Raw genomic sequence first — 72,089 nt, forward strand, 5'->3', positions numbered from 1 at the left:
CACAAGAAAACGCTAACCCAACTTATTCTAAATACTACGTTGATCTTTCTTTCATGCGGGGGCTTCGCCCCCGAGCCCCCTTTTCTTTACTCTTAAGGATCACAAGAAAACCTTAACCCAACTTATTTTAAATACAACGTTGATCTTTCTTTTATGCGGGGGCTTCGCCCCCGAGCCCCCTTTGTTTGCTCTGAAAGGTCACAAGAAAACGCTAACCCAACTTATTTTAAATACTACGTTGATCTTTCTTTCATGCTTCCCCCTCGAGCCCCCCTTTTTCTGTTCTTATCTTCCGGCACCATCATCAGGCCTTGAAACCTAATCGTAGTCATAGTTCATTACAAGACTTTTCTAAGAAGCCCAAAAACAGCTATGATACGATGTTCCATCATGTAGTTCCAGTTCATATCTTCCGGCTCCATCATCAGACCTTGAAACCTAATCGTAGTCAAAGTTCATTACAAGACTTTTCTAAGAAGCCCAATAACAGCTATGATACGATGTTCCATCATGTAGTTCCAGTTCATATCTTCCGGCTCCATCATCAGACCTTGAAACCTAATTGTAGTCAAAGTTCATTACAAGACTTTCCTAAGAAGCCCAAAAACAGCTATGATACGATGTTCCATCATGTAGTTCCAGTTCATATCTTCCGGCTCCATCATCAGACCTTGAAACCTAATCGTAGTCAAAGTTCATTACAAGACTTTTCTAAGAAACCCAAAAACAGCTATGATACGATGTTCCATCATGTAGTTCCAGTTCATATCTTTCGGCTTCATCATCAGACCTTGAAACCTAATTGTAGTCAAAGTTCATTATAAGACTTTTCTAAGAAACCCAAAAACGGCTATGATACGATGTTCCATCATGTAGTTCCAGTTCATATCTTCCGACTCCATCATCAGATCAGCTCAACAGTACCATATTATTGTATTGTCATCGGAACTACATATACCTGCCAATTTTCATTACGCTACGACTCCTGGAAGATGGTTAAATTAGCTTCCTTAGATTCCATTACATACATAGTTACATACACGACGACCTAATAAAAGCGTGTTAAAAATAAGACCGCCTTCAAAAATAAGCGCGTTACAAAACACGGAGAAACTAAAAAGCAAAAAATAATAAACCTTTGAATTCAGATTTCTTATCGGATTGCAATAATCTAAACATCCAAATTATAAACAAATCAATTATTTTTGGAGTCGGTGCCAGCCTGCGTATGGTTGGGTGGTGCAAACGGGAAATAGCAAGGCGATAAACAGGTCTGGTACCGACTACAAAAGTAATTGATTTGTTTATATTTTGGATGTTTAGATTATTGCAATCCGATAAGAAATCTGAATTCAAAGGTTTATTATTTTTTGCTTTTTAGTTTCTCCGTGTTTTGTAACGCGCTTATTTTTGAAGGCGGTTTTATTTTTTGTTAAAAAGTTTATTTTTTACATTTCTATAGTAATATTTACGAGTATTTAGCTCGATGCGTCTCCCTTAAGTTCGTGTTTATTTACTAGGTATCGAGTTTTATGTCACGTTCACGACGAGGTTTTTTAAAGTGACAAATATAACGTTTTGATATCCATACTAATATTATAAATGGGAAAGTGTGTGTGTATGTTTGTTTGTCCGTCTTTCACAGCCAAACGGAGCCACAAATTGACGTGATTTTTAAGTGGAGATAGTTGAAGGGATGGAGTTTGACATAGGCTACTTTTGTCTCTTTCTAACGCGAGCGAAGCCGTGGGAAAAAGCTAGTTAGAAATACAAGAATGTATTATTACAAAAGTTGAAATAAGCTTGGATAGCAGCTATCACACGCGAACAAAGTAACTTTCCGTAACTCCACAAACAAGCTTGCTCGCTCCATCTATCAGCTGACGGGTAACAACCGCAAGACCTATTAGTTCGGAGCAAGAAACATAGATGGCGCTGTATACACCGTGGCGAAGTTATAATGGGCTTTGTTTTCGGACTTGCTAATAGTTTGATCGAATTGGGGAACAATAAATAATTTAGTATGGTAATAATTGTAAAAATAAGTTGATAGTTTGGTTTGTTTTTTGTTCTAGTTGAAAGTTGAATGATAAAAAGGCGAAAATTTGCACACAATATCAGAAGTTTTGTGTGATGTTGTCTTTAAATAAAAATAAAATATCTCAATGAGCCTCACATTCAGTCAATGAGAATCAAACCAAGCTAAGTTTGCAGCGGTTTTGATAACAGTACAAATAAAAAATAGCATATGTACTGAAAATGTCCTCAAAATTGCCGGCAACAGCTCTGCTTCTCATGACTAAATTACACGTAATTTAGTCATGAGAAGCTGAGTTGCCAGCAATTGGACTGTCAGCAAATGGGTTAACACACGTTACAACAGTACGTCAACAGCCGAACCACTACCGATGCCGCAGAAAAGACATAAACTTATCGCGTAATATGTATTTTCAGTGACAGTAGGTACGTCGACAGGCGGAGCACTGTCATGTGACAGGTTGTCAACCTCTCGCCAACGCCACGAAAATAATTTCACCACCCCCTTTCTTCCCGTGGATGTCATAGAAGTCGACTGTGCAATTTTGGTTATAGATCATTGGTTAGCTCCATGAGTTAAATTGTATCTTTGTATGGTAGAATTGATATCGCTCCAAATTCAAACGAACCAAAACGTTATTTCCAATACTGCGTGTACTCGAATAACCTCAAACCATCTCGATTTCACTCAACTGATCAATACCAGATATAGAATTTGGGAATAAAACTTTTATCTCTCGCGGAATATTCAACGTTTTACTGCGGGGGAAGTTTATTTTGCGTTCGAAAATTCTGTTCGGGTTTTAAGACAAGTGTTTTTTGTAGAAATTGTATGTAGATTTCTTTTCAGGTGTATGGGAAATGAGGAAAAATGTAGAAATAACTACTAAGTTAACAAGTCACAAATTTGTGGGCATATTGTATTAATCCATACTAATACCTATTATACATGGGAAAGTGTGTGTCTGTTTGTTTCTCCGTCTTTCATGGCAAAACGCAGCGACGAATTGACGTGATTTTGTAAGTGAAGATTGTTGAAGGGATATGGAGAGTGACATAGGCTACTTTTTGTCTCTTTCTAACGCGAGCGAAGCCGCGGGCAAAAGCTAGTGTGTTTATAAAGTAAGGTAGGTAGGTAGTTAAGATATTTTTACTTCGTGTAGCTTTTTTTAACTAGGTACGAACATACAATTTGTACTCGTTGACATATGTATTTATGTATATTAATATCAGACTCTTTATTATTTGGAACATACCCCGGTACGGGGATTTATTTGTGTGATGAGCACAGATATTTGTTCCTGAGTTATGGATGTTTTCTATGTATATAAGTATTTGTATATTATATATATCGTTGTCTGAGTACCCACAACACAAGCCTTCTTGAGCTTACCGTGGGACTCGGTCAATTTGTGTAAGAATGTCCTATAATATTTATTTATTTATTTATTTATACATTATTACAATTACCATTGAGGTGTAGGCAACAGAAGGAAAAACGTTTTCACTATTAAATATACCTATTAACTCCTTATTACTTGTATGAAACAAATTATCTACTTTTTCTTACTTAGCTTATAAATTTGAGTGTCCCACTGCTGGGCAAAGGCCTCTCCCCTGACTCTCTATGACTTTCGATTCTCCGTTTCTTTCAGCCAATTATTTAGGAAAGCGTCGTTACCTGCTTTCCTGCTTATGTTAAAGTAAATAACCACAAAATTAAAATTTTGAAAAAACCCCCGACCGCAACACTAACCGATTTTCATGAAACATGGCTAAGAACACTCCCGACTAACTCAGCTTTCAGACAAAACAACCAAATCAAAATCGGTTCATCCGTTCGAGAGCTACGATGCCACAGACAGACACACACACACACACAGACAGACAGACAGACAGAGAGACAAACAGACAAACAGACAGACAGACATACACACAGACAAATACGTCAAACTTATAACACCCCGTCGTTTTTGCGTCAGGGGTTATTAAACACAATGACCCTCTTAATAAAACTCTTTGCCATAAAGTTAAGCGCTTTTTACTCTAATAAATAACTTCCAAATAGCTTTTACGAACTTTGTCCCATTCATCAACCTCCATAAATTCATTATACATTGTTAAAACCTCAAAGTTAATGTAAACATGTACCACGTGATTAATTGCATAGTGTGACGGCTTTTCCAACAATTTGGTGGAAAATAGACTATAGTGCAGTGGAAAAGTTTAAATTGGTTGGAGTAGTTTGTTTAATATGTGCCACCTTTTAGATTATGAGATCGGGTGCGTAAATGAGCTTGTTAAAACGATATGATATCGTAAATGGTTTTTAATTATTAAAGTACACGTAGATACACGTTAAACTTTCGTGAGACATATTAATAGTATTTTATGCAACAGGCGTTTAAAGGAGGTCAAAAAAGACGTGTGGCGTGGGTAACAATTTACAATACTTTTTCTACGACCATGCACTTACTTTTTAATAGTTTTCTAGAATAACTTTCGTGAAATTCGCACTGTTCCCTGTATTTTGACTTGTCCTCTGTAATGATCCTGCACTCACCCTGTCGCTCGCACTCCCCCGCGCCGCCGCAACCCCCGGCGCCCCGAGCACGCACGCTATATCCCTTAAGGCTGCTTTCAAAAAAAAAACGTCAAAATAATGTAAAATTGATAGTTTTAGTCGGTGAAATACTACACTTTCCGTTGTCCAATAGATTTATTTAATTCGAGTTACAGTTAGAGCATCTTATTATCTTGATTTTTATAAGACTGGATTTTTGAAAACTAACTCACTAAATTAATTATGAATTTTTCTCTAATGCACGTTTAGAAAAACGCACGTATAGAGCTGAATCAGTCGATCTTATTTGTAAAATTTGGACAATTTTGAATATTAAAACGGGTAAATTTATAATTCGTATATCCTGTACCACAATCATTTCAGACTAGATTTTTATTTTAAGTTTTTGAAAAAGAGTAAACTAGCCTAAGGCGAATTCAATTTTTTCAGAAATTACCTAAAATTAAGTGACAATTTCTTTAAAAACCTACATCACATCGAAGTAAGTTTTGTACTAAATTAATCTGCAACGTTTACTTAAATTGCTGTTATGCCTTAGTGATTATAAATTGCTATTATTGATTTTTGCCAATTTTTTGAAAACGAGCCTTCATCGGTACAATTATTACCACTTTTGGACATTTTCTCATATTTTGTTAGATCAAGTAGAAAAAGTCCTATAATGTGATATATATTTATAAACTACTCGCAAAGCCCTTTAATTTGATACCACACACGGTATGATCAAGCGCTTGTTAGTTATATAATAAAAATAAAGCTATATGGTATGGATTATTGAAAGATGTTAAATGATAAATAAAAATAAAATGATTATTATTGTGGTTTTATTGAAAATAAACATATGGGTATGTTTTTAAATTCGTATAACTGTATTTGTACCACCTTTGTACATAAAAACATTATCAATATTAACAACATGTCAAACATGTATACACCTGGTTCAACACAAATCAAAATAACGTAAACAAAGTAAATATATGAATATTCTTTAAAATAGTCTGATGGAAAGAGGATATAACAAAAACCAGGTTTATACACCTTAGTTTATAAAATGTCTCAATAAGCAGAATTATATTAATACTAAGCAATATTTGAATATTATTATTTTATTTACTAAGCAATAAACCAATATGTGAACAAATAGCAAAGCAATATCTACTATAAAAATAATTTCATTTCATTTAAATCACAGCAATATAGAAAACAATAAAATGAAGCATGATCGTACCTCTTGTCTTGTCGCTTAACCAGAACAAACTCTGCCCGAGAACCGAGCTACCTGGCCTTTTAAAGCCTTTAGAACAAGGAGCAACCATGCTAGTATGACCAGTTATCACTGTTATCACTTAACCATCTTTTAAATTGATGGACAATACATTATGATCACAATTATCATCTTTACGAAACTTCAAATCACATAAGATATTTGTTTTCTTAGATTACATTACAGTAAAATACAATTAAATTATAGATGGGAATAATAAACACTAAACTGAAACATCAACGTCCAAGTAACCAAATTGTGATACTAATAATGAGGGTAGTTTACAATTCTGAAATGTTACTATGACACAATCTTTAAACATAATGAGGTTTTATAAATCTGTAAGTATGTGTAGGTGTTTGTATTGTATTATATTAGATAGAAAGCTATTGCAAATATAATCTATCACGGCCATACTGACAAGTACTTCGTTCTCGAAGTACCCAATAAAATAAAAATCTTCTGATAGTGATTGATTGTATTGAATATATAAGTTTTGACCACTTGCCAAGTATCTAGACATGTTTGTCCCATTCACCCGCTGCTAATGAGAAAGACGAACACCAAACAAATGGCCGACCAGCGGAGTGTTTCATATATATTTATAAAATTTGACCACTTGCCAAGTATCTAGACATGTTTGTCCCATCACCCGCTGCTAATGAGATAGACAAACACCAAACAAATGGCCGACCAGCGGAGTGTTTCATATATACATATACATAAAATTTGACCAATCAGTCACTTCTCAGTAATGTAATTTATAATTTAGGCCAATCAATATAATACAATTCAATACAGGTAAATATACATAGATTAACATACATTGCATCGCAGGTATATTGTGGACAGATCTCTCAATTCCAGAGATCTTTTTCGTAATAAAAAAAATAATGAAACTTTCCACAATTCGTTCGGCCAATCTGACAAATTATTTCGAATACTACTGAGCATCTGTTACTGTGGTGCTCAACATGTAAATCTTTCAAAAATCAAAATATTTATTCAGCAAGTAGGCCACAGGGGCACATTTACATGTCAACATTACAATAGATAATATGATGGATTCAACTCAGTAAAAAGTTACTATAATTAATAAGAGATGTAAAGAGTTTCTAAATGTCCAAGTAAATCTAAAAAATTATACGTGATAAAATAAATACAAACTGATACAAATAATAAACTCACTAAAATAACTGTAAAAGACTCTAAATAATAAATTAACTTATTTTTCTTTTTCTTAGAGATTATTAGTCTTAAAGAACAATCACTGTACAAATTATATTTTTATTAATAAATTATTTGCATTTGTATTTAAACAAGCAAGGACTGAACGAAGTGAGGCACTTTAAAAAAGGTTTAAATTTCGCTAGATGTACCTAAATTTTTTGTCGCTTTAACAACGTTAAAGTATTGCCCTTCAGGGCCTCACCGGCTTCTGCAACGGTTGCAATGCTGCTCCACCAGAACTCCTTGGTAAGCTCGGCGATGTTGTTGCACCACGTCTCTGCACCGTTGTCGCTTGTGGCCGGGTCGAAGACGGGTAGCGCCACGTCGTCGTCTGGGCGGCGTTTGGACACAGCATCCGCGATACTTCTTTTAATTCGGCAGATTCCATCCTGAAACTCGTTTCCAAATGTATTAGCAAATGGGTTCATGTTTCCAGCACTTCTGATGTTAGTTATATAATAAAAATAAAGCTATATGGTATGGATTATTGAAAGATGTTAAATGATAAATAAAAATAAAATGATTATTATTGTGGTTTTATTGAAAATAAACATATGGGTATGTTTTTAAATTCGTATAACTGTATTTGTACCACCTTTGTACATAAAAACATTATCAATATTAACAACATGTCAAACATGTATACACCTGGTTCAACACAAATCAAAATAACGTAAACAAAGTAAATATATGAATATTCTTTAAAATAGTCTGATGGAAAGAGGATATAACAAAAACCAGGTTTATACACCTTAATTTATAAAATGTCTCAATAAGCAGAATTATATTAATACTAAGCAATATTTGAATATTATTATTTTATTTACTAAGCAATAAACCAATATGTGAACAAATAGCAAAGCAATATCTACTATAAAAATAATTTCATTTCATTTAAATCACAGCAATATAGAAAACAATAAAATGAAGCATGATCGTACCTCTTGTCTTGTCGCTTAACCAGAACAAACTCTGCCCGAGAACCGAGCTACCTGGCCTTTTAAAGCCTTTAGAACAAGGAGCAACCATGCTAGTATGACCAGTTATCACTGTTATCACTTAACCATCTTTTAAATTGATGGACAATACATTATGATCACAATTATCATCTTTACGAAACTTCAAATCACATAAGATATTTGTTTTCTTAGATTACATTACAGTAAAATACAATTAAATTATAGATGGGAATAATAAACACTAAACTGAAACATCAACGTCCAAGTAACCAAATTGTGATACTAATAATGAGGGTAGTTTACAATTCTGAAATGTTACTATGACACAATCTTTAAACATAATGAGGTTTTATAAATCTGTAAGTATGTGTAGGTGTTTGTATTGTATTATATTAGATAGAAAGCTATTGCAAATATAATCTATCACGCTCGGTTGCGATTTCACTATTTTTAACACGAAAGCCCTCTTAAAGGCTACCTAACAATAATACTTTAAGAGCTATATCGTATGCGTGGGTGCGCGGGACGCCGAGCGGGGGCGGGCATCTTTTATGTAGGGTTTTAACGATCTATGCACGACCCTGTAAATGACGAATAACAGTTCGGGAGTAGAAAAAATAATTAATGAATCTACGGTTGTACTCACGTGATTATATCGCTATTGCTTCGACATGTTTCGGGCCAATTTGGAGGTCCCTCTTCAGGCATATAGGAGTTCACGCCGCGGCTAAACTCCGTGGACATGCCGGAAAAGCATTTTGCGGGCAAGTGAAGGATCTGTTACGTTAGTAACTTAGTAATAATCCGTGACTAAGTATAAAAACCGGCCAAGAGCGTGTCGGGCCACGCTCAGTTAGGGTTCCGTAGTTTTCCGTATTTTTCTCAAAAACTACTGAACCTATCAAGTTCAAAACAATTTTCCTAGAAAGTCTTTATAAAGTTCTACTTTTGTGATTTTTTTCATATTTTTTAAACATATGGTTCAAAAGTTAGAGGGGGGGGGGGGACGCAATTTTTTTTCCTTTAAGAGCGATTATTTCCGAAAATATTAATATTATCAAAAAATGATCTGAGTAAACCCTTATTCATTTTTAAATACCTATCCAACAATATATCACACGTTGGGGTTGAAATGAAAAAAAATGTCAGCCCCCACTTTACATATAGGGGGGGGTACCCTAATAAAAGATTTTTTTTCCATTTTTTATTTTTGCACTTTGTTGGCGTGATTGATATACATATTGGTACCAAATTTCAGCTTTCTAGTGCTAACGGTTACTGAGATTATCCGCGGACGGACGGACGGACAGACAGACATGGCGAAACTATAAGGGTTCCTAGTTGACTACGGAACCCTAAAAAGTAGACTTAACCTGATTTCTCGTCTCTGCCGCTATCGGCGCGCTGCAGAGTTTCAATTTCCTCTGTTTCCGCCAGCGTCAGATAGTGGTCACTGCCCAATTCCTATATTCGTTTAGGACTAAAACGTAAGGTAGTAAATACAAACTGAAAACTCCGACTTTATGCTAACAGCGTAGGTACAGTCGAAATAAGTTTCCAAACTTGTTTTACGCTTAAAATGCTTTAGGTCACTAAAACTCACGAGATATTGAATCTTACTTTGCTGGTACAAGGTTTATTTGTATCATAAGTTATTTCGTGAATTTGAAATACGAACTTGTACCTCGACTATCCTTGTCTCAATTTCGTGCGACTACTAGCGCCATCTAGTACCTACGCTATGTACTTTTGTGTCGCTTTTTCAAACAAAAGTTTGTAAATAACTCTGTATAATTAAAGAAAGTCTAAGAAAACAACTTCTGAAACATCAAAAAGATATGCTCGTTTAGGTGACGTCATTTAATTGCTAGTCGGTTTGATGGCGACACTGATTAACAATTTTGACACAATATCAGTGAAAATAAATTATGGGTCATATTGTAAACGGCGGTTCTAAACGTTTAAATCTTACATCAAAAGATGACAGTAAAAGAGTGTGTCTACAAAATTAACTTTAATAGGAATCCACTTTAACCCATTCTCTTTGCTTAAAGAAACTTCTAGCGATTATAATTATAATCTTAGTAACTAATGAACAAAAATGTAGTATAATTTCTCTAATATGTACATTAAATCCTTGTTTACAAACAGTTCCCCTGATTTGAATAGATGAATAATGCATAAAAGGGGGCAGTGGGTCGCAATAAAACTACGTAATAATCGCTCATAATTCGAGAAGTTACCTTGAAAGGGTTTTATGTACTTTATATATTATGTGTGGAAAATACACGTGTGGGGTTCTTAGATATTGAAATAGTTATTTGTTATACAAGGGGGCAAAGTTGTATTTTAACGCCGAGTGTGGAATTGAAAAACGAGCAAGTGAAAGGATTCTATAGTTGAACCACGAGCAAAGCGAGTGGTTCGAGAATAGAATCCTGAACTTGCGAGATTTTTAACACACGAGAAGTAAAATACATTTGCACCCGAGTGTAACACAAAACTTTTCCCCTCACTATAGCGAGGAAACTACAGCGCAAAAAATGCGTTTATCACTGTTTCCAGTAGTTTCACAGGTGATAAATCATCTTTATTACTATAAGATTCACCTACTTTTGTCAATTTTATAGCAATCAATTTGATTTTATTCAAGGTCAAATTACTTTACCCACTAGTGGATAAAATGCGTTTTTACCCGCTGGTATTAAAGGACAAAACACGTGTTTCCGAGCTAGTGAGGGGAAAACATGTTTCTATGTGTGTTCAGTTTTAAATCTATTGGTGATTCTTCGTCAGGCCTGACATGAATGTTGGAAGCGGCTACACTACGTGGATGTGTGGTTTTCTTAGGCTAAGGATATTTACCAGAATATAATTATACATTTTTGAGACCTTTCATTATATATTTCTAATCAATATTTAAAAGTAATAGAAAGGCATTATTACGGCGAATTTCACTTTTTATTTTAGGGCCGCCTCTCCGGCCTCTGGTCTTTGATAGCATAAGTGCAATTATGCTGTGCAATTTGTGCTATGCTGTGTGTGTTTACAGCCGATGCCAACTTTGACATCCGTACTAGTTGGTACCATTGATTGAGTTATCTTCTTAACTCGACCCTAAAAACCGGACAGACAGTGAACATTTTAACGGACTCTGTGTGTCTTATTGAGTGTTTAAATGGCTACTTCCTAATATAACACGACTGTAGTCATTCAAATTAAAATCAAAATGAAAAATAGCATCGAAGTCAGGCACCGGACGTTATCTCTGAGAATCGCCCTGTTAGGGCCACTTGCACCAACGAAAATGGTGGGTTAACCCGAGGGTTCATAGAAGATGTCACAATTCCTGAGGTCTGTGAAATGTCAAACTCCTCTACAAAATGCGGGAGTGTACATGCTAGACTAAGACGTTGTAGATGACGAAACGAAGTATTTCCACACGGGTGAAGGAACACATAGCAGATGTCAAGCACCGTCGGCAAAGGTCTGCAGTCTCTAAACATGTATGGATAAAGTCAATCATGCTATAAAGTTTGTCAAGCCTCTGAGTCTTGCTAAGGAGAAGCGTTATATATCCAGAATGTTGCGCGAGGCCATTGAGATCAAGAAACATCCAAACTTTAATAGAGAAGAAATGGCTTTACTTTACCATCGGCTTGGGATCCAGTAGTACATCTGATAATGGTACAAGCACGACGAAGACTGTGAGGCATTTGTATTGTATGGTGTTGAACATTTGCAGTTTGAATAAATTTAAAAGTGGAAAATGTCTGCCTTGGGTGAGACTTGAACTCACGGCATCTGGATAAATATTCCAGCGCTCTGCCAACTGAGCCACCAAGACTTCAACCAAGCCAGCGAAATTTTCCACTACTAAGGTCAATGGGACCCGTAGCGACATCTACCGTAAGAATGTTAAACTTCTTAAACGGCAACCGGAGTTCCAAGTCATATTGGAAATTCACCAGTTACGATGCGCTAACCATGCTAAATTTTAACTTCTGATTAGCAGAAACGTCTGCAATCGATGCCACTAGGCTTAGAATAAATTTAAAAGTGGAAAATGTCTGCCTTGGGTGAGACTTGAACTCACGGTATCTGGATCCGTATCCAGTTTGTTTTTGTCAATTTTGTGTAGATCAATTGTTTTTTAACATATGGTAATTTTTTTGAATATTGTATAACTAGCTTTATTAATAGTGTGTGAACCTGCCTTAAAAATCTATATTATTTATGGTCATGGTTCGTTAATATTTCTTGTATGTGGGTAGCTTTTGCACATTGTAATTTTTCCTCATTCACCCGTTGACCACGAATGCTGTAAAGTGTTCGAAACGTCGGGATGAATTGTAAATTCATTATACGCGATTTAATCCGTTTCCATAGTTTTATTTCACAGTAGGTATTAATTCCAAATCTTTGTTTACAAGCACACAGAGCCATCTTAGACTATGCACAATTGCACAATGCCGAGACCCGAGATCCTAATTAAGATAAGACTAAATTAGTGCCCATTTACCCGTGACGATTAGTTAATTATGTCAACATAATGCACTGCCCCTGTGAAATGTAATCTGCCATCTCCTTTGACTAACTAGATCATATCCTAAGATTATCTGCTTGACTAATCAAAACTGCAGATTAATTTTTATTAAGCAGAAACGTCTGCTAACGATTCTAAACATTTAGATAGATGGCGCTAGACGTCACCCCAAGACGTGTGTACAAAAGGAAAGGCATGGAAAGATTTGCGAAGTCCGGCGTGGCTTCCGTAGCTCAATTGGTAAGAGCATTGCACGGATTGCAAAAATGGTGCGGGTTCAAGTCCCGCCGGAAGCGTAAATTTTTCCATTTTTTCCTTTAATATAAAAAAACTGCAGATATAACTTATTCTCGTCCTAATATGCCAAGGACATATATTATTTAATTTTTAACCCCCGACGAAAAAACGACGGGTTGTTATAATTATAAGTTTGATGTGTCTGTCTGTCTGTGTGTGTGTAGAAGAAACAATTATTACTATATACTGAGTTCATTTGACACGCTAAGTAGATACGTTTGCTTGATCTGTGGTACATATGACATCTGTGATTAAAAGCCTGGATAAGTTATAAGTAGTTATATTTAATATTGATAACGAGAGCAAGTTAAATCGCGACGGCTTTTTAAAAGACTAGTTTGGAATATTCTTACGCCCTGAGTTACTCACAAAGGTTTTCATAACACTTGCAATATTTATAAAAATATGTAAACGATTAATATACATTTCATAACTCCCAAGTGAGAACAATTTTTCCATGACTTCCGCTCCAGCTGCGTACTATTACTGCCACTGTGGTAGTGTGATGAAAAATAATAAGGCAACATATTGTATACTAGCTTTTACCCGCGGCTTCGCCCGCGTAATAAAAGTATTATTATTCAAACGTTTACAAAAAATAAGATTTTCATTTGGATCCGTAGGTTTCTATGTAGGTACATTTGTCCGCAATTATTTCGATTAAGGTGCAGCGGGGCATTATACTTCTACATGTATCCACTGAACACGCTTACCATATATATTCCCCGTCCCCGTCCCTCCCCTATCCCTATTTCTATCCCTATCTCTATCCCTATCCCTATCCCTATCCCTATCCCTATCCATAGGGATAGCCCTATCCCTATCCCTATCCCTATCCCTATCCCTATCCCTATCCCTATCCCTATCCCTATCCCTATCCCTATCCCTATCCCTATCCCTATCCCTATCCCTATCCCTATCCCTATCCCTACCCCTACCCCTACCCCTACCCCTACCCCTACCACCCCTACCCCTACCCCTACCCCTACCCCTACCCCTACCCCTATCCCTATCCCTATCCCTATCCCTATCCCTATCCCTATCCCTATCCCTATCCCTATCCCTATCCCTATCCCTATCCCTATCCCTATCCCTATCCCTATCCCTATCCCTATCCCTATCCCTATCCCTATCCCTATTACTATACCTATCCCTATCCCTACCCTTATCCCTGTTCCGGCTCGTCCCCTCCCGTCTCGTCCCGTCCCGCCCCGCCCCGCCCCGTCCCTGTTCCTGTCCCTGTCAAATTATCATGTTAGGCGGTGAATTTTGAAAAATCCTTTCTTAGTGCTCTTCTAAGGAACTTACGTGTAATTTGAAATCTCTTGAACCAGAAGTAAACATAAAAAAGAAATCCATATGGCTATTTTCGATATTTAAACCCCATTGCACCACAACAGGGGAAAAGGTATTTCACTTCCGCCACGTCAGATTTTAAAAACGTTGTATTTATCGTGATCAGCGACCCGATAAACCATAAAAACGATACCCATATTGGTTTTTTGACATTATCACCCCTTTTCACCCTTTTAAATGCTACATTTAAAAAAAACTTGAAACACGTATTTAGTCATATGTCTTTAGCAATCCTCCTGTGAAGTTTCGCATAAAACAGTGAAACTAACATTGTTTCCCCATACAAACTTTGAACCCCCATTTGACCCCCTTAGGAGGCGAATTTTGAAAAATCCTTTCTTAGTGCTCCTTTACACTATATAAGGAACCAACGTGCCAAATTTGACATCTCTAGGACCAGCGGTTTCAGCTGTGCGTTGATATGTCCGTCAGTCTATATATATTTTTATATTTAAACCCCATTGCACCACAACAGGGGAGAAGGTATTTCACTTCCGCCTCGTTAGATTTAAAAAACGTTGTATTTATCGTGATCAGCGACCCGATAAACCATAAAAACGATACCCATATTGGTTTTTTGACTTTATTAACCCCTTTTGACCCTTTTAGGGGTAAAATTTTCAAAAATCTGAAACACGTATTAAGTCATACGTCTTAAGGAATCTTCCTGTGAAGTTTCGAATAAAATAGTCAAACTAATCTTGTTTCCCCATACAAACTTTGAACCCCCATGTGACCCCCTTAGGAGGTGAATTTTGGAAAATCCTTTCTTAGCGCTCCTCTACACTACATAAGGAACCTACGTGCCAAATTTTAAATCTCTAGGACCAGTGGTTTCGGCTGTGCTTTGATATGTCCGTCAGTCAATATATTTTTTTGATATTTAAACCCTTTTGCACCACAACAGAGGAGATGATATTTCACTTCCGCCTCATTAGATTTTTAAAACGTTGTATTTATCGTGATCAGCGACCCGATAAACCATAAAAACGATACCCATATTGATTTTTTTACTTTATCACCCCCTTTTCACCCTTTTAGGGGTTAAATTTTCAAAAAACCTGAAACACGTATTCAATCATATGTCTTAAGGAATCTTCCTGTGAAGTTTCGAATAAAATAGTCAAACTAATCTTGTTTCCCCATACAAACTTTGAACCCCCATTCGACCCCCTTAGGAGGCGAATTTTGGAAAATCCTTTCTTAGTGCTCCTCTACACTATATAAGGAACCTACGTGCCAAATTTGAAATCTCTAGGACCAGCGGTTTCGGCTGTGCGTTGATATGTCAGTCAGTCAGTCAGTCAGTCAGTCAGTCAGTCAGTCAGTCAGTCAGTCAGTCAGTCAGTCAGTCAGTCAGTCAGCTTCTTCTTTTATATATTTAGATGTATATATCTGTTACCATGTGTATACAAAATTTGGATTTAATTCTTTTAGTGGTTGTACATTTTTAAATTTTTCATTCATCGTTATATAATAAATCGCTTCTACTCATTTCCTCAAAGGTTGACTGGAAGAGATCCCATTAAAGGATAAGTTCGCCTACATTGTATATTACTGACACTGTAACTGTGTCTCTTTTGTTTCCTTTATGTACAATAAAGCTTATACATACATACATACAGACATATCCAGGCTTAAAATAGGTTTTCCAATTACTTGAACAATAATCATTTTTCTCAAACATGCAATGAAATATTGTCTTTACGTTCCTTAAAATGGGCTGGGAAGTTGCTTTTTGGGCGCAACAACTCGAGAGGACTGTAAAGGGATTTCATATTATTTTTTAGGCCTAGGCCTGCAAAGTAACTTTTTTTTTTAATTTTTACAACATTTTTTATTTCATTGTATGTTTGAGAAAAGCACTATACATGCCTCGGCGTGAAAACGGATTCCCGGCCTCGTATCCCTATCCGGCCTCGCTCGCACGCTCGCTCGGCCGTATATACCCACTTGGCCGGAAATCCTCATTTTCCCGGCCTCTGATGTAATGTACTATTACAGCGTCTCATATAAAATGTAACATCGTACAATTAATTACATTTCTCGTGAAACTTCCCTTTTATTGGTTGTATTCTCATTTGGGCCCTACGACAATAATGTTTACGATTATTATTGTTTTATTATAATAGTACCTGTGTGACGTATACGCTTTATTATGTTACGAGTAATGAATGAAAGCGACTTCCACCTATACTTTTATAAGTATACCTAGAATTTTTTCTGGCACGAACGTCAAGTTGCTTGACAAAAAAAAATATTCGGACACAATTAGTGGTTGACACTAGGGATTGACAGAGCAAGCTAAAATGGCGTCTACAGTTCTTGAAGTGAAACACGAGTATCGGGGCTAATTATGTACTGGTACCTACTTGCAGAAACAATACATTTTTGTTTTCGTTAAAAAAACATACAATATTTTTGCCATGTTTAAGAATTTTCCGTCAAAATATGAATTACAAATGAAGTAGGTAAAGGTAGTAGTGTAGTAGTAAACTCTTTATTGTACAATTAATAACAAAAAACACAGTAATTACAGTAAATAACAGTACAAAGGCGAACATATCCCTTTGAGGGATTTCTTCCAGTTAACCTTAAAAATATCGGTACAAATTATCTATCTACTTATTATGGTAGTTGCAGATAAAAGACATATTTGGTTCTGTTTATATTGTTACACAAAGCGCGATAAAATATTTGAAGTAAAAATTGTACAAAAACACATACATAATTGTTGCCACGTACAAGAAGAGTCCGTCAAAAATGTATGTAAGTTACAAATAAATTGACGACCCAGTTTATTTATTTTTCCCCTCACTAGCTCGGAAACACGTGTTTTGTCCTTTAATACCAGTGAGTAAAAACGCATTTTATCCACTAGTGGGTAAAGTAATTTGACCTTGAATAAAGTCAAATTAACTGCTTTAAAATTGATAAAAGTAGTTGAATCTAGTAATAAAGATGATTCACCACCTGTGAAACTACTGGCAGCAGTGATAAACGCAGTTTTTGCGTTGTAGTTTCCTCGCTATAGTGAGGGGAAAAGTTTTGTGTTACAATCGGGTGCAAATGTATTTTACTTCTCGTGTGTTAAAAAACTTGCAAGTTCAGGATTCTATTCTCGAACCACTCGCTTCGCTCGTGGTTCAACTATGGAATCCTTTCACTTGCTCGTTTTTCAATTCCACACTCGGCGTTAAAATACAACTTTGCCCCCTTGTATAACAAATAACTAATATTGTATTGTATTGTTTATTTTGTTATGTGTGTTGTTGGTTTTTCTATTTTATGTGTCGAACTTTATTTAGAATTATTATTTTAGGAACAATGTATACAATTATTTGAATTTAAAAAAACTGTTTGGATTATTCAGTTAATGGGATGAATTTAACGTTTGGTTTATTTACTATTTATTTATGTGTCACTGTACTAGGTATAGTAAGGGTACATTTATATTAGTCACCGTGTGTGTATAATCAGGACTATTAGTTCCTACTTGGCATTTCATGAACGTCTAGCTGGGAAGATCGCTATCGGCCTAAATAGCCCAACGTTTTTGCTGAAACATTGCAAATGGATGTCTTTTGGAGTAAGTCCAAATGAATTTGTCCCAGATGCAATTAGGAACTGTTGTATATTACCTGCTTGGTTGGCTGGCAATAGGGTTGCCATGTTTTGTTGATTTTTTCAACTTTTTCTGTATGGCAACATTGGAAACTGCTGATCGTACGGCCTTCTAATCTTGCTGGTAGGAGAAGGCAAGATGAATTGTAATAGAGGAGATTTGTGACAACGTCGATTTTTGGAAACTTATTAACCATTAGGAACCATTCAAGTCTTGGGCTAGCAAACGCGCACAGTCGTGAACTTTCTGATCGTTAATCAATTCCCAAAACTGAACGTTCACAACTCTCCTCTGTTACAACTCACCTCAGTCTCCCTTACCCTACTAACTAAGGGAAGCAGAAGACTGAGTTCGTATCCCGCGGAGGGCATATATTTTTGTTTCTATTTATGTATAATTATACTGAGCTAAGTATAGAAAATGTTACTGTGTAGGTTATATAGGTAAAATTTTTGTGGAGTAAACTAAAACCGACTCACATATAACGGGTGGGCCCTGTAACAAAAAAAAAAAAAAAAAATAAACTTTTGGTTCTAAAGTGACCAACATTGGTTCAACGACTTTTAAAAATTATAAAGTCTTATTTGTATTTAATTTCATACAAAATAAATATTAGCTTCAATATAAGTACGCCATTATTGTTGTCATTGGCGTTGTATGTCAGCCTTAACAAAATTCGCAGTACATTACCTCTTAGCAAAATCCTTCAAGGGTGATTAAAATCAAAATACAAGTTATTTTTAAAAGTCAACAGGATGTTGGTCAGTTTAAGTAAAGGCTACAGTTTATTTTTTGCTATAGGGAGCTTGACTGTAGTAAAAAGAAAATATGTTATACCACGCACGAAATATATAAATGAAGCATAAGAAAAACATGGACAGGAGTTATTTTTAAATCCAATTTTTATTGAATAAGTCAGGTAGAAATATATAAAGTAACTGCATTGACCGTGACGTCCCTCAATCCGATTTCATATAAATTCCATATAAATAAGTCGTTCAAATTCGTTTTGACAGTTCTTAAAAAGAAGCTGATTTGACTAGAAGGCAAGTAGCCTATTGTTACAGGGCTCACCCGGTATATAAGATTTGGCTCATATATCCGAATTACAAAGATCTTTGTATCTCCCAACATAGAACTTCGTAACTCCTTCTTGAATGATAAGTTGATAACAACAACGAAGTACAACGAGCAGCTCTCTATAAGAGGCAAGATATACAAAACTTCGACCGCTTTGCTTACCGTAAATATTTACTTTTGTTGGTATTTTGTTGTAACAAAATATTAATTTGTTCAAATCTTTAACGAACTATTTTTAAGCAACAAATTTCATCATCGACTAAGGGAAAGTTTTATATTCGGTCGATTAGAAGCAAGGAAACTGCTCAAAATGTATCGCAAAAAATGTCAGCCATGTTTTTGTCATAATTTTTGACAAGAGTACCTAAGCCCATTTACAATAAAAAAAAATCTTACCTAGAGGTAGAGGTTAGAACCGTCAAATACCAAATAGTTGTTAATTTATGTAGCCAACATCCGCGGTAAAATACCCTAGGGGCCTATTTTTTAGAATCAAAACCCGTGATCACGTTTGATACTATTTGTACAACTTTGTTTTCAAGATTTCATAGGTGTGCAAATTTTTTTATTAAAATATTGTTGAATTAACTTTTGATTATAATTAAATACTCTTCATATCACCCACAGACCTCGGGACTATTAGTTGCAAGCAAAATTAATTCTATATCGAAAATATTGCAAATCGAAGGTTATTTTCAAAGTCAAATACTTTTTAACATCCCCAATATTAGTAAGTATAAGGAAAACCAATAAAGCGGAGCGAGTCAACGCCGCATAATAAACAGGAGATGATCATAGCTTTCGATTTTAACCCCGATGGGTCGCAGTTTAATAATAATTATATCATGGACTGTACATTGACTTGGTGAAGTCGGATTTATCCAGTAGCGGATGAAACAAAACGTAATAAAAGTATCTGACAGCCTGAATAACTTTTCTACATATAAGTAAATCTCTAAGTTGCAGTCAGATAAATCAGTTGTTTCTTTTTAAACAGAGACACAAAATCTCAGTTCGGCTACCATTCTGTAATGGTAGCCACTTTTGAAGCTTGATTTCATCCGCTACTTTCCATGTTAACTGTCTATTCCGGATGCGATTCAAAAGAGGCACTTCTAGATTAAGAAAACCGACTCCGGAAAACTTTAACTAAAAAATAAAAGTATAGGACCTTCTTAAACGCCACTTTAAGTCCACTTGAAGTATATAACCTGACCGAGTTAAAGTGATGTCATAAAGTTTATGAGCCCCTCATCCGCATCTCACCCTCTAAATGTGTGACGCATTTAAAAGATGACCCCTGTTTCTTTGAGGAAAATACTTATGAGAATGAGTTTTGTGTTTATAAACGGCAAAATAGCCTGTCAATCATTTCCATTTATAAAATACTTACCTACATGCTTTATCATAAATATATAAAAGTACCTAATAAAGGAGTTTAACTGCGTGACAGTAGCTAACGTAACGGCTTATTTTCGTTATTTCAAACTTTATTGACATTAAATAACGTTCACAATATTTTGTGCAGAAAATTGACTGATCGATCTAGTCAGCCTAGCTTTGGAGGCGACTTCAGAAGTCATAATACTGGTGAAACTATACTGTGGCGAGACAGAAACCTTATAAGAATAAAGTGCCGAATGAACCGTGAAAATTGAATAAATTTCTATTTTTAAGGTATGGCAGCGTTTCTGAAAAGTTTTTATCTTTTCCAGAATAAAGTGCTTCATGGTTGAATAGGACTGTTTCTTGTTTGAAATGCTTATTTACCAGTTTCTGATAGTAACTTCGTCTATATAAAATACTAGCTTTTGCCCGCAACTTCGCTCGCGTTTAATTCGAAAATTCCGGAATGCTCCATACAAACTTCCACCCTCCGTTTTGGGGAAGTGGAGGGTTATAGAGACAAAAAGTAGCCTATGTCACTCTCCATCCCTTCAACTATCTCCATTTAAAAAATCACGTCAATTCGTCGCTCCGTTTTGCCGTGAAAGACGGACAAACAAACAGACACACACACTCCCCATTTATAATATTAGTATGGATGTTTTACATATAGGTACCTACCTATACACGAGTATAATTTATTATTCATAAATTCCATTTTCTTACGACCCCTTAATTGGTAAAAGTGTCACTGGGATTTGAGCAGTTTTATATGCATTTGCACTGCTTACCTGTTTTGCAAATATAGATGTTTGTTTATATAATGTATGTAGGTATTTATTTTGTTAACAAGGAAAACTTACATCTAGAGTTTCAGGAAAGTTAATGTTAGAAAAATCTATGTCCCCCACCGCGTATGTCTTCTTGTTCGCGATAAACTCAAAAACTAAAACGAATTTTCATACAGTTTTAACCTATCAGTAGTCAAATCTACATACTTTTCTATCCTCAAGATAGATATCAAAATCGAACCGATAAAACTGCATAAATGAGAACTACATTACTGTTTTGAACCCTCAGGATACCCTTTCGTATAAATAAATGATGAAGCCCTGAAAAGGATCAGAACATCGATTTTTCTTACTTTACAACTGAATATGTTAAAGAGTATCTTCACCGCAAGTTTGACAGTGACATATTGGGTAATGCCTGCATCAATAGTAGCGGATATAAAATATAAAATTAAATATAAATATTGGGGATTCCTTACACAGCAAAGCTTGTAATATAGGTGCTAATCGACGATATACATATTTAAATAGATAAATACATACTTATATACATAGAAAATATCCATGACTCAGGAACAAATATTCTCACCACACAAATAATTGCCCTTACCGGGATTCGAACCCAGGACCGCGGCTTAGTAGGCAGGGTCTCTACCGACTGAGCCAGACCGGTCGTCTAATATAACCTAACCATAAAACGAAATCATTGAAAAAACCCCCGATATAGCGGACCGGTCCTTAGGAACTCTCGCGACATATTCAGCTTTCAAACAAAGAAACCGTTAGGAAGCTACGATGCCACAGACAGACACACAAAACAGACAGACTGACACGTCAAACTTATAACACCCCGTCGTTTTTACGTCGGGGATTAAAAACTTAGCATCAAAAGTATCTGACTTCCGGAATAACTTTTCTAAATATAGATAAATCTGTATAGTTTGCGGTCAGAAATGTCAAAGTTCAAATATATTTTCTATGTAAACAGAGTGTAACAAAAATGGTGGTGATCCGTTTCAGGGCGTACTCAGTATCGTATTCTTATCAGGAAAAAGTAGAAGAAAATTTTTTTTTTGCTAAAAATTTTCACTTTTGTATGAGCCGTGCCGCGCGAATCGGTCGAATCTCCATACAAAGATAAAAAAATTTTTTGCGAAAAAAAATTTTTATCCTACTTTTTCCTGATGAGAATACGATACTGAATACGCCCTTAAACGGATCACCACCATTTTTGTTACAGCCTGTAGACCAGTAGGTATCTCATACTAATTATCTTAATCGTAGTTACTTCTGAAACATTATACGTGTTACGTTTGTGTGTTGTTACGTATAAGAGAGCAGAGATATTCTTTACTCATCATAATTGAATGTCACGCGGCCCCGGTAGGCCTAAGAAGCGCTGGTTAGACATCGTGACAGCAAGAGAATAATTCCTTACACCTAAGGATGTCGAAGACCGGGCGAAGTGGAAAAACTGAGCAGGCAAGCGGACCCTGGCACTAGGCTGATGGAAAAACGTTACGGCCCAGCCACGACATTGGTCTAAGCCATAGATTTAGAATTATTAAACTAGATTGTGGAATCACATTTTTTGCCATACTAAATTGAACCTTATCACTGAGACATAAAGGTGATCGTATCAGACTAGCGAAAACGGTCCACATGAGAGGGCATTGTTTGGGCTGGTGTCCCTCTCGCACGTGTGGCCAGTGTTAATGAGGTTACCATAGTAGTAGTATTTTTATCTGTTTATTACCTGACTTTATTACTTCTTATATTATTTTAGGGTTATATTCAAACTAGGGTTTCGATATATTTCAAAGAATTGGAAAATAATTATAATGTAATTATTGTGATGCCAATAAATCAAAGATTTGTATAATTAAAAAATATGTTCAAATGGGTATTAGTAGATTTGGTAGTAACTTTGAAAATTGACTGGTATCCCCAATGTATGACAGTGATGACGTCACTGAATAATGTTGACATTGTCAGTAAGTGCGAGAGGGACACTAGCCCAAACAATGACCTCTCATGTGGACACACTTTTTGACCTAACTACTCATTCTGGTTTAACTGTAATTCTGTGGTCTAAGCGCGACAGCGGCGAGCGGCAGCCATACGTGTGAATGAAAAGTCCCATCGCTGTGTCTCGCTCCAATGTATGGCCGCCGCTCACCGCTGTCGCGCTTAGACCAATGTCGTGGCTGAGCCGTTAGGCTGAAGAAGACGAATTTGATGTTGATTGTAATATTATCGTATTCTACATAACCTCATTATTTTCTATAATAATTCAATGTCTAGAACGTTACAAAACGTTCATATAACCCATGTCAACTTTTATAGCTTAGGTCTGAAAGAAATCTGGGACCAAAGCTGAGGTCAGGCAAATTTATTACCTTGGACTGTTTTTTGTCAGATCTTTTAGAATACTACGTGCAATTGTCATTCTGAGGTTTTTACGGATCGTAAAAACAATGATTTATTGTCGAAAATAATGACCGCAAAAGTTTGTGGATGGAGATATCATTTAGCAAGAATACCTAGCCCTGTAAATGATAATTACAGTAAACGGCCATAAATAATGCACAATATAAGTCTTTGGACAGAGACAATTAAAGTCACATAAGCAAGAAAGAGACAACGCTCTACGAAGACAAAAAACTGATGTGCATTCTTTATGGCCGTTTACTGTACATCATCATCCTCCTTGCGTTATCCCGGCATTTGCCACGGCTCATGGGAGCCTGGGGTCCGCTTTGACAACTAATCCCAAGATTTGGCGTAGGCACTAGTTTTACGAAAGCGACTGCCATCTGACCTTTCAACCCGAAGGGTAAACTAGACCTTATTGGAATTAGTCCGGTTTCCTCACGATGTTTTCCTTCACCGAAAAGCGACTGGCAAATATCAAATGACATTTCGCACATAAGTTCCGAAAAACTCATTGGTGCGAGCTGGGGTGCGAACCCGCGACCTCCGGAACGAAAGTCGCACGCACTTACCGCTAGGCTACCAGCGCTTCCGCGGCCGTTTACTGTACGTGCTGTATAAAGGTGGCGTTTGGATTTCTATTGCATTCTGCATTTCCTACTGTTAGAGCGATTTCACACTTCGTCCGATCCGAATCCGATCCGAAACCTTGAAAATATGGTCCGTAGTAGTCCATAGTTGCCGCAGAACTATTTCTACGGTTGAGCTCATATAAACCGGCAACCTTCAAATCTAGGGTGCACAAACGCTCACAAAACGCTCACGATAATATCCTTTTCGTATATATCTATCTCTATCGCTCTTGCGTATTGGCGCGACAGAGCCAGACTGCCTTTCTGCGGCGTTTCGGTGTCGTTCCGCGTCGCAGAAATACCATTCGGCTACGGCGCCAGGCATCTGAGCGAGCTCACTCTATCGTAGGCCACGTTTTTGCCTTTGGCTAGTCTGTGGCCAAAAGTAAGCTTATTTAGAAATAAAAAAAAACGTACTAAATCCGATCTCCGTCATCCGGTTTCTTTCCGTCATTTTGGAATCTCGATCCCGAACAAAATTTTTGGAAGAGTCGATTTTGATTTTGACGCCGGACTCGCGTCAACGGTTGTTATGTTGGCTAGATCGGCGGATGATATTTTTTATTATATTTTGCAACAAATCATGTATCAATCCCAAATACACGGCAAGAGTAACGTGAGTTACGATTTTATAGCATGTTCAATTTATTCACGATACAAGTTCAAGTGTTACTAGTAATCTAGCTCTAAATACGTGTAGGGAACGAAGTGCTAAATATGGTCAAACAATACGTGTACCTTGGACATGTTATATCGTTTGACAAAACACTCCAAGAAAAGGAGATCTCCAGGAGAATCCAGCTCGGTTGGGCGGCATTCAACAAACTTGCGGAAATCCTCAAACCCGCTGACATTCCACAGTGCTTGATAACTCGCCTCTTTAATCAATGTGTTCTGCCCACCATGACCTACGGTGCCGAGACAAGGACGCTCACTAAGAAGGCTGTGCATATGATACAGTAGCACAGAGAGCCATGGAGCGCGCCATGCTCGGTATTAAGATGCAAGATCGAGTAAGGAATACCGAAATCCGTCGTCACACTAAGGTGCAAGACGTAGGTTTCGTTATTACTAAACTAAAATGGAGTTGGGCGGGACATGTTGCTAGCCAGAGTGATGGCAGGTGGACCAAAATGTTAACGGAATGGTGGCCGCTAACAAATGTAAGAAGTGCCTGGCATCCGTTGGCTCGTTGGGTCGACGACATACGACTGCGGGTCACAACTGAATGAGATTAGCCCAGGACCGGGAGAAGTGGCGTACTAGAGGAGAGGCCTATGCATAGCAGTGGGCGATAAAGGGCTGATATGATGATGATGATGATGAAATAGGTGTTACTTTCCCGATATATGCATAGATCCTTTCATTTGCAGCTGTAGTTTAAATAAACAATCAATGAAGCCGTGACTCACGTTACTTTTACGTGGATTCACCCATATGCAATTTTTCCCGCAAAAACAATTTGAATATATTATTAAAGCATTATTACACAAAATGGGTACCAAATCGTTACGTAACACCCTCAAATATCAGGTAATCACGCGTTTTCGTACAGATACGAGTATTACGTTTCACATCAAGGGTTTCGTTGCGTAATATATCCCTGAGACCGATTCGGATTTTACAAATTGTCTAGAGTTTTATTGCGTTTTGATATGACCTGGAAACTGATTCTGCATCTACAATTATTGATACCTATGTGAATAATCATACTGATCTTATCACTACATAGTATAAAACAAAGTCGCTTTCTTTGTCCCTATGTCCCTATGTATGCTTAAATCTTTAAAACTACGCAACGGATTTTGATGCGGTTTTTTTTTAATAGATAGAGTGATTCTAGAGGAAGGTTTACATGTAGGTATAGTACCCGTGCGAAGCCGGGGCGGGTCGCTAGTAATTAATAAAAAAAACCGACGTGTCGGGCCACGTTCAGTGTAGGGTACCGTTAGTTTCCCGTATTTTTTTTAAAAGTGTTCAACCTATCAAGTTCGAAACAATTTTCCTAAAATTTTTTTGTGAAGATCTACTTTTGTGATATATTTTTTATTTTTTTAAACTTATGGTTCAAAAAGTTAGAAGGACGACGACACCTTTTTTAGGGTTCCGTAGTCAACTAGGAACCCTTATAGTTTCGCCATGTCTGTCTGTCCGTCCGTCCGTCCGTCCGTCCGTCCGTCCGTCCGTCCGTCCGTCCGTCCGTCCGCGGATAATCTCAGTAACCGTAAGCACTAGAAAGCTTAAAATTTGGTACCAATATGTATATCAATCACGCCGACAAAGTGCAAAAATAAAAAATGGAAAAAAACGTTTTATTAGGGTACCCCCCCTACATGTAAAGTGGGGGCTGATATTTTTTTTCATTCCAACCCCAACGTGTCATACATTGTTGGATAGGTATTTAAAAATGAATAAGGGTTTACTAAGATCGTTTTTTGATAATATTAATATTTTCGGAAATAATCGCTCCTAAAGGAAAAAAAGTGCGTCCCCCCCCCCTCTAACTTTTGAACCATATGTTTAAAAAATATGAAAAAAATTACCAAAGTAGAACTTTGTAAAGACTTTCTAGGAAAATTATTTTGAACTTGATAGGTTCAGTAGTTTTTGAGAAAAATACGAAAAACTACGGAACCCTACACTGAGCGTGGCCCGACACGCTCTTGGCCGGTTTTTTTACTTTCGGAGCGATTATTTCCGAAAATACATATAACATTATCAAAAAAATATTTTAGTAAGCCCTTATTCATTTTTAAATACCTACCCAACAATATATCACACGTTAGGGTTGAAATAAAAAAAACATCACTCCCCACTTTACGTGTAAGGGGGGGGTGTACCCTAATAAAACACTTTTTTCTACTTTTTATTTTTGCAATTTGTCGGCGTGATTTATTAAAAGCTATATTACAACAAAATCCAAATCAACTTGTATCTGAATTGGCTCTTTATGTATAGAAATTGGTTGAACATTTAGCATAAATTGACTGTTAACGTGTAATCTTCAATTTATAAACCAGTTATGATTTCTTGATTGTCTAACTCAAGGAAGGTATACGTTATTATTATTTTTGTTATGAGGAACAGGTAAACCATTTGACCGCAATCTCACCTGATGGAAAGTGCCGATGCAGTCTAGGATGAAGCATGTTTACCCAAAAAATGTCTATTCACTCTTGATTTAAAAAGATCCAAATTATAGTGGGTTGGAAATAGACATGCAGGAAGTGAGTTCCACTCCTTAGCCGTTCGCATGATAAAGCTAGATGCAAATCGTTTAGTGCGAATCATTGGCAAGGAAACGACGTAAGGGTGAAACGCAAGTCCGCGCCTAGTCCCGCGTTGACAGAAAGGTCGAGACGGGGGGATTAGATTATGTAAGTCCACACCACGTTATCCATCTAAGTATATTTATTTATCAATTTCGATATCTCTTTGTCACGATATCACGCATGAATGGCTGAACCAATTTAGTTAGGAACCTATTATTTTAGTTGTCAAGAGATAAATAAAATAAATATTATAGGACATCGCATACTCGCATACTGCATAACTGCTTGGGGAGGGGCTTGCAAAACTTCTATGCTCATGCTGGAAAGGGCCCAAAGAGCTATTATCAAGGTTTCCCTTCGAAAACCAATAAGATACCCTACCCAGCAAGTATACAAAGACCTGGAAGTCCTCAGCGTTCGGGGAATTTTTATCCTGCGTGTGGTGTCCAAGGTTCACGCAGCAGTGTTGTTGTCTCCCAACTACAACTGCATGCTACAAAAACGCACTTTCAAAGTCCCAGTCCCCCCAACTGCATCAGTTTTCGCCCAACGTCTACCTAACTTCATCCATCCATTTGTTTACAACAAAGTCAGTAATCAAATCCCCATAAAAAAACTGACCGTTAGGGAAGTTCAGAAAAAGTGACCACATGGCTCAGTTCACTTTCTTATGAAGATATGGAGAAGCTTCTAAAAGTTGACAAATAACCTTTTTCTACACTTTTCAACCCACACACAAACACACACACCGACACACATATACACAACATGTGCACACTAGATTAAAATTAAAATTAGATTATATTTTGTTAGCTGTCTTGATTAGTTTAATTTAGTTTAACTTTAATTAATTGTAGGATGCCTCGCTGCTAAGTTCTGTAAATTCGAAAATTTTGACATTAACTCATTGGAGTCTGGCTACCTACGAGACAGGCTGAGCCTAGTGTAGGAACCAGAGTAACCTGATCTGTAAATTTCCTACCTGAGGTACCTGCATTTGTTTTTGTTAAATGTACATATTCTTAGGTTAAGCACAAAACTTTGTAAATGTCTGTCTGTACCTTATAAATAAATAATTTGAAATTTGAAATTTGAAATTTAATTTGAAATTTAATCTTACACAGATTGACTGAGTCCCACGGTAAGCTCAAGAAGGTTTGTGTTGCAGGTACTCAGACGACGATATACAATATATAATATACATAGAAAACATCCATGACTCAGGAACAAATGTCTGTGCCCATCACACAAATAAATGCCCTTACCGGGATTCGAACCCGGGACCGCGGCGTTGCAGGCAGGGTCACTACACGCTAGAAGAGATGTTTTTACAAAATAAGAAAATACCTACTAGAAGCCACATAGCCGGCAAAAAAGTAGCGTATTGAAATGAAGACGGAGTCACGTTGTCACTTAACTTTTGCGGGTTATACAGTCAATCAATTGGTTGCTACCTACAAATAATTTCCGCCGGTATGTCTCTTTGTATTTTAGAGATTATTAAAAAAATTGTAGTTGTCCTGAGCATAAGTAATTCTTTGAAGAAGTTTTCGGTGTATAATTTATCAGGATTTTGTGCCATGCGAAGCCGAGGCGGATCATTTGTAAGTGAAAAAGAAAGGATATATTATACGAGTACTTTTATTTGAAGTCTGAAAAATAAAGGAACTTGCAATCCTGTTAGAATCACTGTCTAACTCGACTATCCTTACGATGCTCTTAACCTCAGAGACTGTGCAGGCCATAAATCTTTTATACGCCACACTAGTGTCGATTTCTATCTTTATGTTCCACAGTCTACAGTGCATTGTTTGCAGCGGTGAGTCGTGTATGGGTATTATTTGCCAGAGCTAGTAAATTGACAAGATAGTCTAGTAAATAAATAATTTTGTACTTGGAGATAATAAGGCCCAAACTATAATAAGGCCTACCCAAAATAATGTAGATACGGACACGGACTTTAATTGTTGATCTACTTCTAGCTCAATTTATACTCGACATTTCAGAGTTAACCATAGTTAAGCTATGACGTACCAGTATAAACAAAGGAGCTAGAAGTGGATCAACAATTAAAGTCCGTGACTGTACCTACCTACTTGCAAGTTTTGCAACATTATAGTCGTCTTGTATTAAAAGTAAAATATAAAATATAAAGTATGCTTTAGGATATCACAAACATACTGTAAAACTAGTAAAGTAACATACTGTATTCGTACGCCTGTGTATGACACCCGCTGCGCGTAACGACGTGTATTGGCCACGCTGCGCGCGGTATAAAACACATGTCCAGTGTGTATCGCTTGTAGGTAATTGGTCTTAAGCTAGTGTATGCCCCTAAAAACAAACATACTTTCAAACTATTTGCGTTAGGATATAACAAAATCTTGAAAAAAGAAAATTAAATGTCTTACCCGCCCACAGACACTGTATCTGCACGCCCGTTATAACGCATAACGACTTGTAGTGCACACGCTGCGCGTGTTATCCATATAACATGTTACGTGTAATTCTGGTAAGTTTTTTAGTTATTGAATTTTATGTTTCATACAAATATATTCACATACAGTAATAATCGTCCTACTGTATCGTCCGTCTGTACAGAACGGATCTTGATTGTAAAGACACCCGTTGCATGTAACGACTTGTAGTAGTCTGAGCGCGGTATAAAACACATGTCCAATTAGTACGTGCAATTCTTGTAATTGATCAGATTCTTGGTCATAGTATTGGTATTTTATTACAGCCTGCTTTAGTCCTTCCAACTTATACTCTTTAGAAAAACAGAAATTAAATTATGTGAATACATTACAAAATAAAAGAAAGAGTATAATTATTTTAAAAATTGTGAAATACAATTCATTTCAGTAGACACACTTTATTTCTTGTATTTACTGTGTTAAAAATATGTAATATTAAGCACCTGCTCATTTATAAAAATCCAAAAATATGTTAAAAAGCTACAATAAAATAAATTAATTTGTAGACTATGTTTTACTTAGCACCTTTTTAACAAAGTAAAACTTTTCACTGCAGCTGCACTAAAACTAAAAATAACTAGGACTCGGGACATCCCATTCAGCTTTATACTTTAAGTTCACGAAAGTATTTATTTACTAATAGCGTTGCGCAAGTTGTACGAGTCATATACTGGCTTACAAAGTTTCATAACTAAGGTTAAATTGTAGTCATTAACTGCACTGAAAAGGAAACGTTAAATGGCTTACTTTGGAAGGATAGATTAAAATAATTTCACTTGTAATTCACAAAACAGTTTTTTGTAGAAATCACGAATCACCTGACTGTCTTGTAAAACTACATAGATTTAACTTATACAGACTTAAAACGAGGTAAATGAAACATAACCTCAAAATAATTACCTACTAAAGATCCCGCGCCACCATTCTACAAAATTAAAAGCAATAAATTACTAAAACCCTTAATTATGCCTTCGCAACATAGACTACCCTTACCCGTATTTATGTAATAATTAATATATTTAGAAAAAGACGTGTGATTAATGCCGCGTCAATCACGTGCTAGCCCTGGTTACCAAAGAACTACCGACTTCATCAAATCATCACATATAAAGTGGTTGGATAAATTTGGACGGTGGCGGTGATTTCAGTTGTTTTAAGTGTCGTTTCTTATAAAATGTTCATCTTAATACTTATTTTAAAACTTTTATCATTATGGATAACTTATCATTACGGCTTTCGTTCAAAATACATGATAGGTACTTTAAATTTTTCAAAGCTTTTCCACTTGTTTATTAGCGCCATCTATCCAACACTGGCGGAACTAGCACGCGGTTGAGCCAGCGATGTTCAGAGTTTCCAAAGGCTATCCCAGACCGACGTATTCCCGTTTCACGAGGTTTCAGGGACGCTATTTATTTCTTTTCGCCTCGCTCTTGACGACTTATCTCATTGCTTTTTTTAATATTTTAGCGATGGATTATATTTCCTATAAAAGATTACCTGATTATATTTTTTCTATGATTATCACATAGGTAAGTTTTACTGACAATGCGATTGCAATGCAAACACAAAAATATCTACTAATAGGCTTAACTGTTCTTTCACAAATCAAAACAATAGTGTCGTCAAAATCAAATGTTCTTTTATAAATAATACGTTCTTTTCTATTAACAGTTCATTATAAAACTGCCCGACTCGAATATTAAGATACGTTTGACATTAACTCTAAATACGACATAACTGTATCGTATATAAGTGTATATCAGTGTCAACATTATATTTTTAATATTTTTGACACAAAGCAGCAGAGAGCTATTTGTTGACACAATTTAAAAGCCGAATCGTTCCTTAAATATGTAGGTGTTTAAGTTTAAGCAGTGTATACCGATTTTACCCAAATAATATGATTTACCAGTAGCGGATTAGTTTTTACCTTTTAATTCAATTTAGTATGATAAAAAATCGGTAAGGTTATAATCAAATTTAAGACTATAGGTAACTTAATAAAGTTTTGACACCGATCAGCCTAATCAAATTTAGTACTTCAATGCAACCTTCACTGTATACTTTTTTAGTGTTTTGGGTTCTGCCATATGATCTAGCTCCGTATTGTCTGTTATAAAAACTACACACTGTATTCTTACGGTATGAGTCTTTCCAGTAGACCACAAAAGATTCATAATATTTCTCCATAATATATATTAACTCAATGCGTAGTTTTCATAAATTCCCTTAACTGTATTATTGGTCGGATACTTATATTACTTATAGTGGAATATCAAATTGGTTCCTTTACAAATATTTTTGCCGGACGACTTCCGACTTTTATAAATTGTCACTAGGAATATTTTTCCTTGTAAGTAGTACTCTAACAGTGTGTAGTGATTGTGTGAGGCACAATGGATGGACCTGCTGAGGGAATTCTCTCCACTAGGTAAACTACATTAGGATACATAAAATACGGTATAGACGCCTCGTATTCTAATATTTGAAATGTAACATTTTACTTATTTAAGAGAAACTTCTAAAACTTGCTGAAACGAAAAACGCAACGTGCGGTTTATACCAAAGAGCATTGAATCACTACGTTTTAAGAGTCGGCACTCTCGAACAACCCTCGAACCGATTTATGCAGGCGTTTTTTCGACGGTCGTGAGGTCATGTCACTGCTACCAACACAAAGAAAAAATCGCTAGGGCTCGTCCAACCCAGTCCCTAATATTTATCGATATCGATAAATTTGCGATATTTTGCAGTATGGCGACTTAACAGTAAATTTATAGTATTTATACATATATTTAAAAAAATGTCTGGGATGGCTGTCAGAGGCGTATTTCAAGGATTTGGCGTTGGCATCCTGAGCCAGTCAGGATTACCGCCCCGTTAAGTGACGATAAAGTATGAAATTTAAGAAAAAACGCTGTTTCGCTACCCTAAAAAGAGCCTGCCGCCTTTAATACGCCCCTGTATAAAATGAATAAAACAAAAGCAAAATATACCATCACTTTTCTTTTACATGACGTAATTTTTCAACTACTTTACAGCACTTCTCAGTTGAACTAATTTTGAGGCGTTTGCAGAAAATTCCTATGATTTACTGTGCCTGACGTTCATATTTGGCACTGCCTCCTAATCAAGAGTTTTGTTATAAGCCGGTATTTGTTGCTTCAATCTTCGTGTTTCTTGCATGTTTACCAGGGAAAGTTAATATTTACTGCAAAAAGCCTTGAAAACCTTTGCCCAACATTATCTTCATACAGGAGATGGATAAATATGCCGATTCTTCGTTACCTGTTAAAATTAGCCATAATCGTATTAATAAAAGGCACGAATATCAATTGGTAAATAATATATAATCACTTTCTATTCAGAAATGTACAAGTAATAACTAAGACCCGTTCTCGCTCGAAGTCCAGTACAAAGTGAGGCGCGCCGGTGTTCTCCCTTCCACGTCAACTCGGTGGCGTGAGAACCCGTCGGCCCAGCTCTGCTTGCTCGGATGTGACGTCAGTCGACGTCAACCAGTGCTGCCATCTCTCGGCGACAACATCCGGCCCTCCTGCGTACGCATTACGTCCCCGAATGCGTTGACGTCTAATGCATATGCTGCGAACAAAGTATACCTTTAGTGTTTATCACATCATACGCGACCGATAGGTATTATCAATTTCAACGAGTGGCGTATCGCCGTGTCCCGGCTATTCCATCAGCGGCTAGCTTTTGACACCGATACGCTCACTCAATGTGTTCTCTAGAGTCTATTATTCCATCATCGGCCAATAAACTCAAGTTCTCACATTATAAGTAACTTGTATCATAAAAACATCATGTACGAAAGTATATGCACAGTTTTTCATTTTTATTAGCTTTATTGTTCCATCAGCGGCCAATCTCATGCTAATCTTCACTTCACTGTAACATATACTTATTCGTAGCATTATGCATTAGACACAACATACAATATGACAGTTAACTGATCAATGGAATATTTACTTTATCAATTTCTAAATGTTGTAAACTATATTTTATCGAATAAATGGATTTGCAAAATTAGATTCATCTTTTTATTTATTTATGAAGACTTTATTAATGATTCATACATTGCATACCTGACAACATCCGGTTTACACATCCGGGAATACTTAGTCGGCCTGTGCGTCTGTGACACGAATCCAGGGCTTCATATTCTCTGCACACGTGACACCCTCGTATCGTCTTGTGGTCCTCTCAGCGCCTCGCATGTCTGCTACTTTGTACCGGTCATGACCTAGTACCTCTACAACTTGGAACGGTCCCTTGTAAATAGGCAGTAATTTTGTGCTCTGGCCATCATTGCTTTGACTTGGTATCTTAATAACAACTAGCTCTCCTATAGCGTATACTCGGGCTTCCTTTCTTTTGGCGTCAAATAATTGTTTTTGTTTCTCTGCAGCTTTCTTAATGTTTTCATCAACTTTCTTTCTTAAGGCTGTTACATCTACTGCTTGCTCAATCTCGTCAACAAGGTTATCGGAATCAGTTTGCAATCGATAGCCAAAAAATACTTCGCTGGGGACAGCAGCGGTGGCTTTATTAATTGTGGAATTGATGCCTTGCTGTATATTGGTGACATAGGTGTCCCATTTATTGTTATCGGTATCGGCTCCTTTACTACGCAACGCTTCCAAAATTGTAAGATTGTACCGTTCAACCTGGCCGTTCGAACGCGGCATTGCTGTAGCTATAACATGTTGCCTAATCTTTCCCTCAATACAAAAATCACGAAACATTTTAGATGTAAACGCACTTCCCGCATCACATATAATCCTCTTGGGGTTTCCGAATACTTTAAAGATCTTATTTAATTCATTTATCACGCATTTACTTTTAGTGTTTTGCACCGGGGCTATAAAAACGAACTTTGTAAATGAATCAACAATGACTAACAAGTAGGTATTCCTTTTTGTGGTTTTCACGAAGGGTCCCAAGTGGTCTATATGTAAGGTGTGGAACGGCCTAGCATATTTAGGTATAGGAAACAATTTACCAGCTTTTCTTCCATGAACACTTTTACTGTAAATGCAGTTAACACAGTTATTTACATACTTTGTTACAATCTTTTTCATGTGAGAAAACCAATATTTACTTTTTATGCGTTCAATCGTCTTGTCTACAGCAAAATGCCCTATATCGTCGTGGTTAGCCCTTATCACCTGCCATATGCATTGTTTAGGTACTAACCATCTCCTACCATATTCAGTTCTACGGTAAACTTTATTTCCCAGCAATTCGTAGTTGTTAAAAATTTGTTTATGCGACTCGGCCTCGCCTGACGCTAAGATATCCTTAATTGAGCATATACACGGATCTTGCAATTGTACTGACAATAGCCAATCAGACTCTAAAACATTTATGGCCATCACACTTTCATTAACAGGGGCCGCGGAATTACCAACTGGATTTCTGCTTAGCGCGTCCACGTGTTGCATTTGCGTTCCAGGTCTATGTATAATTTCAAAATTGAACTCTTGTGTTTGTAGTACCCACCTACCTATTCGCGAATTAATTTCTTGCTTCATAATAGTATACCGCACCGCATTGCAATCAGTTACGATTTTAAATTCGTTTCCCAACAAATAATGCCTAAACTTCTTCAAACTCACGACAATGGCCAAAAACTCGAGTTCAAACGAATGGTATTTTTTTTCTTCGACTGTTGTCTGTCGACTATAGAAATAAATCGGTTTTTCACCATCTTTTGTAACTTGTACCACTATACACCCGATTCCATCACGAGACGCGTCAGTGTATAAAATTATCGATAATTTGGGGTCAAATATAGTAAGCAGCGCGTTTGTTAATAACTCATGTTTTAATGCGTTTACAGCTTTATTTTGCTCTTCACCCCATTCCCAGGCTACGCCTTTTTTTAACAGTTTTGTCAAAGGACTACACAAAACTGCACAGTTTTTGACAAATTTTCGAAAAAAATTTACTAGACCAAGAAATTGCCTAACTTGATGGACATTTTCAGGTATTGGGTAATCTTTGATTGCTGACAGTTTTTTCGTGCCCGGTCGGACGCCCTCGCCCGATATATCATATCCGAGAAAGTTAATTTTGTTTTGAAAAAAATTGCATTTTTCTAAATTAATTGTTAGACCATTTTCTTGTAAAAGACTCAAAACTGACTCTAGACATTGTATGTTTTCATCTAGTGTCTCTGTCGCTATTAATAAATCGTCCATGAAACATATAACTCGTCCAAATCTAAGTTTACCCAGTACCGTGTCCATCAATCTCTGAAAAACCGCCGGTCCGTTACAATTTCCGAACGACATCCGTAAAAATTCATACTTTGAATCACATGTAATGAACGCAAATTTGGGGATAGCCTCATCTTTAATTTTAATTTGATAATATCCAGACTTTAGATCTAATGATGTAAAATATTTACATCCGCGCATTCTATCTATCAAATCTTCAACAATCGGCATCGGGTATTTTTCCTTTACAGTTATTTTATTTAATTGTCTATAGTCGACACACAATCGCTTCTGGCCATTGGGTTTGTCAACTAATAACACCGGGCTCGCGTACGGTGAGTTACTCTCACGTATTATATTGTTTTTCAATAAATCGTCAACTATTTCGCGTGTAACTTTCTTTTCCGATTCCGACATACGATATGGTCGCTGACATACAGGTTTGTTCGTAGTAACTTCAATGTCGAGCTCCACGCATGATGTTTCCCCCAAATTGGATAAGTCATTTGCTACGCATTTCGGATATTTTGTAAAAAGTTTATTTAGAATTTGTACATGTTCTGCATTATCGGCATTGAACATTGATGTTTCAATCAAACAAATCTGTTCTTTTGTAATTGGTTGAAACATCAATGTGTTGCCCACTCTGGTATACATAATATTTTCATTTTCGGTAAAATTTCTACCTATTAAAGTGTCACATCCAGATAACTCGTTTATGACATAAAAATCCACCTCTAAATGAACTTTATCCAATTTGAGCGTCACTGATACTACTTCCGTAACCTCACTACATATCTCTTTTTTGTATCCCGTGAGCGTAACCGGCACGTCTAACTTTCGCGGTACTAACTTCAACTTTGCAACCAGATCCGATTCCATTAATGAGCACGCGCTGCCCATATCAATAAAAGCTTGATGTTTACAATCATTTAGATACACAGCTTTATAAAATTTTTCTTTCGTATTAGACGTACTAATAAACTTCACTTCAGCCGACTTCTCGGTCTTTGTTTTCGGTTTGGATCTACACACCGCCTCTAAATGTCCCGGTTTTTGACAAAAGTTACATTTAATGGAGTCTTTTTGATTACAATCAATCTTTTTGTGCCCCACTTCACCGCAAGAAAAACAAGTAATTCTTGTCTGCGAATGGTCGATACTAACAGAGCCCTGATTATTGGTTTGTTCTATTTTTCTAAAAACCGACCCACCATTGTTAGACCGAGAAGTTTGCTGTTTATGTGTCACATTCATTGTATTATTTTTATTTAACAATTTCGCTTCTACCGTCGAATATGTTTTTCCATGTAAAAATGAAGCTAATTCCTCACAATATTGGAAATTGCCCGCCTCTGCCGCTGTACAAATATTTTTATCGCCTATTGTCCCTACTATAATCGAAACCACATCCTTCTCTTTAAACGCAAGTCGCAGCCGATCAATCTTACTTTTTTGCTGGAAGTAGAACTCATACAACGATTGCCCTTCCGTGGGTTTAGCACTCATTAAATCCGATAACAATGTGAACATATTTCTATTTATTTGGAACGTATCTAACATTTCATTGCGCCAATCTTTCCAGTCCCAAGAAGTCCAACACGTACGGTTTTTTTGTAACGAATCGTACCAAGTTTTTGCAGTATTTCGAAGCTTTTGTAACGCCTGATATTTAATTACTTTATCTGACCAACCGAAAGCCCGAGCATTAGCATCAACAACATTTAGCCACATAGATATATCGTCAATCAAGGGATCAAATTCTGGAATGACCGACGATAATAATGCATTCTGACTCACGGTTTCGGAGCGCTTACGACTTCGCTTGGTTTTCCGCCGATGTCGCCTGTTGTCTCCAGAGCTGCTGCTACTACTACTTGACGACGAACTGCTTCGAGACGTGCTTGACTCCGAGCTCGAACTGTCTTTACGTTTACGTTTTCTATGAGAACTTTTATTTTTACTTCTACTTTTACGACTTATTTCCCTACTTTTCCTTTTTGGCGCCATGGCGCAGGTCGAGCACTTCTGATATTAATAAAAGGCACGAATATCAATTGGTAAATAATATATAATCACTTTCTATTCAGAAATGTACAAGTAATAACTAAGACCCGTTCTCGCTCGAAGTCCAGTACAAAGTGAGGCGCGCCGGTGTTCTCCCTTCCACGTCAACTCGGTGGCGTGAGAACCCGTCGGCCCAGCTCTGCTTGCTCGGATGTGACGTCAGCCGACGTCAACCAGTGCTGCCATCTCTCGGCGACAACAATCGTCATCTGAAATAAAGAGATTATCGATAAGTTGGTCACACTCTATTGGTATTTTAGGTTATTTGTTTGTTTACGAAAAAACTTATTTACAGAATGTTTTCGCTTAAATCGTAGACTGTACATGATAAGTACTGCTTTAAATTGATTAAATGAGTAATTGTTAGCAACTTGAAACTAAAATATAATAAAATACTAGTTACCGACCTGCATATATCCAGTGCAAAGCTAGGCAAAAACAAGCCACAAGTTGATATTTTCAAATATCTAACACCACAAATTTCACACTTTCTTATTGGTTTGCTCGAAATTTCAATAATAACTTTAGTTATTTTATTATTTACTTACAAAATTCAAACAAGTTACGACAAATTTGACGTCGACGACTTGACGTTTTGAAAAAAAAAAACACGTAGGTCAGGCCATAGACTAAGGAAATATGAAACTCTATTATCTATGTATTTTTGCTACCAAAATATAATGGACTTTAGTACTATTAATAATAGATGTCATTTTGATTTGATAGCATTTTTTTGTGTCGTAATGTTGGCAATCATCGCTTGATGATATTATCATACTATGGAGTGACGACGGGCTGTTTTATGCGATGTAGGTACTAAGTAGGTACTTAATTTCAATTGTAGTCATATTTTTTACATCAATTTAGTGTTTGATTCTGATGAATTTGTAATGAACTGTTTTTTCTCTTTTACAGGTAAATACGATCCTTCTGCAATAAGACAAGATCAGGTAGGCAATTAAAAAAACGTGAAAGATAAATGTACAATTTGGAGTTTGGACCTCTGGCTGCCTTAACAAGGGAATGACAACAAAATAATTATATTCGCTAAGACGAACGTCATTTTAGTGTCAAGAACTAAAAATATGTTTACCATCATAAGAATGTAGTTTAAAAATTAGCACTAGATTTCTTTAACTTTTGTAATGGAGAGATATAACCAATTAACCATACTATAAAATCTGTTTGACCCGTAAGCGATTGTGACGTTTTGGATAGATAAGGTACAGCGGGGCAAATCTCGGCTGGGGGGCAATTGTAACTGATACATACATACATACATACATACAATCACGCCTGTATCCCATAAAGGGGTAGGCAGAACACATGAAACTACTAAAGCTTCAGTGCCACTCTTGGCAAATAAGGGGTTGAAAGAAAAGAAACTGTGACATTGCAGTGACAGGTTGCCAGCCTCTCGCCTACGCCACAATTTAACCCATATCCCATAGTCGCCTTCTACGACACCCACGGGAAGAAAGGGGGTGGTGAAATTCTTAACCCGTCACCACATACTGATACATTTAACTGATACATTTTTTCCATTATTAGACTATGATGTTGAGTTCTACATGTATCCACTGAACACGCCCACCATATTTAACCGGTGGACACTTTATTTAATAATGCAAACATTGTAAAACATAGAAAAAATGGACCCAGTGTTTTGCTAGTAAAACAATTGAATACTCCTTGCTCATAAGAGTCACTGCCGAGTTCAACTTGACTGCACTTAATGAATGAAACTTTTGGATAATTAGTTCACCATTGTGTACGAAAAGTTTAATTTATTCAAATGACTGTTGAATAACTTTCAACTCAAATCAAGGGTGAACAGGCATCTTCTGGGCGAGCTCACTCCATCGTAGACCACGTCTTTGCCTTTGGCTAGTCTGTGGTTAAGAGTAAGCCCATTTGTAATAAATAAATAACTATTTATTATGTATATTTCTCGACATTTTGTACAACTGCTTTAAATTTTAACATGAAGCGTTGCAATTAAAGATTTGATATTAGATCTGCAGGCTATACATAGACTTCGAAATAAGATAAAAATATATATTTCATAGTACTTAGTACTCCATTTATGCGGCGGTTCTGTGCCAGGTCGGACCTACCGTATTTTTAATATCGCCCGACCATACGGCTAGTGGATTTCTGTCATTCCGGCTTCCCAGTTTGGTCCCAGAATAATAATTGTTATTTACTACCACTCATTTATGGTGGTTATGGTAACTGTCTCAATTTACGAGGTTATTATAACAGTTCAAACATACTAACTGCCGTGTTAAACCAAGCTCACATATCTTTGAAATCGTCATTTTGAGAAAAACGACGTTAAAGTCATAAACAAAAAAATTATCATATTTCATAAAGTAATGCTCCGATATTTTTGCTTTTAAAAATATTGAAACATAATGCAATAACTAATAAGCATGCGGGTATATGTAATTTATGTAAAACAAACTTCTAAAAAACATCAAGTAAGTGCAAAACTACGTTTCACACTGTTATCCGTCCCGAATCGTAAACACTCCACCCCAAGAGCAAGGTAAGAGCAAAAGAGATGCCTGCCTGAACAAACAGAAGATCCAGCATTTGTCAACATGGGCCTTATTTCCTTAAGAATAAGGCCCAAGAATTGATAAAAGACTAATATTTTTAGACGTGGGCCTTATTTTCTTAAGAATAAGGCCTTCAAGTAGTCAATATTTGCTAAGTAAGTTTGCGTTCGCAATGTTAAAGAGAGGTATGAGAAACATCTTTACACGCCAACAGGCCAAAAATATGTAAACACGTTTCAAGGCAAGGTCAATAACGTCGTGTTTACATATATTTGGAATGTTGGTTTGTAAAGATGTTTGTGAACGACTTCAGCTGGCTCGGGGCCAAACCATGGGTTGTAAGGTGATCATAGTTATGTTAACCTTTTGTGTGTTTTGTATACGTTGTTTGGATTGATTCAAGGTCAGAATCCAGTTGCCCTTTTCTTATAGAAGAAAGTATATTAATTTTATTTAAAGAATTTAGTAAGTTAAGTGGCGCGATACATTTATTAGTATTGAATCAAATTAGTTTTTGAAGTGAAACTTCTAATGCTACTTCCAACTGACAGCGTAAAAACGTTTGTTATTGTTACGAAGTTTCACTGCTTCCGCGCGGAAGGACCCCATGCACTATTTTTTTTTAAGAAATCTTTTTAAAACCTGGTGTTGTACACTTTTCCGGGATGAATTGTCATATTAATTGACATGTAAATGTATAATGTCAAGGAAACGACTATTAAAGTCTGTGAAGCCTTTTCTGTCGGTGGCAAAAGTGGCAAATTTAAAAATTATAGGAGAGAATGTTTATTGTTCAATTGAAAATTAAAATGTATAAATCAAAATCTCAAATCAAATCAAGGGCAGGGCAAATCTCGACTGGACGACAATTGTAACTAATCCATTTTTCTATTACTACACTATGATGTTGAGTTCTACATGTATCCACTGAACACGCCTAACGAGCGGTGGACACTCTATTATGGATGGAAACTTTCCATTTCATAAATTTAAATTCCCCTTATTTATCGTTAAATTTTCGTGAATTTTTCAAGAAATTTAAGATTTTTTTGGAAAGTTTCCGCAACTTGCACATCACTATTCGTGACTAAAGCGGACGAAGAACTTTGCACCTGAAAGTTATAAATTTAAATTCATGCGGAGATAGCAAAATGTGGCACACTTAAAATGCGAGTATGTAAAGTATGAATATGGATGAGTGTCTTACCTGTGGTATGTGAGGATATGCTACTGTATTTAGGTTAAACCACACGTGTATGTTGTACAGTTTACACGTGTAGATGATACTAAGTATTTTTAGAATTATATATTATTAGAATTAAATATTTTTATACATTTTGTATGGCGGTAACGGAATGGAAGGTTCGAAAATTGTATGGAAATTTTGGGACAATTTTTTCTCCTATCAGTAGGCCTAGCACATGATGGCCGCGGGAGTATGTCGCCGCGAGATAGATGCCACGTCTTCTTCTAACCGTATTAATGACATAAGGACGGGTAGTCTATCTCGCGGCGACATACTCCGCGGCCAGCCTTAAGGTAAAGCCTGTGGCAAAGCGGACGGAACCGCAAAACGACAATATTAACTTCATACAAATAATTAGTCGTGTGGATCGCTCCTCGCGGTTAGTCCGCGCGGCGTGACACTAAACACAGCCTTAGTGCAATTTCACATTATCCGATCATCATGTGCTAGGCCTACAGGATCGAAAGAACTCGCTATTCTGAGTATGAGTCGCACGTAAAAAATACCCATATTACAAAAAAAGTGGGGTGGAAAACTTTGCAGTCGGGAAAATCTTATGCCGTTGAATCAGGTTGTCACCGTAACATCAATTGTTAAACGTGAAACGACATGTCATATTGATCAACAAAACCTTATTTCAAAATATTTATGAAATACAACGCCTTAAAAAAATTCTTTGATACCGCATTTTCAAAAATATACAATATTCAGTTGTCGTGTTTTTAAAGCGCCAGATGGCCGACGCATTGGCATTAAATAAAATCCTTTCATTCTGAACATAAATTCAGAGTTTTCAATTAAAAGAATACATATAATTGCCATTGAAGGAAAAACATCGTGAGGAAACCGGACTAATTCCAATAAGGTCTAGTTACCCTTCGGGTTGGAAGGTCAGATGGCAGTCGCTTTCGTAAAAACTAGTGCCTACCACTGGCGATTAAATATATGAAAGAGGCTCGTTCCTAGCCAAATCTTGGGATTAGTTGTCAAAGCGGACCCCAGGCTCCCATGAGCCGTGGCAAATGCCGGGATAACGCAAGGAGGATGATGATATAATTGCCATGTCGCTTTTGACGAGATATACTATGAAAATCATATCTGCTATTTGCGGTTTAGCAAAGTTATCTTTTTGATTATCATGGATTTCCGTAAAGTAACCTAATTATATCGATCATATGGGCAATTTTTTAAACTTGTCCACCCCACTTTTCGATTTTGAATTTTTTATGTGCTTTCTACTCAGAATCGCGAGCTTTTTCCATCCTAATATGAGAAAAAAAGTGTCCCGTTACCATTTTTTCATACATTTTCTATTGCGGTAACAGAATCGAAGGTTTGAAAATTGTATGGAAATCTTGGGATATTTTTTTTTCCTATCAGGATCGAAAGAATTCGCGATTCTGAGTATTAATCGCGTAAAAAATACCCATGTTACAAAAAAGTAGGGTGGGTTGATTTACTTTGAAAAAAAAAATGCCCCATATCGTTGTGACATATTATAAGCATTGCCCGAATCGAGTAGTATGTCGAAACTCTACGAACCATAATATATATTTGGCTTAAATGTCTCACAACCAGGCCATAAAAATTCTATAAAAAAATCTACGGACCATAGATAAAACTTTTTTTTGTTATTACTTATTATAAAACCAGCACGAGCACAATATCAATATTTTTCACTTTAAAAACAACAGCGAACTTTTTTCACTCTCCTCTCTAATGTATTTCAAACGATCTTATAAAGTCGTAGCACATGACTTTACTCACTGCTACGGAACACTGTCTACGCCGGCTGCTACATTGTAGCACGAGCTACGAATCCCCTTGTCACATCTATAAGAGTTGCTATCAGATATATAGACACGGCCAAAGTACTCAAAACATGTATACACGTACTCTAACCAGTTAACAATACAGGCGTTTATAGATATTTTGAGAATTTGGCCGCTTCGATATATCTGATATCGACGGTACTTAAGGTTGGATTCTCAATGGTAAGTCTGTTGGAGGCTTGCAATGAATTTAGCGAAATGATACAATTGTTTTATGAATGTAGAAAGTTTGCTCGAAGATTCTCGAAATTGAGCAGTGATATTAAGGTTTTATGATTCTTTTTCTGGAAATCAAACGGGTATCCGATGTTTCGTAATATGTTGAAGTAATAGTACGCAACTTTCGTTACGATTTGAATAAATGGATACTATTCGATAGACATCAAGACATCCTGCAGGGTTAGCACTTGATTTCCGCGAGAGTATGTCGCCGCGAGATAGACTAGCTACCAGTCGTTATGTCATTAATACAGTTAGAAGAAGATGAGTCATCTATCTGCAAATCTCATGGCTATCATGTGCTAGGCCTACTGGAATTATTATTAACAACAATTATTAAATTGTTTGTGTGTTTAATTTTAGATGCGTGACCTTAACAATCTGCTATGAAACTACGAGTATATTCAATTCACACTCAAATTAGCCCTAAATCAGCCAAAATGTGAATACTATTAAAATTACTGTGATAGAAAATGAGAAGTAAATAAATAAATAATATTGGAGGACACTTTACACAGATCAATCTAGCCCCAAACTACATAAGCAAAGCAGTGAGTGATACGCGACGATATGGAATAATATATCGTCACTACTTTTAAAAAAACTTGTATCTTCGTCTGTCAATGAAAAGAAAGTTGTAGTAAGTATGTATGGAATGCATATAGACTTACTGCGTTTTAACTTTGAGGAGCAGCGTGAGATACGAGATTTTTCCAAAGTAGTGACGATATACATACTTATATAGATAAATACATACTTATATACATAGAAAACATCCATGACTCGGGAACAAATATCTGTGTTCATAACACAAATAAATGCCCTCACAGGGATTCAAACCCAGGTCCGCAGCTTAGCAGGCTGGGTCACTACCGACTACGCCAGACCGGTCGTCAAACAAAATATTAACAATTTTGCCATATATCTCTATGATTTGACTGGTAGAGAATTGCCTTAAAGCGTATAGTCAGCCATTTTTAAATAAAAATAAAAAAACCTTATGAGAATATCGAACTAGTGATACCCAATTTCACACGTCAAATATGACATGTAGTACAGTCACGCCTAAACCAATAAGCTTATGTCAATGTAGTTAGGCACTCCGGATTTACGGCAAGTGGGTGGTCTAGTAACGGATACAAGGTTACTTAGCCTTTAACAAAGCTAGACAAATTGACAAAAACATGTTTCGCCTAAACAAAAACATCCTGTTTATGCAAGCATTAAGCTGAGTGTATGACTCGTATTTAAAATTCGTCAAAGATTTGCTCTAGAACTGATATGGTTTTTTCTTTCAATCAATGAAGGTTACCGTTGATATATTATAGACATTATCGTATCTATAGCAAATATTTTCCATTCTTAGAATTCGAACCAGGGGACCGATTTTTGAATCTCACGGCGTTCGAATTCAGAAAATTGTCACCGAAATTGCCTACTATTTTCAGTGACAATTTTCTGAATTCGAACGCCGTGAGATTCAAAAATCGGCCAGGGGGGCGATTTTTGAATCTCGGCCATTCGATTTCGTGAAATTCGTTCAATAATATCTCCACTACTAGTGATTTAAATTCGACTAACAGAATCGAAAACGAGTGGTCATTACCACTGGTTTTAAAATTACTAGCCGTCCTTTTTCAATAATATCATTACCTAAGTATTTTCCACAGACTTTTGAACAGCGAATTCGTGCGTTCGAAATTCAAACATCGATCCCCAGATCCCAAGTCTCCAAATTTTTGTGATTGTTCGTGGTAACACGATAATGTTCCTCTGATTTTAACAATAATTATTGGCAAATGTTGGTTTGAAAATTAAAGTAAATGAAAATGAAGTTTTAAAAGTACTGTCTTAAATGAAAATTGAATTAACTATCACTGAATAGCGCTCTGCTATCTGAGTTCAACTCTCACGCAAGCCAGTATGTTTTCCCTAATATATTATTTTTTTCAGCTTAATATTAGTCGCAGAAGTTTTTGCTTGTTAAAAACTAAAAATAAATCAATGTTTGATCAACCGTAAACCTTGATCAACCAGTACTCTTAAATTTAATAATGAAGAATAATTTTCCTAATTTCTCAATGGAACAAAATCGGTCGCTAATAATAAGAAAACATCACTTTTGTTAATCAATTTTTCCTGCACACTTTTGTAAATCTTTTTGATGTTAAGTAATTATAATTAACCATAATAATTATGATGAGACTGTAACCCAAAATTACAATTGCCTATATCTTAATTGAAAAATCCTCCTCTGTTTTTACTAAACAAAAACTAGTCCATACTAATATTATAAATGGGAAAGTGTGTGTGTCTGTTTGTTTGTCCATCTATCACGGCAAAACGGTGCTACAAATTGACGTGATTTTTTAAGTGGAGATAGTTGAAGGGATGGAGAGTGACATAGGCATATTTGTCTCTTTCTAACGCAAGCAAAGTCGCGGGCAAAAGCTAGTATAAAACAAATGACCCTATTCGATTACATCCTATCTTAGAGTAAATCACTATTGAGAAACCTTAGGTAAAATAATTCATTTTTAACTTCTGATAAGCAGAAACGTCTACAATCGATGCCAATAGGCTTAGAATAAAAGTGGAAATTAAAATGTCTGCCTTAGGTGAGACTTGAACTAAAGGCAGACAATTTCCACTTTTAAATTTAAAATAATTCATTGCTTTTTAGTTTTTATATTTAAAACAATTACAGTCACCATTCCCATGAGACATTGTTTTCCAAGCATTCATGGTGAAATAACAGTTTCCAAGTTAAATTACTTAGCTTACAAAAAATTCTCACTTATTAACTCAAGTTTCAAACTAAAACACAATGGCCAAGTGAAAGAAGCAAAGTCACAAAACTTTTAGCAACAAAAACATCGACGTTCAAGATTTGCTACAATAAAAAAAAATCCCAAAACCGAAAAGAACTTAACAGACTTGTTAGCGAGACTTTACCAATTTTTCACAAGCTTAATAGGCCTTTCGTGAGCTAATTCCGCTAATTAACAACTCAAAAGACAATTCGTTTGAGTCGCCGAGTCTCGGCATCGCATTCTGTACATTCTGTACTTCAGTTTGAGAACGGCCGCGGATCGGCTCGCAGCGTCCCGGCGCGCCGCGCGAAAAACAACTACATAACAATAACAAAGTGATAAAAGTGGTAGTGGAAGTGAAAATGAGGTTTTTTATTTAAATGGCCAGTAAAAATAAAGTAGTGCGTTTGCCGTCAGTGGTAAGGATTTGTGCAGCACAGAAAAACTGGCATGTTTTCGGGTTTACATTGTGGAGTAGATAATGCCTGGCTTTTGAGCACTCTTACACGGAATGAACACTGCTTACCTGCATTTTGGAACACCTAAATAGATGTTTAGGACATTTTTATTACACCTGTGATGAATGTTTTCCCTGTAGATGTACCTAAGGATCTGATTAAATGTTTGTTGACTGATACATAGTTATTGTAAGGATAATTTTGTGTAAAAAACGTTCGCATTTGACGTTCCCGCTTTCTTTCGAAGTTAGGTTATTTTTCTCACTTACGAAAGAAAAAGGATCATTTGCGTCAAGCGCTTGTAATATAACTCATTTCTCTTACTCTTGAATGCCTGTGTTTTATCGAGGTCACAAACCTTTTGATATCTGAGAAAATATTGTGATAAATTAGGACGTTTATTTTTTTCCGTCTGTGAACCAAATTCCAAAATTAAGTACTGAAGACTGACAAATTTAAATTATTTTATTTCATTTTAAAAATCAACTTAATTTTTTTTATCGTAGGTAGGTTGATTCGCAAAGAATTTTATTATTTAGAATATTGTTTTGTTACTTTTTAAACAGGAAATTTCATGAAGCCTACGTAACATTTTAGCAATAATTTTATTAATGTCAACTAAGTATACTTGTTTCTTATTTGTAAATATTTTCACACATACAACGTAATATAGTGGAATCCATAGTACCCATAACACAAGTTGCTTTGAGATTAATACCAGTTTGGGTAGATTTGTATTAAATTAAACGAAATATTGTAAAACAGACTAGATATACGTCAACTCATAATTGAAAATCTCCAATTATTAATCTCGTCCAACTATAAATTGAAAATTTTAAAGTTTTAATCTTGCCCGCGGGATTTATTTCTTCAATACCTACCTAATCTGACTACAGGTGATCTCACGTTTGTTTTGTTACTTATTTACTAAACAAATAATAATAGCCTAACCACAAAATAAAAATTTTGAAAAAACCGAACGATAAGAACACTCCCGACTAATTCAGCTTTCAAACAAAAAAACTAAATCTAAATCGGTTCATCCGTTCGAGAGCTACGATGCCACAGACACACACACACACAAATAAACAGACAGACAGGCACGGCAAACTTATAACACCCCGTCGTTTTTGCGTTGGGGGTTAAAAACAACGTGGATATAACCACCGTTTCATACACTTGGTTCGTTCCCATCAGTAGAGAAACCTCTCAAAAACGACCGCACCCTCACTGCCGTTGCGTGACTACTTAGGGACCAAATTGACTGCATTCGTTTGAGATTTGATTGGTTCTGTACCTTCTAGTGTACTTCCATACTAATATTATAAATGCGAAAGTGTATGTGTCTGTTTGTTTGTCCGTCTTTCACGGCAAAACGGAGCGACGAATTGTCGTGATTTTTTATGTGGACATAGTTGAAGGTATGGAGAGTGACATAGGCTACTTTTTGTCTCTTTCTAATGCGAGCGAAGCCGCGCGCAAAAGCTAGTTTCATTATAAAATGTAACGTTATCATATGGGCGAGACTCATTTTGTGTGGGAATTTGAACAGCGCGCCAAGCAGGGCATTTTAATATTATAGGACCAATTTACTGAGTCTCACCCTATAAGTTCAAGAAGGCTTGTGTTGTGACAAGATCACTTAGAGCTACTTGCACCAACGAAAATGGAGGGTTAACCCTACCATTTTATATGGGATTTGTCAGTTGACAGTCCACTAACCCTGAGTTGGTGCAAGTGGGCCTCATATATAAAAGGCAAGGGTCACTTGAATTCCTATCCCTATTTCTATCCCTATCCTTATCTATACCTATCCCTATCCCTATACCTACCTATCCCTATCCCTATCCCTATCCCTATCCCTATCCCTATCCCTATCCCTATCCCTATCCCTATCCCTATCCCTATCCCTATCCCTATCCCTATCCCTATCCCTATCCTATCCCTATCCCTATCCCTATCCCTATCCCTATCCCTATCCCTATCCCTATCCCTATCCCTATCCCTATCCCTATCCCTATCCTATCCCTATCCCTATCCCTATCCTATCCCTATCCCTATCCCTATCCCTATCCCTATCCCTATCCCTATCCCTATCCCTATCCCTATCCCTATCCCTATCCCTATCCCTATCCCTATCCCTATCCCTATCCCTATCCCTATCCCTATCCCTATCCCTATCCCTATCCCTATCCCTATCCTATCCCTATCCCTATCCCTATCCCTATCCCTATCCCTATCCCTATCCCTATCCCTATCCCTATCCCTATCCCTCTCCCTCTCCCTCTCCCTCTCCCTCTCCCTCTCCCTCTCCCTCTCCCTATCCCTATCCCTATCCCTATCCTTTCCCTATACCTGTCCACCGAAAATGGAGGGTTAACCCGAGGTTAACCCGCCATTTTATATGGAATTTGATTGTTGACAGCCCACTAATAACCTTGAATTAAGCGGGCGGTGCAAGAAGCCCTGCTAGGCCAGACCGGCCATCAAACGTTAACCGCATCATCATTTAGCATCAGGGGGGTTACCATGACGTACTAAAGACGTTCAGTTTAGGCTGAGAGAAAGGGACACAGCTATAGCAGTTACATAGCTCCGTCCCTCTCTCTCAACCTAAACTGAACGTCTTTAGTACGTCATGGTAACCCCCCAGGTGTGATCGTGGTCAAATGTCTACCTATTCAAACTAAAAAAAAAAGTTTTGGATCACAGCTTATCTAAACGAAATCTCGTAATAGGTTATTACTGAATCGGTGAGCTCCATCTTAGGCTCTGTCTTCACTTTCCGTCAGGATAAATAAAATTAAAAACAAGATAAGAAGTATTATGTATATCAAAAATAGTTACTTATATAATGAAATTTATTCTAAGGGCATGAAGAAAACCTCTCAAATACTAAGTTCGGGGTGCGCACTAACGTTGCGTGACTAGGGACCCAATTGACTGCATTTGTTTGATATTTGATTGGTTTTGGAATGCATTGGCGGTTGGCATTGGTTTCAAGTTTTTGGCATTTATTTAATATTTTTTTGATATTCTTGTTTTTTTTTAATACTAATCCTTGGCGATGATTTTACAAGAACACACAGGTTATTTTTAATACCTATAACCTAGGTTGGTAGTCATTAGTCTTTGAAGATTGAATTTACCAATTTTTGACACACCTCCATCTGCGTTTGACTGTACATGAAGTATACAATTTATTTACTAATATTTTAGAACGAAATTTTCTCTGACTGACACTCATTCGATTAATTTCCGAAATTTTATGTCACAGGATATTACGTGTCAATATCAACCATGTTTTCTAATGGGAAATATTTCGCAAATCTCTGCTTAGGGGTGTCAGCAACACTAGTACATACAGAGGGTTTACCATATCGAAATATCGATATATTATGTTCCTCTCTGTCACTTTTGCTTATCCGAGTGATAATGAATGAAAAAATGAAAATGAAAATGAAATATTTATTTTTCAAGTAGGCATATTACAATGCGCATATGAACGTCAAATAAAGCCATATAGAGATCAGATAAAGAGACGAAGCCCGTAGAACCGCTTTGACTTCCAATGTTTTTTTTTTCAACGTCATACTATATAGTCTCGTAATGCTTAAGTATCATAATAGTGTAGGTATTTTTATAGTTTAAATACATTATTATTATTATTCAGAGCCCACTGTGTCCCACTGCTGGGCAAAGGCCTCCCCCCTCTTTTTCCAATCTTCTCTGTCTAGTGCTATTTCTAGCCAGCCAATCAAAAATGAGTCCAGGTTATCCCGCCATCGCCGGTGTGGTCTGCCGGATCCACAAATACATAACATAAATAAACTCACCCCCTTATATCCAAAAGGGGTAGGCTGAGCACATGAAAGTGCTCAAGTTTCGGTGTCAATTTTAGGAGTTCAGGTCTGCTAGCCGAATGGCATATCTGCGACGCCAGATGCCGATCAAAAGGCCGCTGGTTTTGTCGTGCCAATATGCAAGAGCGAATAGAGATAGATTGCATTTCTGCGGCGTTTCGGTGGCGTTTCCCGTCGCAGAAATGTCATTCGGCTACGGAGCCAGGAGTTGAAAGAAAACGAAATCGTGATGTTGCAGTGACAAGTTGCCAACCCATCACCCATAACAAAAATTGCACAGTCGACTTCTTTGACACCGAGGGGAGGAAAGGGGGCGGTGAATATTAATCTTTCGCTATACGCGAGGTAATTTGTTGTCAACTCATAATATTATTACTAAATGTTTACAACGTGTAAGTGTTGCAAACATATAATAATAGCTACACCCGTTAAATAATTAAACTTTAATTGTTTGAAAGCCATAACTCTCGATAGTTCGCAGGCATCCAATTTGAATGATGGAGAACCTTCATCGGACCTCAACTCGCAACTTATAATTGTTTCTGATGGACTTAAGCTGTTAACTTAATCGATTTATCGCGCTTAATACGATTCGAAACTTCATGTAAAGATCATCATCCTCCTTGCGTTATCCCGGCATTTGCCACGACTCATCGGCCTGGGGTCCGCTTTGACAACTAATCCCAAGATTTGGCGAAGGCACTAGTTTTTTACGAAAGGGACCTTACCTTCCAACCCGAAGGGAAGGGAAGTCTAGTTTGACTTTATTGGAATTAGTCCGGTTTCCTCACGATGTTTTCCTTCACCGAAAAGCAACTGGCAAATATTAAATGACATTTCGCATATAAATCCCGAAAAACACATTGGTTCGAGCCGGGGTTCGACAAATCGCACGTACTTACCGCTAGGATACCAGCGCTTACTTCATAGTGATCTTTATAATCAAAAGCATCGTAACTCAAAACTCATATAGTGGTTAAGCGTGTAATGAACCCTCGTGGATGTCAGCTGTTGAACTGATTGACAGCCAAGTAAACTTGTAAACAAAAAATGCTTAGGCAACCAATATATTTCTACTTTGTTTAAAGATTGTTGAGATATTAATCTGAACTAAAAGAATTACCACTCTTCCTTGCCTAACTGTTTTTGAAAACACTATGGAACATTCAGATAATATACATCAAATATTATCCCTAATTGGAATCTGCTGATGGGCCGCCTCAAACCGTGAATTTATCTCCCAGATCAATAGCATCCCGAGTCAAAACTCAAAGTGGTTTCGCTTGTAGTGATGACGTCATCAACTAGCAACTTTTAATAGGGATTATTACGCAAAACTGGGCAGAGGGCGCCGCTGGCACATTGAGCCTATCGCGAAACATGTTCGGTATCTCAGCCTTTTGTCCGACTTGTGAATTCGTACGTAAGGGACCGGCCACACTTAAGAGACGCATGTCCTGAGGTGCGGAACGGACGTCCGCGCCACGCCGCCTGAATGTAATTCACGTCTCCTCACATTTTGTCGAAGACGCGCCCCAGGTGGCGTGGCGGCGGCGTGGCGTGCGCCGTGCCGCCTGGGGGCGCGTCTTACGTCCTTCCTATACAAAATGTACTGAGGAGACGTTTTTTGAATTACATTCAGGCGGCGTGGCGCGGACGTCCGTTGCGCACCGCAAGACATGCGCCTCATGAGTGTGGACGCTGGCTAAGTGTGACAAGCAAGTCACACGTCGAACGTGGTTCATGGTAGGTAATTTGAAAACAAACTATTTCTGGGTACGTAGCCGAATGGCACAAACGCTCACGATACGAAAAACGTTTGTAGATATCTATCTCTATCGCTCTTGCGTATTGGCGCAACAGAACCAGACTACCTTTCGCGGCGTTTCGTTTTTGTTTCGCGTCGCAGAAATGCCATTCGGCTACGGCATCTGATAGGCGATTGCTCGTTTATCAGTGCCTAAGACAAACTGAATGTATCCAACTTATATAAGATGATGGTTTGTACTAGGTAACAAATAATTCTGAACTGGAATGAATAAAGATGGCGCTGTAAACAGTATACTAGATATTTATTTAGTCATATTGAGCAGCTACTTTTTTTACAATTTTAGCTGTCTTTAATATATAAAATGAAACTTTTGTACTTAGTTTAGTACTATTTTAGTCAACATTCATACATTTGATATTGATGTTGAATCTGAGTTACAAATAAAATACATACAATACAATACAATACAAATAGGTACTCTTTATTGCACACCTTGATAAAATATAACAATACAAAACAAGGAAGCAACACGAACAAAGGTAAACAAACAGGCGGTCTTATCGCTAAAGAACGATTTCTTCCAGACAACATTAAGGTAACGGAAATTGATAAACTACTTATATTACAAATTTAAATAGATATCATACACGAAAGAAAAAACGACAAGGCCCACTGGTGGCCGAGCCGGGAATCGAACCCGGGTCTTCAGCTTACGCGGCTAACGTCTTCACCACTAGACCACCCGCCCGCCGTGGTACCCGACGAAATTTCTCTAGTGTATGTTATCTCTGATAAGGCTAGGCGCCTTTGACCAACTCTAAGGGCGAGCAATTAGTGCTTGCACCTTCTATACGAATCCTTTGCAGGATTACGATATAGCGAGAGAGATGGTGCTGCCATCTATACAACTAGGGACCAAATCAAATTATTTTTATTGAATATTTTTCGATTTGCTCTTTTTTTCAAGTAGTCACACCTCTATAATTTGTAATTTATATATAGTAGTGTGACTACTTGAAAAAAGAACAAATCGGAAAATATTCAATAAAAATAATTTGATTTGTTCCCTAGTTGTATAGATGGCAGCACCATCTCTCTCGCTATATCGTAATCCTGCAAAGGATTCGTATAGAAGGTGCAAGCACTAACTACTTATATTGTCAACCCCGTCTACGCATCTTTAACATCTGAGGTAACTTTACTCAAAGTTTTCCAAAAAGCTATTTTTTAAATACGTATTAAGTAGTACTTAATATTCGTTATTTTTTATATAGTTACATCATAATTATTATGGTGAAGTCACCACGGGTGGTTTTGTTTGTCGGGTGGTCAATTTGTGTTTGTATTTTTGTGTGTGTTGTGGTGTGTTTGTTTTGTTTGTTTGTATCTAAGCTAAGCTAAGTGGCTTTAAAAAAAAATAAGTTAAATACATATGTATTTACCTCCATTAGAAAGGAAATTAAAGGCCTAGTAAATATCCAATTTCGCTTTGTCAACACTCCATGTCCGACATTTTCTACATATCACAGAATAAATACATACTTACATACCTACTTATTAAACCCTTTGAAACACACATAACGAGATTTGTTTGAACAAGTTTCTTAATTATCATTTTAATAAGTTTGATACACGTTGAGCGAGGTAGCGGCTGACAGTTAGAAATTTAATTTATATTTTATGTGAACTCTGTTCTCAATTTATGAAAACATTACAGCAATTAAGTAAACAATTAACTCGGTAAACTGTTAGCAAAACAAGGTTAGCATAATTTGAGTTTATGTTATCCGAGGGATAAAAACAAAAATTAAAAAAATAAACATAGAGATGTCAAACATTCGTTGGCAATTTTTTACTGCGACTTATTTTTGATATTTAAAATCATATATTGCTTTTATTCATTTTGTGAGTATCTAAATAAAGTCAATGAATGATTGTCGTCGTTTTTCTTTAAATTAAGGTCGCTTTGTAGAAAAAATGTACCAAAAAATATTTTTCAACGTATTTTACTATAATTTTAGGGTTATAATAATAATAAATACTTTATTATACACCACTTATTGACAAGGAGATTATAAAACAAAACATACATATTAAGAAGCAGGTAACAACAGGCGGTCTTATCGCTAAAAAGCGATCTCTACCAGACAACCTTAGGGTAGCAAGAAACAGATTGCAAAGATCAATGAATTGGTAGTGCCAACATAAAATTACGTATTAGAACTATATAAACAGATCAAAAACTAAGAAAAAGATATTATTATTGTTATTTTTTAGGGTTCCGTACCAAAAAGGTACAAAAGAAACCCTTATGGTGCCACTCTGTCCGTCTATTTTCTCTCTGGCGTTTCATAAAATATATGATGATGATGTGTTCCTGTTATCCCTCACTAGGGACATAGGCTCTGCTTCCATATCCTTCCAGCCAAGTCCACTTAATATATACCCTGTTTTTATTGAGTTCCGTTAACTTTAAGGGAAGGTTCTTTAGATCAAATACAATTAATTTCTATAAGAAACTAGGGTCTTAACTCTTGCGGTTAACGAGTTATTAAAAAAATAAAGATAATACTGAACAGGTGTGTGACAGCCTTTTCCAATTCCTAATGTTATTTGTTTTGACATGTGCCGTCAATCACTTGACACTAACTTGAATGTTATTCTTAAGGGTCTAAATTCATTTATTGTGTATGAAAATGATGAAAAAAATGTTTATGCCAATTTAACTAAAAGTCATATACAGGTTGGTTCCTGATAATGAACCTAGCTACGTGTCGAATTTAACGGAAAACAAAAAGAAACACGGTGTATAATTTTATATACCACAATAATCATATAGTATACTATTACAAGAGCAAGGTTCTGACACGCTATCAAAAAGGAAATACTGTCCCAGAGCCACCGTTAGGTACGACGACGAGCGAAGCGGGAAGGAGTGTTAGGTATCTTGCATCCCTAATACGTCGGACTCGCTATCAAAAACCAAATTGAAAGGAGAAGGACAACTATTATATACCGCCTAAATATTATGCACAAATATTATCTGCGAAAGTACTATTCGACTAGAAGACTATTATGCTCATTAACATTATGCAAATATACCATTCGGTATTATAAAAATATGCGAAATGATTTATGCCAAAGCATAATTATTCTGCGTAAGGTGTTTCTGCCGAACGTGACTTCTGCAAAGAACTATTATACGAATCAAATAAATGCGAAAAAAGTTTCTGCCAGACATTAGTGAACCCTTCCAGGGTGGCTAGCCGAATGGCACAATCGCTCACGAAACGCTCACGAAACGAAGCGCTAGTAGATATCTATCTCTATCGCGCTTGCGTATTGGCGCGACAGAGCCAGCGGCGTATCGCTTTCGTTTGGCGTCGGAGAAATGCCATTCGGCTACGGGGCCAGTAGTAGTAAAGTATAGAAGGAAAGTTTCTATTGCCCAGTCCGCGTGAACGCCGACGCATCTTCGAACACATTAAAGTCGTTTACATGCAGATGAGAGCAGTTAAGATCGTAACTGTCGTGTATTGCTCACTGACTGTATTGACATATATTAAAGCGCAATCGTCATACATATACAACAATATAAATAAGATTATAAATATCCATCCATTACTACTATATAAGTGTAAGGTAGAACTTAATAAATGGCTGAAACAACTTAGCTATGATGACACCGAGTCACTTCTATACCGCGTAAATTATTGATTGCACACATACACGCACACTCACAAACACACCAAAACACACACACACACACACACACACACACACACACACACACACACACACACACACACACACACACACACACACACACACACACACACACACACACACACACACACACACACACACACACACACACACGTGTTAGTATTAATATAGCAGCTAAAATATATTGGTTAATACAATAAATAATAATTAAAAATATTTTAAGCATTTAGTTTATATAAAGTAAATTAATTAGCTTATTAATAAAAAAACAGATATACCTAAGATGTAAAATTTCTCTGAAAAATAGATTAGTTATGGAGGAGTGGGGCATCCCAATACCGGTCTTTACCTAAAGGGAAGTCCCAACCACTGATGGCAAAATTGTAAACCTTTTTCAAGGAAATAAAACGTTTTCATTATTTCATTTTCATTTTTCATTAAAATGTGGAAAAATAATCTAGGAAGATTATTGTCTTCGGTTACCGCGATAGTTACTCATGAAATAAAACTATGGAAACAGATTAAAACGCGTATAAAGCATTTACAATTCATCCCGACGTTTCGAACACTTTACAGCGTTCGTGGTCAACGGGTGACTGAGGAAAAATTACAATGAGCAAAAGCTACCCACACACACATTTTACGCTGAAAGTGAACGCTGTAAAGTGTTCGAAACGTCGGGATGAATTGTAAATTCATTATACGCGATTTAATCCGTTTCCGTAGTTTTATTTCTAGGAAGATTACATTTTTCTTGTAACCAAATAAAATAAAAATGATATTTATGTAATAAAACTATGTAATGAATTTTAAATTCATTATACGCGATCTAATCCGTTTCCATCGCGTATAATGAATTTAAAATTCATTATACGCGATTGAATCCGTTTCTATAGTTTTGTTTCATGAGTAACTATCGCGGTAACCGAAGACAATAAAATGATATTTATTTACCAACACAATACAAAATGGAAATGTATGAAATCTTATTAAGTAAAATTACAGATGTGTGTGCAGTAAAATGGATGAGACTCAGCGAGACCGGTCATTTTCAGTCCCCAACCAGTAAACTTAAATCTTACTTTTCTGCGTAATTAGCAAGATTCAAGAGTGACAACAAACGATCATAATTATTTTCAATAAACAAGTAATCTATACTAAATTAATGGGAAAGTGCGTGTGTCTGTTTGTTTGTCCGTCTTTCAAGGCAAAACAGAGAAACACGATTTGACGTGATTTTTTATTATGCCTGAGCTATAAGTTCCTCTTTTTGACACATGACAGTATCCATAAAACGTAACCCGAGCGACCGAAGGAAATTTTAAATAAAATCCTGTAGTTAATAATATAAAAAATATTCAAGTACCTACTTAAAAACAATGTTTCGCTTACTTTAAACATAATCTAACACAATGGAGATCGATCGATCCATGTTTAAGTGGAGATAGTTGAAATGATGGAGAGTGACATAGACTATGTTTGTCTCATTCTAACCCCACAATAATTTATAACTTTAAAACGGTTCTTATAGAAAAAAAATGCCTTCATGTTCAAATCTATCTTTAGCACTTTTTCGAAGTCCATTAATGAGACAAACAAAATCAAAACAACGCTAGGTCGTTGTTGCGGCCTCACCAATTTTAATAAATTAGACTATTCTGTTTTGGCTGCCTTCCAATGAATTAATGAAGTCTCTGGTTGCCAATTAGATAGTATTCAGAGCTTAATTAAGGCACTGTAGGTTCAACCGGCATGGTTCTAAAAATGATTTGTTAGACCTGTACCCCAAAAGCATAAAATTATTGTAGTAATTGGCCCGTGTGGTGATGGGTTAAGAATTTCACCACCCCCTTTCTTCCCGTGGGTGTCGTAGAGTCGACTGTGGGATATGGGTTAAATTGTGGCGTAGGCGAGGGGCTGGCAACCTATCACTGCAATGTCACAATTTGGATTTCTTTCAACCCCTTTTTGCCAAGAGTGGCACTGCAACTTAGTAGTTCATGTGCTCTGCCTACCTCTTTATGCGATACAGGCGATGATTATATGTATGTATATACGTAATTCACCTACTTAATCGCGTTCCACCTCGATCTCATATTTAATTTTAGCATTGTGTCTCAATAGTTATTTTTTCTTTTCTAGTGCCTAAGCATGCCGAGTGGCAGTGCTCGACTTTTCATGGATCTTAATACACTTTCCAAAAATAATAGCATATATTATTTTATTAAGGCGTTTGTCTAGAAACCGTTGTAAGTGTATAAAAAATGTATAATGAACTTTTTCTAACTAACATCCAAACAGTATACATTTTCTTTGGCATGAATAAGGATATAGTATAGGACGTATAAGCAGGTACATATTACATAATTTTACCGTTTTAAAGTTTGTGACTAATTGTGACTTAGTACGTTAATATAAAAATACATTTGATGTCTTAATAAACATAATTCTGACGCATATTTACATAAATAGAAACACAAAAATACAAATAAAATCTGATACAAAGAGTATACGGAATAGGCATGGAAATATTTTACGGTTCACGACACATTAAGTACCTACTTTAGGGTTCGGGCGAATTCTTCTACAGCTGTAGGTATAGTGTATAGGTATAACTGCATTTTCACCACCAAGTAAGGGAAGAGTTGTAACTAGAGTAAACGCGACATCTAGCAACAATCATATGTCAATCACGCGTCAAATAGCGTGTATTATCAGTACCACTACTCGATACTAGGTGTCACAGTGTCTCGTCTGCCAAAAATGTAATATTAGAACAGTTTAGAACTTATATTACAAGCAGAAGGAATTGAAAACAGACTACTGATGATTTTTAATATTGTCATATTAGCTAAAAATTGGTGAGCATTAGACTCTTCGTTCGTTGCGACATCTATTGACAAGTAGCAGTACTGATAATTTACGGTAGTTGACGAGTGATTGACGCGTGATTGTCGCTAGATGTCACTTTAACGATGCCTATACAAATAACTCGCGTTTACTGATGTATGGAGTTACAAGTGCTTACAACTCTTCCCTTATTCCTCTATGGTTTTCACATTATCCGATCCGATATCGGATGTCGGAAGGATTTAAAGAATTTCGATGGAAAAAATCCAAGATGGCGCCTGTAATGTATGGGATATCGGTCCTACATCCGATATCGGATCGAATAACGTGAAAACGTACAACTCTACCTTCTTTGTATGCGTGTCTTCTTCTGTATGTGTGTGACAACATTACTTTTTGTTGTAAATTTACTCAGAAGGAAAAGTTGCCTGTTGAAGGCAAATAACTCGTCGAAACCTTTTGCCTGCTGAGCCGCGGTCCTGGGTTCGAATCCCGGTAAAGGCATTTATTTGTGTGATGAGCACAGATATTTGTTACTGAGTCATTGATGTTTTCTATGTATATAAGTATGTATTTATCTATTTAAGTATGTATATCGTCGCTTAGCACCCGTAGTATACAAGCTTTGCTTAGTTTGGGGCTAAGTTATATTGATCTGTGTGAGGTGTCCCTAATATTTTATTCTCAGTATTTATTTTCATTCTCTAGGCTAGTAGGTTTTTTACAATATGTGTATAAAAATAAAATATAAAAACATTTACAAAACAATATAAAAACATATAAAAATATTATAAAAAACCTAACCATTTTATTTATTATTATTATTTATTATATTTTCAGAAGCTGTCAAACGAGGCAAATTTACCTTAAGATAAAACTTTTTTTAATACTAGATAGATCGGTCCCGGGTTTGAATCCCGGTAAGGGCATTTATTTGTGTGATAAATAAATAAATAAATAAATAAATATTATAGGACATTCTTAGTATTCTTACACAGATTGACTGAGGCCACGGTAAGCTCAAGAAGGCCTGTGTTGTGGGTACTCAGACAACGATATATACATATAATCAAATACTTATTATACACATAGAAAACATCCATGACTCAGGAACAAATATCTGTGCTCATCACACAAATAAATGCCCTTACCGGGATTCGAACCCGGGACCGCGGCGCAGCAGGCAGGTTCACTACCGACTGCGCCAGACCGTTAATATTTGCGTCTGAAACATCAATCGAATAGAAAAAAATGCTATGGGACGAAGGTCGATAAGTGGTAAATGCTCTTGGTAAAATAAACGATTAGGAAAAAAAAACTGTTAGATAAAGGATCGCCTGTCAATACATGCCAATAGAAACATACATGAACGACAACAAACTCTAGTGGGGAAAAATGCGACTGGAAACGGCGCGATGCGGAACTAACGCGTTTGGGGAACAATGCGACTGGAAATGGTGCTACGCGGAACTAACGCGTTTGGGTAACTGATCTAACCACTCAGACTGATGAGCACAGAAGATATATTTGTTCACGAGTCATGGATGTTTTCTATGTATATAAGTATTTGTATATCATATATATCGTTATCTGAGTAAATGCAACACAAGCCATTTTGAGCTTACCGTGGGACTCAGTCAATCTGTGTTAGAATGTCCTATATTTTTTTTTTGTTTATATACCGATATTATCGATAACTTAATAATATTGGTTTGTGGGCGAAATTCAGAGTAAACAATTTAATTTATGAAAGTAAGGATTACTAAGAAGTTTATCTCAAAGGTTTAAAAAATAAATATACTATCTGGGATTAATGTCTATTAATATTTGACCTAGGGACTGCCAATTAGATTTAAAAACATAATGTAAAAAGGGCAATTAAAGGGCCCTTCAATATTATTATCTTGATTATTAATAATAAGGAACTTCATTAATATAAATTGGTATTATAGTAATATCAAAATGTATGGGTTACATTTAAACACACTTTATAATAAAATGTATAGCAGAATATATTTAGCACAAGATACAGGAATATAGAAAATCAACAACGATGTCAATCAATATTGACATGTCGTCTGTACTCGCTAGGCGGCCAGGATTACAATAAGAAGGTTTATACTATGGACATAAATTAAACCTCTAACACTAGGTCTTATTAAAAATGTACTTCCCACCTTTCAGACGAACAGGATAGGAAAGTAATAAAAAACCTTACATAATACAATACAGGTGGCCATGGATATATTTTCAAAGAGTTCCATGGCCAACACGGCATAAACTTAACCCCATCATTGCGATGACGTGTAGCGGGTTAACACGTTCACTGCGGTAGGGTATCTTAATACCTCTAATGAATTGTGGTTAATTACGAGTTACGTAAATTGCCGCAGCGAAGGTATTAAGAATATCATCTCTCCCTTTCCTCCCTTGGGTGTAGTAGGAATCTACGAGACTCGTGTGGGGGTTTGTGGTGGGGGCGATGGTCTTTCAATATGTCACTGTAATATCTTAATTTCGTTTTCTTTCAACCCCTTAATTGCCAAGAGTGACACTGAAATTTGAGCAGTTTCATGTGCCGTCTCTGTTTGGGAATACAAATCCCAGTCGCTGCGTCCCTACTCGATACGCTATACTCGTATCACGCTACCATGCTTGCCCGCCAGGCTTGAAGTTATGTCCGTTCGGATAATTCGTCACTCGTGTAGATTTAAAACATTCCCTTCGGTAGTGTTTTAATTTCTCGTCATTTGTTGCGAACTTCCTCTTTTCCGGACTTGGATCGAAATGTACTTTTATCAGTCTGGCCTCATTCCGTAGGCTATACTAAATCGTATAGAGTTAAATTAGTTTCGTCTGCCTATTCATACTAAAAAAAAAAAAACGGATACCACTGGATGGCGAGTTGACAACCCCATAAGATTATGTGAGCACCACTCCCTCACGCATAGCGCATGTTGTCAGTAGGTTGTGACATAGCTATGTCACCAGCGCGCCATGTCATCACAGCGGCGCGCCCCGCGCGGAATCGAGCCCACCGGCAGCGCACGGCGCAGTGGAGGGGATCGCCGGCCGACCATATTTAAGTGCGCGCAGCCAGTGCAGCGGCCCTTTCCGTCCCCATCGCTTCACGGCGACGCTCCCATCCACTTATCCTCCAACAACCAAGGCCGGGGTGACCATTACGCGCCTAGGCCGGGTTGATATCCGATCACCAGCGAATTCCCAAACCAGGGCCGGGGTGACCATTACGCGCCTAGGCCGGGTTACCTATATATCCTATCTCTCCCGTAATCAGGGCCGGGGTGGCCATTACGCGCCTAGGCCGGGTTACGATTCCTACCCTCTGAAACCCTCCTACCTTATTTTATCTCCCCCGTGATCAGGGCCGGGGTGACCATTACGCGCCTAGGCCGGGTTACGGTTCCTACCTCCTGACCCTCGATAGGTCCCTGTAGTTGTAGGCCCTTCCGGCGCACCCTAGATTGATTCCGTTTAACCCCGGCCGGCCGGGGAAGGTTAGATATCGCATAGGATAAGCCGCGTTACCGCGATAGTATTAAGTTTATTGTGTGTGTGTGAATAAACGGCATAAAAGCCCGATTAGTTAAGTGAAACCGGTGTTTCTCTCTATTCGCCTTGCACCCCCTTTCTCCCACATCTGAGACTAGCTCGGTAAAACCTCCCAGGCCCATCAGGCACGGAGGATATGTGAGTCCTGCACAGGCAGAACGTCACATTTGGCGCCCAACCGAAAAACTCACAATTTAGGAGTCTTAGGAGACTCGGGAGAAAGGATAGCCAGTAACAATAGCTCATTTAAGTAGTTCCCGCGACGCAGCCCGCCCGCCCGCATAAAAGTAAAATACCGCCGCGATCCGGTCACCAATAATACCGTCAAATACAAAATCCATACCGCGACAAACTAAATCCCAACGCGTCGCTACAGGAGAACACCACAAGAAACCGTTTACGAAATAAAGTACATAGATGTCGACATCCTGGATCTACAACTTAAAGAAACCAGAGCTAATACAAGAAGCCGAGAATAGGAATATCTCAACGACTGACCTTACAATCGAGCAGATACGAAAACTGCTAGTAGAATCCATAAAGACCTCAGACGAGTTCAAAACACCAGAAAAAAGAAAACCCGTGAAGATGGCAGAGGACGAAGGAAAAATGAATGCGAACAAGTTGACCAAACTAATCCGGGAGTGGAACCTGTCGTTCAAAGGATACGACGACGCCGAGGAATTCGTAGAAAGACTGGAGGAGTTTAGGACCGCGAGCAGTATAGACAAAGAGGAAATACTACCCGCGCTCCCGCGTATAATGCAAGGGAAAGCCTTAGCGTGGTATAGAAACCACACCGATTCATTCCAGAGCTGGGACCAGTTCCTAAAACTCTTCAAACTGTACTACTACCCTAGTAATTACGAGGAGAACCTAATAGTCAAGATAGCAGCAAGAAAACAAGAGTTCGGAGAAAGGTTCATCGATTACTTGACTGACCTGCAGACATTAATGCGAAGATACGGGAAACTCACCGAGAAAGAAAGACTACATAGGATACATGAAAACATGGAAAAAAATTACAAGCTCTACATAAAGAAAAATGACTTCGAGAACCTCACCGATCTGGTAAAACTAGCAGCAGATTATGAGGACATACACACACCGAGGTACAGTCAACTTCGGTACCGGAACGCCAATACTGAGCGCGATAACCACGAAGGGACGAAGATACACCCAAAATACGACCCAAAGACATGCTGCTGGTCGTGTGGAAAACCGGGCCACGACACTAGAGAGTGTCGGGCAAAGAAACGCATGTTTTGCAGTAGCTGCGGCACATTGGGGGTACTCAGCACGAATTGCTGTAAAAAGAAGAGCGAGTGGGGAAAACCACAGCCAATAGGAGCCGCCGTCGACGAGGATAACGGCGACAATAGGCAGTTCATCGACATGTCCATAAACGGAACAACGTACAGTTGCCTAATAGATACAGGATCAACTCACACGTACATAAATGAAACGGTGTATAAAGCGTGCAAAGAAAAGAAAAGCCAAGAGCAAGAAACAAAACGAAGGATCATCCTCGCAAACGGCACGAGAGCTCAAGTACGGACAAGCATACGAGTAGAAATAGAGATAAAAAAGATAAGGCTCCAACACTGGGTGCGTGTGATGCCCATGGCATCAGCCATAATCATAGGGATGGATTTGCTAACAAGATTAGGTGTGAAAATCACGTGGCCTAGTACACAGGATGAAATAAACAGCCACCATGATGAAGCACAAGGATCAGCACCATGCCAGACAACGGCACATCCAGAAACAGAGAGTCCAAAGCCGCGAACAGTAACAGAACTAGTAATTGACCCACAACAACAAAAGTTGACGGAACCGGAAAAAGCAGAATTGGAAGAAATACTAAAAACCGAATTCAGGAAATGCGACGCCAGCCCGAAGGGAAATACATGCGTCCAACATAAGATAAGGATGAAGCATAACGAGACCGTCAAGCAGGAATATTACCCCAGGAACCCCAGGCAACAAAAGTACCAATTCGACATAAGATATAGAAACGAAAAGCAGAACCAGGTAGCGGACGAATCATCATGGAGCCCAGTATACGCCAGCCAGCCAGCGCTGCTGCACAGCGCAACAGCCAGTCAAGGCTGGTACGGAAGAAAATTACTACAAACACAAAATTATCCAGATACAACACAAGAATACCGCGTCGAAGGGGGAAAACTATACAGAAAAATAATCAACCGAAAAAACAACACACATACGGATCCAGACACGGAATGGAAATTATGTGTACCGGAGGCCAGGAGGTCACAGATAATGGGGCAATACCATGACACGCCGAGTGCCGGACACCTAGGCATAGCTAAAACCACTAGAAAAGTTATGCAACGATATTACTGGCCCGGAATGCAACGTGAAATATACAAATACGTAAAAAAATACAACGCCTGCCAGAAACGTAAAGCAATGCAACAAAACACTCGAAACCAAGATAGCAATAGGTATATGACAAAACCACAACGGGATAAATACCTATCGGAATTTAACTTCGCCCTAAACACGCCAATTCATGAGTCGACCAAATACACTCCAGCATTGGCCAAGATACCTACGAAAATTAAAGCTAAACGCAAATATACATCCCATTTCATAGGTACCAACAACCAACCGGCGGCAATAATATCATAACCAGCAAATAACACAAAACCTCGAAATCATATTTTTGCAGTTAGGTCAAGGAAAATATTTGGATATTTACCTAAACAAAAGTTATCACAGTAAACAAATAACTAAAGTTTAGAAACGAATCGATATCGCATCACGAGTGGTTCAATCGAAATTTACCTATCCTTATTTAAAAAGTAAATAGTTTTGTTTTAACTACCGTCACCGACTTAATGTCAATTCTTAATTATAAGTATACCCACAACGAAATACCAAGTAAACGTATATATGCGTCGCTTACTGTTACTAGTAAAGCAAATATTAGAAATCATACCTCTAATTTTCAGAAACATAACTTACCTACATAATTACCTACTTATCAACATATAAAGGGGACCAATAGGGCCCCCAAATTTCAAATGCCAAGATCTAGATTAACGGTGATTTTTCCCCAGGTAAAAATCTCCAGACGAAGAGGGGGTATGTGACATAGCTATGTCACCAGCGCGCCATGTCATCACAGCGGCGCGCCCCGCGCGGAATCGAGCCCACCGGCAGCGCACGGCGCAGTGGAGGGGATCGCCGGCCGACCATATTTAAGTGCGCGCAGCCAGTGCAGCGGCCCTTTCCGTCCCCATCGCTTCACGGCGACGCTCCCATCCACTTATCCTCCAACAACCAAGGCCGGGGTGACCATTACGCGCCTAGGCCGGGTTGATATCCGATCACCAGCGAATTCCCAAACCAGGGCCGGGGTGACCATTACGCGCCTAGGCCGGGTTACCTATATATCCTATCTCTCCCGTAATCAGGGCCGGGGTGGCCATTACGCGCCTAGGCCGGGTTACGATTCCTACCCTCTGAAACCCTCCTACCTTATTTTATCTCCCCCGTGATCAGGGCCGGGGTGACCATTACGCGCCTAGGCCGGGTTACGGTTCCTACCTCCTGACCCTCGATAGGTCCCTGTAGTTGTAGGCCCTTCCGGCGCACCCTAGATTGATTCCGTTTAACCCCGGCCGGCCGGGGAAGGTTAGATATCGCATAGGATAAGCCGCGTTACCGCGATAGTATTAAGTTTATTGTGTGTGTGTGAATAAACGGCATAAAAGCCCGATTAGTTAAGTGAAACCGGTGTTTCTCTCTATTCGCCTTGCACCCCCTTTCTCCCACATCTGAGACTAGCTCGGTAAAACCTCCCAGGCCCATCAGGCACGGAGGATATGTGAGTCCTGCACAGGCAGAACGTCACAAGGTCTTTATTATCTTTACTTATCACCCTTTAAAATAGTTGTACTCCTGTAGGGGTACATATACCTTCCTGTCAGGAATCGCTGGATATGTTCTACAATTTTTTCTTTCTCAATCAGACAAGAAATCAATGCACCACTTACATTCAATTTGCCACAAAGTGCATCGCATTTTATTTGCCTCGCCGAGAAAGGAAAGCCGATTAGTGTTCAATTTCAATACTGGGTACCTATCCAATGTCACAATCACGCTTTGTAAGGGTCATTTGCACCACCGAAAATAGAGAGTTAACCCGAGGTTAACTTGCCATTTTATATGGAATTTGACAGTTGACAGCCCACTAACCTTGAGCAAAGAGGATCGAGTATTATAGAGAGTTACTGTCGAAGTAAAATGTGTAATCACAGTGCATAGACTGTCATCTCCTGTCACAGGCTTAAAACTTTTGAACCTCAGTTTGGACAATTTGGTCCATATTCTTAGCTCGATATGTGTTAAAATGTCAAATATAAATTGTTCGCGGACGCGCACGTAGATGGTTTTCACGCGACGCTGCGCAAGCGCTGCGCCGCGGCGCTCCGCAGAGTCCGCGACAGCCGCCACAGCCTCCTGAGCGTAGTGGCCGAGAGGTGGGACAGTGGCCTGATCAGACGTTGGTCTTCACTTCATTTAGGATTAGGTACTTATTGTTACTAACAAACTGTGGACACATGTTAGTCTGAAATAAACGCATTTTATTTTTATTTATTATTTTATTAATATTAGCGCCATCTAGCTGAGCATAATACCCCAAATGTGTAATGCCATCTACGCCACCGTACCTTTTTCTGTATGGTACTGAGGTACGTTTTTTCCTTAGACTTTCTCTGTCTATATGGAGTTATGTCTTTGCCTTGAGTTAGGCGGATGGTGCAAGTGGCCTTAAGAGTTTTGGTAGCTAGCTCTCCCTATTACTCTTCTGTGGCGGAGCGACAGAGACAGACTGCGTTTTGATTGTCACGCAGCTTTCAAGGATTGTCACTTCGGCTAGGCCGACTAGGAATTCATTCCAAATGCTTTCCGATCATAGACTTTTCACTCACGGATAGTCTGGCGCAGTTAGTAGTGGCCCTGCCTGCTAAGCCGCGATCCTGGGTTCGAATCCTGGTAAGGGCATTTATTTGAGTGATGAACACAGATATTTGTTCCTCAGTCATGGATGTTTTCTATGTATAAGTATGTACTTATCTATTTAAGTATGTATATCGTCGCTTAGCACCCAGCTTTGCTTAGTTTAGGACTAGGTTGATCTGTGTAAGGTGTCTCCAATATTTATTTATTTAACTTTGTTTTTGATACGCGTTTAGTTGTAAGAATTGATCAGATTTGATCATGCAACCCCCGATGCGGAAAACTTTAACGAAATTTTACCACATGATCCACCTATGACTACAAATCAGGATCCGCCTTTGACCGGAAGCGTCTATAGAATAAGATGACTGCTAACAACCAGGTAGGTCACGTGTTTGTTTGTCACCAGTGTAGTATAAACACACCAAAGATCAAAACCCACGAAGGGACCGTATGGAACAAACTAACCACAGTAACGTGTGATCGTCAAAATGCTACTACAAAGTTGACTCATTAGTTTTAGCAAATTTTATGAGATGGAAAGGTCAAGCCAGGGAAGTGAATACACCGTAGGCACATAAACTGATGTGATGACGCGGAACGATGCGAAGCGAACCGGCGCAAACTCGTGCAAAATTAAATGAATACCTATAAAACATAATTCGAGGGTTTGCTAGTGAAACCCGATAAGTTGAGCAAACTGGTTTTTGAAATTCGAACTATGTGTAATTTCTACTATTAAAACCGAAATAAATTACACATATGAAAGAAAAAGTGACCAAGTCCTCTGGTGCCTGAGGCTGGAATCGAACCAGCGTACTCTCCAATCGTGGGAGATGCCTCTTTACCCGCTCGGCCACCCAGGTCACAGCTGTCGAGGTCGAAATTATCTCTCATATGAGTAATCTATACAAGGACTCGTAGCGCCCTCTGTCCATCCCTAGGGTAGAACGGTATGGTTCTTGCCCCCCGTGTGAACCAAATTCAGGTTGGTTTCGACACAGCTTGAGAGATGGCGCTGCTAAATCAATTCTAATGAACACAAGTTAAATTATAATCTATTGAAAATATTTCAACTTGTGCTGTCTTAAAGTAGTCACACTACTATGTATATAAATTAAAACCGAAATAAATTACACATATGAAAGAAAAAGTGACCAAGTCACCACCTCAGGCACCAGAGGACTTGGTCACTTTTACTTTCATATGTGTAATTTATTTCGGTTTTAATTTATATACATAGTAGTGTGACTACTTTAAGACAGCACAAGTTGAAATATTTTCAATAGATTATAATTTAACTTGTGTTCATTAGAATTTCTACTATGTTGTTATTTCAAGGACAAATTAATTATCTCGACTTATGGGGTGTCTACTAGTAACTGTGTACTAGTAACTTATTTTAGAGAGTAGATATTATTTTATTACTAATACTAGTATGATTTTTATCAATTTTGTTTCATCTAGAACTGTGAGGAAACTGGACTAATCCCAAAATGGACATAGTTTATTTATTTATTTAAACTTTATTGCACAATAAAAAATACAAATGGCGGACTTAATGCCTTAGGGCATTCTCTACCAGTCAACCGTAGGGCAAAACAGAAATTCGTGAGTATGGGCGCAATAAGAAAAATAATTACCCTATTTATCGGAAGGTCAGAATAGATGGCAATCGCTACCGTAAAAAAAAACAAAAATAAATAAATATTATAGGACATTCATCTTACACATGCAGATTGACTGAGGCCCACGGTAAGCTCAAGAAGGCTTGTGTTGTGGGTACTCAGGCAACGATATACACCGTGTTTCACTTAACACTAAAAACCTGAAAACAGTTTGTTCAGAATCGAGAGTAGAATCGATTCAGCTATATCTTGATGGGGTAATATTTTTATTTAAATTTGTATTATTAGTTATTTTTTACGTGCCTATTCTATTGTACTCGTAAGACAACATTGTGTATATCGCATTGCTAGAGGTTGTTTACCTTTTTCAGTATTTAGGGGTACTAATACTGGCTGGTTACTTGGACGATTATTTTTTCGCTACGAGTTTGACGTTGTTTGTCAGTTTAATCTTAATGTTTATCATAAGTCATAACAAATTGAACTCGTACCTAATTACAACCTTGTCATTTTAAACAGTGGGTTTAAATTTGATTACCTGTCCAATTTGAAGTTTACTGTGACAAAGCTTTAAAGTGTTTTACAGTGACATCTTAGCTGTCTATTGGTAAACCTTATGTCGTTGCAGTAACGTACACAAATAAATAGTTTTGTGGTTTATGGTGGAAGTTAGCAATTATTTTATTGAGTGTAGAGCTAAAAGTCAAGTAGAGCTGTACAAAAAATTAAAAATTCAATTTAAAAAAAAGTAACCATCAGATTAAAAGATGAATACTCTAGATGAGTTTAAAAAAATAAAAATCATTTGGGGTGTCTGAGGTTTTGAGTGTTACCGGAAACACGGTGTATAATATATAAATACTTATATACATAGAAAACATCCATGACTCAGGAACAAATATCAGTGCTCATCACACAAATAAATGCCCTTACCGGGATTCGAACCCGGGACCGAATAAAAATAGTGTACTATTAAATTAACCATTATGTAGTGTGTAGGTACTGTGTTACGCCGAATCACAGAGCGGTTCCAAGACCCCCATGAACATGATGTCTGCTCAAAACTGCCAGAATAACGCTAGGAAGAAGGTTTTGTCTCGAAAAAGTAAGCGTCTAAAATTTTTATGGTTGTAATTTTGTAAGGACTAAATATTTGAGAGTTGATGTAATCACAGTTTCGTTTTCTTTCAACCCCTTATTTGCCAGGAGTGGCACTGAAGCTTTGGTAGTTTCGTGTGCTCTGCCTACCCCTTTATGGGATACAGGCGTGATTGTATATATGTATGTATGTATGATGTAATCTAATATGAACGGTGTTATTGGATAAAGACCAAATAATGATCCCGTCCCGTTTTATTGTAAAACTTAGCGAATACGAATCTAATGACCTTTTTACACTGGTTTTCCTAAAAACTCTAGTTTTCTACACACAGAACAGGAATCTATGATCCAAACCAAGCCAATATTGTCACGTCTGAGCCATGATTGACGGAGACACTCCGACTTTGACATGGGACCCGACATCTGGTGTGGAATAAATGGACATTTTATCCCCAGTGATATATCGGAATCTCTGTGTGAAAGCACTTCAGTAGCTTTGAGCTCTGCCGAGCATCTCTTCAGTAGGTATTCGATGTAATAGACAACATTGCTACATACCAAAGACGATCGTGTATTACAGACAGTTACTTACTGTCAAAGTAAAATGTGTAATCACAGTGCATAGACTGCCATCTCTCGACACAAGCTTAAAACTTTTAAACGTCAATTTTGACAGTTTGGAACATATTCTTAGCTTGATATGTGTTAAAATGTCATATATTGATATTTGCGCCATCTAGCCGAGCATCCCTCAAAGGTGTAACGCCATCTAGGCCACCGTACCTTTTCCTATATGGTTCTGAGGTACGTTTTTTTCTTACACTCTAGCTGTCTATACGGAGTTACATATGTCGTTGTACATACTTACACATACACACTTACATGTACTCACGAGTGTATTGTGTAAAGGGATATGCAAAGCAGCACACATAAAAATGCTCAGAGTAGGTACCACTCTCAACAAATTAAGAGGCAGAAAGAAAATAAAATTGTAATATTGCAGTAATAGGTTGCTATCTCGTCATCTATACAACAATTGAACTAATATCGACTTGGAGGGCGGTGAAATTCTTAACCCAGACGAGCACCACGGGAGAAAAGGGGTGATGAAATTTAATAAGTATGTAAAATGGGGAACTTGACTGTAGTTCAAATAAAATATTTTATACCAT

At 37.4% G+C, this 72,089-nt stretch overlaps 1 protein-coding gene across 1 annotated transcript; it reads right to left on the reverse strand.

The window, feature by feature from the left end:
- Positions 1–34,111: 34,111 nt before the first annotated feature.
- LOC125236727 lies at positions 34,112–34,681 on the reverse strand. Its single transcript, XM_048143646.1, has one exon. It carries the CDS (start codon positions 34,679–34,681, stop codon positions 34,112–34,114), a length of 570 nt encoding a protein of 189 aa, XP_047999603.1.
- Positions 34,682–72,089: the final 37,408 nt, after the last annotated feature.

Source organism: Leguminivora glycinivorella, chromosome 19, assembly GCF_023078275.1.
Source record: "Leguminivora glycinivorella isolate SPB_JAAS2020 chromosome 19, LegGlyc_1.1, whole genome shotgun sequence".
Taxonomy (NCBI): Eukaryota; Metazoa; Arthropoda; class Insecta; order Lepidoptera; family Tortricidae; genus Leguminivora; species Leguminivora glycinivorella.

Bases quoted from the DNA above. Each gene is read 5' to 3' on its own strand.
- LOC125236727 (XM_048143646.1), bottom strand. From the start codon at position 34,681: ATGCCGCGTTCGAACGGCCAGGTTGAACGGTACAATCTTACAATTTTG.